This window comes from Aegilops tauschii, chromosome 6, assembly GCF_002575655.3.
Source record: "Aegilops tauschii subsp. strangulata cultivar AL8/78 chromosome 6, Aet v6.0, whole genome shotgun sequence".
NCBI lineage: Eukaryota > Viridiplantae > Streptophyta > Magnoliopsida > Poales > Poaceae > Aegilops > Aegilops tauschii.
In genome coordinates, this window is record NC_053040.3 from 72948905 (window position 1) to 73020993 (window position 72089).

Genomic DNA, 72089 nt, shown 5'->3' on the forward strand with positions numbered 1-72089 from the left:
CCTCGCCAGATCCGGTCCCCCTCGCCGCCGAGCACCCCCCGGTCCACCGGCCCCCCGCACCCCGCGCACCCTCCCCCGCTCCACCGGCATTACTGTTTGATGATATTTTTAAAAAAATTATTACTGTCTTATAAAAAAATATTACTTTTATGATTTAAACAAGTTTGAACATATTTAAACACAAATAAATATCAAACAGCATTTTAAATGCATAAAAAAATTGTGGAGCCTGGGAATCGAACCCAGGACCTCCTGGTGTGAGAACTAGCTGCTGACCAGTCGAGCTAGTAGAGGGAACTTGGTGTGGATCAGGTCAGGTGGAAGATAACCTGTTGGCTCGAGCAGAAATAAAAAAAATACTAATGGCGCACCAGGGTGAGGTGCGCCATTAGTATGGATGTACTTATGGCGCACCGAGGGGTGGTGCGCCATTAGTATTGTGCCCTCGCCCTCGATCCCCTTCCCCTCTCCTATCCCCGGCCCAAACCTATCCCCTCTCTCTCCCTCGCCCTCGCCCTCGATCCCCTTCCCCTCTCCTCTCCCGACGCCGCTGCCTCGACGCCGCCCCGTCGTCCTCGTCTCCGCCCCGACGCCGCGACGCCGCGACGCCGCCCTCTCCTCTCCCGACGCCGCTGCCCCGACCTCCTCCTCGCCCCTCGACGTCGCCCTCGATCCCCTTCCCCTCTCCTCTCCCGACGCCGCCGCCCCGTCGTCCTCGTCCTCGCCCTCCTCCTCGTCCGCGCCACCGCCGCGCCGCTCCGACCTCCTCCTTGTCCCCTCCGGCCTCCTCCGCCTCCTCAGGTACTGCCCCCACCTCTCCCTCCCCCTCCGGCCTCCTCCTTCCCATTTGTAAATTTTAGGGTGTACGGTTTGCAAATTTTAGGGTTAGGGCAGTAAATTTTAGGGCAAATCTAGCACAGTTAGCAAAGTTAGAAATCTTTTAGGAAATTAGGGTAGTAGCAAAAACAGTAGCAATTTAAAAAAACAGTACCAAAAAAATTAGGTATAAAAACAGTAGCAAATAAAAAATATTAGCAAATATAGCTAGGGTAATTTTGTTTAGGTATAAAAAACAGTAGCAATTTTAAAAGAATAGTAGCAATTTTAAAAACAGTAGCAAAAAAATTAGGTATAAAAAGAGTAGCAAATAAAAAGGAGTAGCAAATATAGCTAGGGAAATTTTGTTTAGGTATAAAAACAGTAGCAAATAAAAAAAGCAGTAGCAAATTAAAAAACAGTAGCAAAAAATTAGGTATAAAAACAGTAGCAAATATAGCTTTATGATTATCAGATGTGTTCTCTTTATGATTCTCCATTTTTATTCTTCATATTTCGTTAATGAGTTTTGCTCTTGAGCTGAAGTTATTGAGTTTTCGTTGCTGTGGTTTAGAGATGATTCAAATTCTGGAAATTATTGGCATTGAAGTACCATTGATTGCCTCACCACTAGCAGAATTATGTATTCAGTCTATCCTATGTCAGTCCATATAGGTCTAGCTATACAAATTCTTCACTTTTATTGTTTTGGAATTAGCTTCTATGGAGTTCTCTTTGTTTCCCAACAGGGTTCGTGGTGCCATGACATTCTCATGTGTATGTTCCTAATACAACAATCTGTCTCTGAACTTCGCTTTTGGACTCCTGAGTACATTTTGTTTGGGAACTGCATACTATGTTTGATTTAAATGGAGCTCCCATGCGTAGAACACCTCTTGGAGTATCAACTTAGCTCTAGAATCAACCATATTTTTTCTGACACGTACAGCAGGGATACTCCCTGCTCCCAACATAAATTGTTCATGTAAGTAAAACCAGCATACTGCAAAACTCCACAGTTGCCGCAAGGTTAACAAGTGTAGGTTTGAAACAGAGGGAAGGGTGGAAAATTAGATTAGGTAAAACCTTGTGGCACTATACCTTGATCATTCTATAGCACTGGTGCAGCATCTGGCCCAAGTATTTTGAGGAGTCTATCTGTACTTTTATTAATCATTAATGTGTTGGTACATATATATTGAGAAATGAAACTTCTGTCACGGATGTTTTAGTTTTCTGCTTGTTGGAAACACGACTGCTTCTTGCAAAACCTGTTTGACAGTTCGGATGAAATTAGCCAATCTTTCAGTAGCCAATCTTGGTAAAATGTGTTTAACTTGTAGCTTCTAGCTTAAGTGAGTAGCCAATACTGTAGTGAGTAGCTTAACTTGTTTAAGTACTGCCAGTTAGTAGTACTGCTAGTGAGTAGATGAACTCCATTTAACTAGCTTAATTGAGTTTCAGTTGTGTAGTGAAGTTCTTCTATTTTGTATGATGCGGTTCACGCTTAAACTAGCCATTTATGCTCATGTTGCTTGTAGTGTTTTGTCCAAAATGTTGAATGATACTGCTTGGAGATGCATATATTGTTTCACCTCTTCACATGCCAATGTATTTTCCATGTTGTGATGGAGGCCTTTTTTGCCTTGTCCACCCGAGAGGCCCTTGAGTTTGCCGGAATGTCGATTAACTTCCGTTCCGGCAAATTCGGGTACTCCATATGTCCTATTTTCAGCAAAGGTCATGCTGAAATTTTTCGTGAATTTTAGCATGACTTTGCTAAAAATAGGACATATGGGGTACTTGTGACTAATGCATGGGCCGGGGTATCTTAGTAGTTAATTAAGTAGGATCAAGTGCCCCGGCGTACTTGTGACTAATGCATGGCTTTTAGGGTGCCTCGGTGTCGATAAAAACTGAAATGATGAAAGCTTAGGCTTTTAGGGTGCCTCGGCGTCGAAAAACCCTCAATGATAAAAGCTTAGCTTTTAGGATGCCTCGGTGTCGACAAACCCTAAATGATGAGACCATGATCTTGTTCCTTGACAATAACCAACTTTTTGACCAAACTTTGTTCCTATTTAGAGAGAAACATGGCCAACAACGATGAGGCCGGGGGTTCGGGCGTCAAGGCATTCTGGAAGCCGTCCCAGGAGATGGAGGAACAACCTCACTTGTATGAGGACGCCGCCTTCCCCACCGATCCTGAGACCACTGATGGTACCGCCGAGGATGACCCCACTGATGCCACCACTGATGGTGCCGCCGAGGATGCCACCACTGATGATGGCGGCGCACGCACAGATGGCAGCCAACTGAGAGGCAACGGAAGGACCGGCGCCCGACCGTGCTCCGCACCCTCAAGGAGGAAGTTACTGAAGTGGACTCCGACGGGAATCCAACGGTGCCCGAACGAATAGTCAAGGGGTACTCGCTTCAGCTCGGGTGCATTCTCTGGAGCACCGTCTCGATCAACACCGAGAACCTGAGGCATCCTGACCGAGGGAATTTGCGCAACCTCCTCTTCACGAAGCTGCACGAACGATACAAGTTCCCCGCTGAATTTGAAAACACAAGCCTCAAAGGGAATAAAGTGAACAATGATGCCCTCACGAAGATGAGCAAGGCCCTGTCTACTTGGAAAAGCAATGTGAAGAGAATGATCGAGAAAGGTGAGAGTTATGAGAAGATCAAGGAGAAAAATCCTTCGATCACCGAAGATGACTACAACGACTTCAAGATCAATTGCTCGAGCACCGCAAACTCCGAATCAAGTAAGTGGGGGAAAGAAATGCGGGAGCTGAACTTAGGGGAACACACACTCGGTCCCGGCGGTTACAGAGTGGCGGAGCCTATATGGGACAAGGAGGAGGCGGACCGTGCCGAGCAAGGCCTACCGCCCCTCTTCGATAAATACGGTGACAAGCAGACCAGGAACTTTGTCAGGGCCCGGTACAAGAAGGACCCGAAAACAAAGGAGCTTACCACGGATCCGAAGACCAGGGCGCTTGAGCTTGTTCTGGTAAGGAATACACCCCCGCGTAATTAGCTCCATATGGTTGCATTCTAATTAATGAAGCCAAATTTCTAAATGGTTCACATTCCTTCCGTAGGCGACTGAAAGCAGTAGCGCGGGGTCGACTAAGAGCAACCCTTGGGACACCACTCTAAATAGGGCGTTGAATGTAATGAAGAACAAGGATAAGCTCAGTAAGCCGACGTCAGCTGGTCGTGTGGCCGGCAAAAGCTTGTCGACAAAATGGTCGTCATACTATAACACTGGTGGGCGAAAGGAGAAAAAGACCAGCTCGGAAAGCCAGGCGCGCGAGGTTCAAGAACTCAGGGCACAGGTGGCGCGGATTCCGGAGATTGTCCAAGAGCAAGTGCAACAACAACTCGGAGCGACGATCACCGCCATTGTGCCTACCTTGATCCAGGGGATTAGTGCGTGGATTGCGGGCGGCCAACAGGGGCCGCCCCCGATTCCTAGCTTCACGGCCAGCAACTCGCAGAACGCGATGGCGGGGCCATTGGTGTCTCCGGCGGAGGCGGCATTGGTGTCTCCGACGCCGGCACGGGAGCTTAATGCACCCGGGTGTACGCCGGGCGGCACCTCTGCAGCAAGCGGCCCCTCCGTCAACTGCACGCCCGCCGTTGGCGGTGCCTCGACATTAGCCGAGCTCGACGCCATCATCACGGTAACTAATTAAGCCTCTCTCGGCCGAGGACTTCATCTCCTTGCCTTTGACTGGGCATCCCTAACGCCCTACATGTTTTCGCAGGGCGCCGCCGACGTTCCGTGCACTCTCCTGCACTTCGTGAACAACGAGTTGGTCGATGTCGCCAAGGGCAAAATCGTTCAACCGGGCAACCCCTTGTTCCACGGTACCCAGATGCCACCCAACTTGTTTAGGGTTCAACTGGTTCGGGTGCTGCCAGGCTGCGACGAGTTGTTACCTCCGATTCGACCCATCGGGGCCGACGATGATGACGTGATGACCCTCAGCGCCTGCCTGAGCTGGCCCCTGCTTTGGCCGAAGAGCCAGATTCGTTTGGGGGCGGGGGACACCACCCCAAAGACAACACCGCCAGTCGTGCTGGCGCCAAGTCGGCCCCATGGCAAGACCGCCGCAACGGTGCCGGACATCCCTATGCCACTGGATCCAAACATGCATATGGCACAGGATCAGAACGACGACGACGATGATACATTTGCCAACGTCGATCAGTACTTTGCCGATCATGGGGACGGTGGCGACTTCATGGGGCCTCCTTCTCAAGAACCCAACCCAACAAAAGACGTGTGTGATCTAGCTGGTACCGCGGAGAAGCCAAGTTGCAACAGGCGTCGTCTGCAGTTCAGCTCTCAGGAGACACCTCCAGCTGCCGACTTCACCGAGCCTCAGATAGGCGAGGTGCGAAATATGATCAGCCCCAACACACTCAAGAAGGCGGTCTGTGAGCAGAACTCGGTCCCATTACAGGAGAAGAAGAAGGCACGCAAAAGAAAGACTAACAAGGGTGCGGGCCAGCCGGCACCGAGTACGATCCGTGCTCAGGACGGGCCACCTTCAACTGCGGATATCTCGAGGAGGGTGCATGTGGCGGGTAGGCCGATGCTACCGAGAAATATGCTCGATGCTGCAACCGGTGCTATGCGGAGTCTGCATGACAGTGTTCTTTCTTTAGAGAAGCGGCGTCTCGGAGAGAAGGATGTGGCATACCCGGTTTTCGCGGCCAAGGTGCCAGAGGGCAAGGGCTTTGTGGATAACTCCATCGGGGGTACGATCGTCCTGCGGTTTGATGACATCCACGCTATGTTGAACCTTCATCCGCTGCACTACACCTTCGTTCGGCTATTTTCGCTGAGTATGGAGATGCGGATCATTCGCGACAAGACCCCGGACATCGTGATAGTCGACCCCTTCTACATGCGTGCCAAGATCTTGGGCAGCGCTGGGGACTGGCAAGTCGCGAGTTCTTACCTCGAAGGCGTCATTCTGGCAAACCAAGATAAGGATAACTTCCTCGTGCCTTACTTTCCCGAGTAAGTCCTCCCCTCAACCGTCCCGTAACATATGAATTCTTAGATTTCGATCGTTTTTCTTTTAACATTCCGTGTTTTCTGCAGTGACACACATTGCACGCTCATCCTCCTAAGCCCCAAATATTCCATGGCCACGTATTTCGACCCGGACCGTCAGTCGAACGTAGACTACACAAATGTCAAGAAGGTTCTTGATGATGTTCTCCCCGGCTACATCAAATCTAGAGGCACCTTGACCAGGCCTATTCGTAAGTACGGCAAGCACGTGTTCTCCCACAATACGACGTTCTGCTGCGTCAAGTAGCCGCCTGGCGGTCAGAAGGGTGCCTACTACGCCATCCATCACATGCGGGCGATCGTACGGGACCATCATCAACTTCTGCTACCGAGTAGACTCAAAGATTGGGCCGCGAGCGTGTCGGCAATCCAGGACGTGGACATCAGACAAGAATTCTTTCGCATCCAGTCGGAGTTTGCGGAAATCATCCATCAAGATGTCCTTCGTACCTCGGGGCAGTTCTACCTCAGAAATCAACCGTCCAACAGTGACATCGACACAATCCTACAAATGCAGGCTGACAACGCCCGTTGTTTCATGACTCCCACGATAGACGGCGGCTTCATCCACGCTCCGGTCCCTTGAGTCGAGTCGAAAGCAGTGATGCTGTGTCTAGTTCTGAAACATCGATTGGCTCATGTTGTAATTAAACTTTAATGAACTTGTAGTATGTCTCTTTGGTTTCGAGAGTCGTTCAACTTAGATGTAATCCATGCTATTAATGTCTTGCTTTTCTCTTCCGATCGTTCTGTTGCATACTTATATATTGCTTATGTATTGTCTGTGAATTGGTACTAACGTTTCGTTTGGCTACTGCATAGCGATGCCGTGGTATGTCGTGTACAAGGGTAAGGTTCCCGGAGTCTACGACGACTGGGAGGAGTGTCGGAGACAGGTTCACCGATTCAGCGGTAACAGTTACAAAGGGTACGCCACTAGGGCCGAGGCCGAATCTAGATACGCCCGCTATCTAGCGGGAGAGGGGAGGGAGCGTTGGAGGAACCGGATGAAGACGAGTTTCATCGTGATGATGCTCATCGTGATGACCGCAGCTCTCTTCTATGTGATGGTAGTTTAGATGATCGATATCGACTTGTAATGTGAAGACAAACTCGCGGTCTCGAGACTTGTAATATAATGTTCTATCTTTGTTCGGTCTTTTCAATTCGGAGACTAATATGATGAATTGTATTCGGAGACTAAAATGATGAATTGTATTCAAAGACTAATCTTCTATTGTATTCGATGAATCTGTTGTTGATGTGTGCTGTCTATATTTTGTCCAATTATACATTTTGTAACCTGTGCAAAAAACAGAAAATAAAAAAACAAAAAAAAACTAATATTCATACTAATGGCGCATCACATCATAGTGCGCCATTAGTATGCCAAAGGATACTAATGGCGCATCACTAAACAGTGCGCCATTAGTATGCCGAAGTTACTAATGGCGCATCCTGTTGTTGTGCGCCATTAGTATGCCAAAGCACCTGGGTATACATGGCCCCCTGGGAGGCATACTAATGGCGCACTGTTGTATATACTAATGGCGCATCTGGGGTGCGCCATTAGTATACCAGATACTAATGGCGCACCAGTGGTGCGCCATTAGAAAATATACTAATGGCGTGGTACTAATGGCGCACCACTAATGCGCCATTAATGGCCAAATTAGGTGCGCCATTAGTAGGCCTTTTCCTAGTAGTGCACTACTGATCATCAGGAAACGAAACATAGTAACGACCAAGGTCCTCGTCGAACTCCCACTTGAGTTCGGTAGCATCACCTGCACTGGTATCGTCAGCACCTGCAACTGTTTGGAAGTATCTGTGAGCCACAAGGACTCAGCAATCTCACACCCGCGAGATCAAGACTATTTAAGCTTAAGGGTAGGAGAAGGTAGTGAGGTGGAGCTGCAGCAAGCACTAAGCATATATGGTGGCAAACATACGCAAATAAGAGCGAGAAGAGGAGCAACGGAACGGTCGTCAACTAGTAATGATCAAGAAGTGATCCTGAACTCCTGCTTACGTCAAACATAACCCAAAAGCCGTGTTCTCTTCCCGGACTCCGCCGAAAAGAGACCATCACGGCTACACATGCGGTTGATGTATTTTAATTAAGTCAAGTGTCAAGTTCTCTACAACCGGATATTAACAAATTCCCATCTGCCACATAACCGCGGGCACGGCTCTCACGGTCAACGAAGGATATTCCTTCTCCCGGGAAGACCCGACCAGTCTCGGAATCCCGGTTTACAAGACATTTCGACAATGGTAAAACAAGACCAGCAAAGCCGCCCGATGTGTCAACAATCCCGATAGGAGTCGCACGTACCTCGTTCTCAGGACACACCGGATGAACACTATGTACAACTAAAACCAGCCCTCAAGTTTCCCCGAGGTGGTGCGGCAATTGGTTCTAGTTTGGACCAACACTCCGAGGAGCACTGGCCCCGGGGGGGGGGGGTAAAATAAGATGACCCTTGAGTCTGCAGAACCCAAGGGAAAAAGGCTTAGGTAGGCAAATGGTAAAACCAAGGTTGGGCCTTGCTGTAGGAGTTTTATTCAAAGCGAACTGTCAAGGGGGTCCCATAAATCACCCAACCACGTAAGGAACGCAAAATCAAGGAACATAACACCGGTATGACGGAAACTAGGGCGGCAAGAGTGGAACAAAACACCAGGCATAAGGCCGAGCCTTCCACCCTTTCCCAAGTATATAGATGCATTAATTAAATAAGAGATATTGTGATATCCCAACAATATCCATGTTCCAACATGGAACCAACTTCATCTTCACCTGCAACTAGCAACGCTATAAGAGGGGCTGAGCAAAATCGGTAACATAGACAAACAACGGTTTGCTAGGAAGGATGGTTAGAGGCTTGACATGGCAATATGGGAGGCATGATATAGCAAGTGGTAGGTAGCGCGGCATAGCAAAAGAGCGAACAACTAGCAAGCAAAGATAGAAGTGATTTCGAGGGTTTGGTCATCTTGCCTGAGATCCCGCAAGGAAGAAGAAACGAGTCCATGAAGAAGACAAACGGATGTAGTCGAACGGATCCTCACAACTCCGGAACGAAACTAAAGCTAACGAGAGAAGCAACCCGGAAAGAAACAAACAATATAGTAAACAACCATCACATAAACATGGCATGATGCATAAACAAGTATAATGCATGTCCGGTTTAATGAGGCATGGCATGGCAAAGTGCACAAATAATACTACAAATTAAGTGGAGCTCAATATGCAACTAGTTGCATATTGACGAAACACCACATCAATTGTTTAGTTCTCTTGGTTATGTACTCAACAATATTAAATGTTGATTAACATGGCAAGAGGTGATGCATAAGTAAACTAACTATTTAGGCAAGTTTAAATGAGGCCGGAACAACAAATAACAATCCCGAAAAATCCTCATATGCATATTTTGAAATTGGTATTGTTCTGCCTAAAACCATATTTTATTATTGTTAAACAGGAAAATAAAGTGCACCATGTTAATCTATGCATTTTCCTACCCCATTTACATATCAAGTTTATTTAAAATGGAGCTACGGTTATTTAGTTATGAAATAAATCATTTTAGCATGGTATTTGAGCAAATTTAATCAAACAGCAATTTAAACATTTTTAACATGGATGCAAGCAGCATATTATGAAACTAGATGCCATTCTAATCATTTTACGTATATGACATGTTTAATTTGGATGGATGTATAATTACTTATTAACACTTTAATATGATGGCATTTTTTTGTAAATATGCATGCACAGGATATTTAGCAAATTTGTCCAGGGAAAAAAACATCCACGGGCTGAAACTGGTGCACTGTTGGGCGATGGGGCGCTCACCATGGGCTCGGCCCAGTCGGTGGAAGAGGCTGCAGACGGCGAGGCGAGCTGGGCCTTGAGGGAGGGACGAAGCTGGTTGGAGGCTTGCGACTGGGAAGTCAACGCGGGCGCTGGTTGTCCTCGGAGCAGAGGAAGAAGGGGCGCGACAGCAGGTCGAGGCAAGGGTCAGGCGCGGTGGCAGCTTGGTCTCCGGCGGCGGAGCGGCGACTTGAAGGCAGGGACGAGGCCTGGGCCGCGGGCGCTGGACCTGCGTCGTGCTCGAGGAACGAGCTCGAGGAGGAGAGGCAGGGTCGAGGCGACAATCTCCAGGCAATCTGTTTCCATGATCACATGGGAGAAACCGCGCAGGTTAGCAAAGATAACTCCATCTCGTAGCGCCATGGTCTCTCCAATGAAGGGATCCGATGTCCCCAGATAGGGTTTACTCCAAGCTCCCAGCAAGGCGGTACTGGAGCGTGCAACACCTCCCGCACCCACCTTGTTGTGATCCATATCCACGGCCGCATCAGTATTTATTTTGATAACACCTTCCTCGGGAGGTGTCCAACCAAAACCTGGAAGCACCGAAGCATGTGAGAGAGGAATGTCGAGCAAAGCCAAGTCCTCCCGAATCCTCTTGACTGATGTAAACGGATCAAGTTGATCATCATCATGAGTTACTCTATTCCTAGAGTGCCAAATAGCCCACATCACTGAGATCATCTGAGCCCTTTCAACATCAGAGAAACGCCCATCACAAATAATGTCACGGGCCCATGTATGAGGGTGCAAGCGTGGCCTTCGGAGATCGAACATTGCAAACGCTTGTTCCCAAAATAACTTGGCATGAGAGCAATGCACTAAGGCGTGCATTAAATCTTCATCCATTGCATAGCAAATATTACATCGACTGATGAGTTTGATATGGCGATACCGTAGGGTGCATTCATCGGGAAGGATTCTGCGGACAACTCTCCACCAGAATACACGAACCTTCGGCAAAACCTTGAGCTTCCATAGCGACTTCCACATCTGTTCTTCGGTCTATGAGGTGCCGGTAACCGTCCCTTCCTCAAGAGCTGAACGCTCTTTATGAGTCACGAGAGCACGGTACGCCGATTTTACAGAGTAGATGCCACTTCTTTCATGGGCCCAAGCAAGAAAATCATCGCCACCACCCACACGCAATGGAATATTGAGTATAGCATCAGCATCATGTGCGGCAAAAACGTCCCATATCAGATCTCGACGCCATGTCCAGTTCTCTGAATCAATTAGCTGGTCCACTGTCTCTAGCGTCGTCCCACCTGCTATCACCATGGGAGACAAAGTATCCAGACCTGGGATCCATCTATCATGCCAAATGTTGGTAGTAGTCCCGTCTCTCACTCTTTTAATCAAACTAGCCTCAAGAGCCTTTCGACCTGCTACGATCGCTCGCCAGATGGCAGACGACGTCTTCGGTACCGTGGCCTTCATGAACTCCCCATCGGGAAAATAACGCCCCTTGATAACCCTTGCAGATAACGAGTCCGGGTGAGTAATAAACCTCCAGCCGTGTTTCCCAAGCAACGCCAGGTTGAACAGCTGCAAGTTGCGGAAACCCAAACCCCCTCGAGCCTTCGGAGATGCAAGTTGATCCCACGCCACCCAATGCAAGGACCGACGGTCGAGGGATCCACTCCACCAAAATTTTGCCATGCTAGCAGTCAGATTTTTGCATACCTTTTTTGTAAGAAGGAGGCAACTCATACTGAACATTGGGATTGCTTGGATAACTGATTTAATAAGTGCTTCTCTCCCAGCACAAGCTAGAAGTCTCTCTGCCCAACCATTCATTTTACTTCGCGATCGCTCACTAATATGATCAAAAGTTCCACTGGAAATCCTTCCAACCGCAGTTGGTAGACCAAGATAAAGATCGCTGAAAGCCTCCACTTGAATGCCTAGTAGCAGTTTTTGTTCCAGCCTTCTGTCCACTGGAGTATTCGGCGAAAAGAAAACTGCACTTTTATCACGATTAACTGACTGGCCGGAGCATGTTGCATAGATAACCAAGATTTCATTCAACCGGACCACGCTCTCTTGTGTTGCACTGATGAAGATAAGACTATCATCGGGAAATAACAAATGGCTCACCCATGGTGCCCGCACGGACACACGAATGCCTCTGTCTATATGCGGAGAACCATAAGAGTTCAACAAAGATGTGAGCCCTTCTACACATAACAGGAAGAGAAAAGGAGATACTACTGGATCGCCTTGACGCAAACCACATGATGGAGTAAAGTACGTCAAAAGGTCTCCATTGACTCTTATTGTAAACCGAACCGAAGTGACACACTTCATTATAAGAGAAACAAAATTCCCGCTGAAACCAAGCTTAGTCATAATTGCCTCGAGGTAATGCCATTCAACTCGGTCATAGGCCTTCATCATGTCTAACTTGATAGCACACGAGTAATTCTTCCCCTTCTTCCTCCTTCTCATTGTGTGGACGCTCTCGAACGCTACCACAACATTATCAGCGATCAACCTGCCGGGGACAAAAGCACTTTGCTCCTCACCGATCACTGTGTCCATAAGCTCTTTTAAGCGGTTAGTAATCATTTTAGCCGCAATCTTGTAGGGCACCGGACATGGCGAGATGGGTCGGTATTGAGCAATACACTGAGGGTTGCGTACCTTTGTTATGAGTGTGATCGATGTGTCATTGAATCCCAAAGGCAGCTCGCCTCCATTAAGAAAGCCCAAAATAGCTGGAACTAAATCTCCTTGAAGTATATTCCAGTGTCTTTGGAAGAAACCCGCAGTAAACCCGTCGACACCCGGAGCTTTCGACGGTGACATTTGAAATAGAGCTGTGCGGACCTCCTCCGGTTCAATGGGTTTATCAAGCAGCAAATTCATATCACTCGTTACACGTTCGGGGACAAACTGCAGCAACTCGTTCATATCATTATAACCTTGTGACGAGTACAAATGCTGATAGAACGACTGCACTTTCGCCATATCTTCTTGCTCAGACGCTGATGACGGGAAAATGGCAGGCGTGAGAACACGCGTCCACGTCATTGATACAGAATGAATAATTTAAATGCATAAATGCATAGAATAAAAGTAGGATCAAACATTGCAGGTACTTTATTTCCAGAACTCTTACATTTACATAAAAGATCTGTTAATTACATCTCCGTAGAGAAAACCCCTGATTAAGAATTCCAACTATCCTATTACATAGAATTGCATCACACGAGTACTACAAAATGTAGAAATAAAAGAAGACTACAAAATGTAGAAATAAAAATCCTCCTCGCTGTCTTCGACGTCGGCGTGCTCGGGGGAGCATTCTTGATCTTCTTCAAGTTATCATGTGTCTTGTTCATTTATATTTTTACCCCTATACTATTATGAGTAGTACGTAGAGTACGAGTGCAATGTGTGCTTTTTGCATCGGACACCTAATTTGTGTAGTCGACTTAACCAACATATGCTAGTATGACCATGCGGCTATCTTAATCAACTTTGAGGTCATTTCATTTTAACGAGTGATGAGTCGACTAACAGAGTATCCACTTAATACATGCATGCTACATCTTTTATTGATGCATATATGACCATGCATGAGATGATGGTATATGATTTAACCATGCATGAGATGATGGTATATGATTTACTCCATGTTAGCCTCTGCGCATGCATGGAAATTTAAGAAAAAGGGGGGTTCCAATATCAGAACCATCCCATATGTTATCTTGTTTGATTTGATATGTTTGATGATAGCATCTACTAAGCAAATCAATCTGTTTTTGTTAGGACTAAAGCGAGCTAGATGCAATATCCTTTATTTTTTTTATGGGTCACATGCATATACTCTAACCATCAGTGGACATTATATGCGTGTTGCATAGAGTCTGTATGCTCTAGATTTCATATTTTAGATATGTAGGATTATACTTTTAACTCAACCTACACGCATTCATTTCCTTTTATGGGCATATTTTATTTAAGTGTGGACCGAGACAACTAGTATTGTCATTATCTCATGTCTACACGTTGGATTTCACTTAGCACATTTTATATGCATTAGAGTATGCTCATTTAATCATCTATATGACAGACGTAAATAACATTTGTATCTTCCTTTTTGTATTACTACTGACGTGGCATAGCATGTATGTCCGCAGTGTGACCAACAAGAGGTTTTAAACATAATTTGGCCAGCATCCAATTTATACATTTTTCATGCTCCAGATTGAAGGTACACACACAATTTACATTGTCTTGTTTTGTGCACCTCAAACAAATGAAGAGTGCATTTTTGTAAGCACGTACTTATTCTATGATTTTATGTAGCTGGTTATATAGGGTTTGTGTATGTTCCATATTTGTTTTCCCCCGAACTTTACCTTTGCGTCTCTCTCATTTATGATGGAAGGGAAAATATGTCCTCCTTAGTTTGGGTCGCCATGATCAACCAAGGAGTGAAATTTATCCTCCTTGACATAATCGCACTTTGGCTCGTATCATGATGATCAGCCAAGGAGTATTTTGTTGCTCTTAAGATCAGCCAAGGCGAAATGTCAATGTGAAAATATGTGAAATATGCTCCTTGGTTCGTATCGCAATGATCAACCAAGGGTTTTTCCTCTCTTGAACATAATTGCTCTTTGGCTCGTATCACGATGATGAGTCAAGGCAAAATGTCAAGATGGGGCTATATGGCGAATGCTCCTTGGTTTGTATCACAATGATCAACCAAGGGAAAATTTTCTCTCCTAAACATAACTGCTCTTTGGCTCGTATCACGATGATCAGCCGAGGCAGAATGTTAAGATGAGGACACATGAGGCATACTTCTTGGTTTGTATCACAATGATCAACCAAGAAGAGAGATGAATATGATGAGAGATATGGGGAGGAGCAAGAAGATTAGAGGAGGATCATGATTCCCACCTTGTCTACCTTCCTCAGGTTCCTCCTGGACGGCGGCCTTGCAGCAGCAGCAGCGTATATGTGGATGAGAGCAGCAGCGGCAGCACAATAGCAGCAGTGATGAAAAGAGCGCAGCAGCGTGCGGCCAGAGAGAATCAAAAATTGGGGCTCTCAAGAGAAGCCCGAGCAGCACATGGATCCACTTGGGCACGCTCCCACGTTTCGGAGGTCATGGGATCGTGGGAGTGGGCTGCGTTTTCTTTCCTTTTGTTTATTTCTTTAATCCTAGTTGACTCAACCATGGGAACGTGGGAGTCCTTGCATGCCTTTTTTTTATTTCCTTTCTTTAATTAATTGCTCTTTGACCAAGCTTTGAACCGGCCACTGGCCTAATTAGCCCATGTAGTTTTTATCAACGTGTGGGCTTGGACGCTAGCCCATCAGTTTGCTTGTGGTGATTAGCTGATCCATGCAACCTTGTAAATTAGTCTCACCCACTATGCATGCATGTACGTAGACATTTGTATAAATGAGCTGATCATGACTAATTGAAATGGTTTTCCTTTTTTTTTGGAAAATTCATTCCAATTTCTTTGTCGTGCTATAAAAAAAGATATGCAAATATTCTTTCATGGACAATTATATGATGGCCTGGCGTTTTCATCTTATTTCCTTAAACATATATATCGACGCACGCTCTATTTTATCCATCGCGTTGATATTTCACATGATCGATGGAATAGGCCTCACATTTACCTTACGGTCGATATTTCGGAAACATTATGATTTTATGTAGGTATTTGACACCCGCCATAGGTGACCGCGTGCATGGATGAAGCTTAGGTGTGATTTTAACTAAGACAAATATTTCATGAAGATTTTTTATTCACTTTGCAAAATTTCCAGATATCGAATATATTCTGACTTTATCATTTCCTTTTTACGGGTGAGACTTTATCATATTTTGATAATAGATATCACTCTGTATTTTATTTCGGCGAAATCCCGTGTCAACAGACGCACACACTGATCCGTCCGCCCGTCGAAGATTGGAAATTCTATTCATACGCTTGCGCTGAGCCGCTTGCGCATGATAGTAAGCCGTGTTACGATCACCTTTCCGAAGCCAGGGCTCACGAGAGCGCTGTCTCATCCATACCTCTTCTTGCCTCAAAGCCTCACGAAGTTGCAGCACCGTGGCCCTCTCCTCATCATTCGGACCCCTGCCTATAGATTGCTTCCTCAACTTTTCAAGTTTAGCTTGTAGTTTCTTCACCTTTTTCGCAAGACATCCAAACTCTTTGGCACCCCACGCTCCAAGGTCGCTTTGGAGCTTTTGCAAAGTATCCTGTATTCCTGCAAGTCCCTGACCAACATGGTTCCTTCTCCACGCCTCAGCAACAAAGTTATCATACTCAGCATGAGACTGCCAAACATCTTCATAACGAAACATTTTTGGCCCCCGACGTGATTGCACTTGTTGTGACTCAACCAACACAAAGCAGTGATCTTATTCCACCGCACTGATATGGCGAACACGCACAGGGTCAAACCTTTGTAGGAACCCCTCGTTCACTACACCTCGATCAAGGCGGGCTTTCACATTCATCACACCCCCTTGCTTATTATCCCATGTGTACGGTACCCCTGAGAACACAAGATCCTGCAGGGAACAATCTTCCAATGCTTTCCGAAAAGCTAACATCTGCACTTCTGGCCTCTCGGCCCTGCTAAAATGTTCAGTTCCAAACAGTGTTTCATTAAAATCTCCAAGGCACAACCATGCATGGTGCGGTATTGCATGCAACATTCTCAAACAGCGCCAACTATGGTGTCTATCCTCTTTTCTTGGCGCACCATAGAAGCCCGTAAACCTCAATTCGGGAGTAGACAAATCAGCTTTCTGAACCATAACATCAATGTGTCCAGAACTGTAGTTTTTTAATTCAACCTTAACATCACTTGACCAGAACAAACCGATACCACCGCTTAGTCCTGCACTATCCACTGCAAAGCATCCCGCAAAGCCAAGACTTTGTTGCAGGATCTCTACTCTTCTAGCCCTAATCTTCGTCTCCGAAACAAAGAGCAGGGCAGGCACTTCTTGCTTCGTTAATTTCCGAAGCTCTCGAACTGCCTCGGGGTTCCCAAGCCCCCGGCAGTTCCAACTCAGGCATTTCATGGCTCTTGGCAGGGCTGACCAGCAGCCACTGCCGAATTTTCAGAGGATGGAGGGGTAGGCTTCTTCTTCTTTGATTCTGGTTCCTTAACTATCGAGCCGGCATCCGCACCTCCATCTATTGGCCCCGAGCCATCAGTTCTCTGAGCTGTAAATACCACCATATCAGTAGGAGCACCACCTGGGCTCGACATGTACTTCCGGATCGGTTCACACCTGATACTCCACAGAATACTAAAAAAACCCTGATATTCCACACGGCAGGTAGCGGATAGGCCATGCGAAGGCGGCATCTTTTTTTTGAAAATAGTACAAACGCAAGCGCTCATATACACGCGCATACACTCACCCTTATGAACGCACACACGCACACCCTACCCCTATGAGCACCTCCGAAAGACTGAGCTGACATATCATCTTGAAATTTACGAAATCACCGTAGGCACCTCGTCATCGACGGGAACGACTCCTCCCACTGAATGCGCATCGCCGGAAATCCTAAAATAAATTCAGGAATAAATGCGAACACCGGGAAACAGGCCATGTAAATGCAAATTAACAGCTACAAGGAAACAGGAAACAACATCGGGTCCCCGCCCTATACAACACATGCAACTTGGCACACCTCTACTTGGGCACACCAACTATAGATCACGAGATTAGCTACATCAACTTTTGCATGAAGCGGTAGTAAGTGCATCTCCAACGCAGCGCAGACCCGTAAATTTGCTCCGACATCCGTCCGCGGACAGGGACCAGTCCATGGATATGAATGTGGGAGCCGGCCATCCAAAGATAGCCACATAGGTCCGGTTACATTTCAAACTAAATTCAATGAAAATGAACAAGTTTCATTCAAACTCAAACAAATTGAATTTTTTTTCTTTCATCTAAACCGGAGCAAATTCTTTACATTTAGACATTTTTCTACTAAGCCGTACTCTAAACCTAGACTAAAATGACCGTCGACGCCCGTTTCCCATCCCCGGCAGGCCATGAGCCTCGAAATATGAAGCCCCACCCCCTCTGCAGCACTCCGTAGCCCCTCCGCTGACATGTCTTCCCCATGCCCGGCAGCCTGCTCGTCGGACTGCCGGATGCCCTGGAGGGATATGCTTCAGTGAGAGGGGATGAATAGCATTTGCTTCCATGAAGCACTGATCCGGGTTGGTTTTGGGGGCGGGTTATGACGGTGGCCTACGTAGAGGGCAAGACCCCCGTTGTGCACGTCGGCAACGAGCTAGCGATGGCCTTCGTGGGGCCCAAGCGGTGGTGGCCTCCCATGATCTACTTTTCCTCGCCGTCGGCGGCGGCCGCATACGTGCTGGTCACCTCGTTGATCTCCACGATGCTGACTTCTTCCTCCGCTGGCAGGGCACGGTTCCACGCACGTTGACAGCAGATGGCGCGGGAGGAGCGGAACGACACTGCCTTGTCCACGACAACATCTTTGCCTGTGCCGATGTGCTCCTCCGCAAGCTAGATTGGAGCCGCGACTTGTTGAGCCACGCGTCGGATTGGAGCAGCCAATTGCTCCCCGCGCGCAAGCGTGCAGTTTCGCCTGTGGTACTGATGGCCTCGAGCGGTGAGGGAGGCCGAGCTGCGAGTTGCCTAGCTCGTATCCGGTGGGCCACCCAGCCGGCTTTTATGCCGGACAACCCCTCTTCCTGCTCGCTGGATGCCATGGACATTGTGGAGTATATGGTGCAAGGAGAAGATGGGGAGCGGAGGTTTGGTGCGGTTCTTGCCCGGTGTCTGGGCTCGTTTAAAGAGCCAGTGGACGCGAGGAGCTAACCGGCATTCTGTTTAATGTTTGTTAAATTGTGATCCAAATTATACCGTGTTGGACTAGACGTAGTACATACGGTGTGGGCCTTTGCGTTGGTACCGACGCGTACGAGTATAACTCGTTTACTTGTCCTACGAGGACTCCTATGTGTTGCCCCTCATATATACTCCATGTAGTCGCACCTCAGACGGTCTGTCGTCTCGTGCTTGTAATACTCCCTCTCATAGTGATTGCGCCTTCGTGCGTCCGTGGTTTTCTCCCGCAAGAGTTTCCACGTAAAAATCCGTGTGCTCTCGTGTCTCGTTTATTTTCGTTATTATCTAACATGTGGTATACAGAACTAAGGTTCAGATACGAGATTTGAGGCGAGAGTTAGGGTTCCATTTGTACGTACGAGATTTGACGCGACCAGGCGATCCGACGAATCCGAATACGGATTGATATCTACTGCTACCGCCGCTCCACGAAGCCTAGACCGCTCGTAACCAAGATTGACACGAAGTCGATTTGGCCGGTCGTCGCTAGCACCCGAGGCTGCTGATCTATGTACAGGCTACAAGTACCGAGTCATCCGGCGAGTTGACGCTGCTGCAGATTCGATCGACTTCATGCGCTCCACGTCATCAACCCAAGCAAAAGCTAGTAGTACTACTGCTCGCCGGCCAGAAGCAAAGCATTAGTTTAATTCACATCTGATCCACTACGTGATTTGACTACTAGTACTATTCATCACGTCAAGCTACAGATCAAGCTTTTGGTCTTCGATTACCCCAGCTACCAGGTGCTACTGTTCCTAGTTCTTTGCTCCGCGTAATTTAAATTCTGTCAAGAATTTTTTTCGACTTGTACTACTTTGTGCATAGATTTATCTACTCATGGCATCCATGAAGTACGACCGCTGCTGGACCGTGACACAAGGTTTATCCTATGGCAAGTTAAGATGTGGGTGTTATTGGCATAGTCCGACTATGATGAAGCACTGGATAGTTTTGGGAAGAATAGAATTCAGGATTGGACTGATGAGGAGAAAAGAATTGATTGTAAGGCTTTGTCACAGATTCAACTCCATTTGCATAATAATATTTTGCAGGAAGTTTTGAGCGAGTAAACTGCCGCCGCTCTATGGTTAAAGCTGGAAGGGATTTGCATGACTAAAGATCTCACCAGCAAGATGCATCTGAAGCAAAAATTATTCCTGCACAGGTTACCCGAGGGAGGTAATGTTTTGAATCATATTTCAGAATTTAAAGAGATCATATCTGATCTAGCTGCAATGGAGGTTAAGTATGAAGAGGAAGATACTGCTTTAATGTTACTTTGTTCACTGCCAAGTTCTTATACCAATTTTAGAGACACCATATTATACAGTCCTGATACTCTCACGCTTAATGAAGTTTATGAAGCTTTGAACTCTAAGGAGAAGATGAAACTAATGATGCCTCATGATGGTTCGAGTTCATCCCAAGCCGAGGGTCTTGGTAGGACAAAGGAGAAGAACTCCAATAATGGAAATAGAGGCAAAAGTAAGAACGGCTACAGGGGCCGGTCGCAATCCAGAGACAAGAAGTATTGCAGATATTGCAAGAGAGACGGGCATGACATCTCTGAGTGTTTCAAGTTGTAGAACAAGGAAAAGAGAAAAGGTAACAAACAAGGTGAAAATTCTGCTAATGTTGCTCGTGATGATAGTTTCGATGATGCTCTTGTCGTTATTGCTGGATGTGCTGAGACCAATGATGAGTGGGTACTTAACACCGCATGCACTTTTCATATGTGTCCACATAGAGATTGGTTTAATACTTTTGATTCCACTACTTCTGCTGGTTCCGTTTTGGGTTTTGATAATTCACCATGCAAGATTGAAGGTATAGGTTCCGTTCGAATCAAGATGTTCGATGGCACAATCAGAACTTTGGCAGATGTTCGGTATATTCTGAAGATGAAGAGAAATCTTATCTCTGTTAGTGCCCTTGATGCAAAGGGGTACAAGTATTCAGGTGGAGATAGTGTTTTGAAGGTCACCAAAGGCTCCCTTGTTGTGATGAAAGGTGACTTAAGTTCGACCAATGGTCTTTATTACCTTCGAGGTTCTACCGTTTCAGGTAACGCTACTCCAATTATTTCAAAGAATTCTGATTGTGATGCTGCTAACCTTTGGCATATGCGTCTTGGACATATGAGTGAACTTGGTTTGGCAGAGTTAAATAAGAGAGGTCTTCTTGATGGATATGAACCTGGTAAATTGAAATTTTGTGAACATTGTATCTTCGGCAAGCACAAGAGGGTGAAGTTCAACACTTCGACTCATACAACCGAAGGTATTCTTGATTATGTCAATTCTGATTTATGGGGACCATCTCGCAGAAAATCACTAGGTGGTGCTAGTTACATGCTGACTATTATTGATGATTATTCGAGAAAAGTTTGGCCTTATTTCTTGAAGCATAAATATGAAGCATTCTCAGCTTTTAAGGAGTGGAAGATTATGATTGAGAGACAAACTGAAAAGAAGGTAAAAATACTTCGCACTGATAATGGTATGGAATTCTGTTCTAAGCAATTTAAGAATTATTGCAAGTCTGAAGGCATTGTCAGACATTACACCGTTCCTTATACTCCTCAACAAAACGGTGTTGCTGAGCGTATGAACAGGACCATTATTTCCAGAGCCCGTTGCATGTTGTCCAATGCAGGTTTGCATAGGTGTTTTTGGGCTGAGGCCGCTTCCACTGCTTGTTATCTTATTAACCGTTCACCATCTATTGCTCTTAATAAGAAAATTCCAATTGAGGTATGGTCTGGTTCACCTGCTGATTATTCACAGTTGAGAGTTTTTTGTTGCACTGCTTATGCTCATGTTGATAATGAAAAGTTGGAGCCTAGGGCTGTTAAGTGCATCTTTCTTGGTTATAAGTCTGGTGTTAAAGGTTTTAAATTGTGGAATCCTGAAACCAGAAGGTTGTTATTAGCAGAAATGTTATCTTTAATGAATCTGCTATGTTACATGATGTTTCATCTACTAATGTTCCTGTTGAGAGTGAACAACAGCCTATTGTTCAGGAGCCTAATGTTCAGGTGGAGCATGTTATTGATTCAGGTGATACATCTGGTAATGAAATTGTTGATGCACATGATGAACCCGTCGTTAATGATGATAATGTCACTCCCACTCCAAATCAGCCTATTGTTCCGCCCAATTGGAATCTCGCACGTGACAGAGTTAGATGGGGTATTAATAAACCTGTCAGGTTAATTGAAGAGTGCAATATTGTTTCTTTTGCTTTATCTGTTGCAGAAGAAATTGAAGGTAATGCCGAGCCTTCTTCATATTCCGAGGCTATTATTTCTGGTGATAGTAAAAAGTGGATGACCGCTATGCATGATGAGATGGAATCACTTGAAAAGAATGGCACTTGGGATTTGGTAAGATTACCTAGAGAGAAGAAACCTAGTCGTTGCAAGTGGGTTTTCAAGAGGAAAGAAGGTGTTTCTCCTAATGATGAGACAAGATATAAAGCAAGGTTGGTTGCTAAAGGTTATAGCCAGATTCCAGGTATTGACTATAACGAAGTCTTTTCTCCTGTTGTGAAGCATAGCTCTATTCGCACTTTACTCAGTATTGTTGCCATGCATGATCTTGAGCTTGAACAATTGGATGTTAAAACTGCATTTTTACATGAAGAATTAGAAGAGGATATTTATATGGAACAACCTGAAGGTTTTGTTTTTCCTGGAAAAGAAAAGCTTGTCTGCAAGTTAAAGAAATCTCTTTATGGATTGAAGCAATCCCCGAGACAGTGGTACAAGAGATTTGACACCTTTATGCTCTCTCAAGGTTTCAAATGGTCTAATTATGATAGTTGTGTTTATTTGAAAACTGTCAAAGGTTCAACTATTTATTTGCTCCTTTATGTTGATGATATGCTAATTGCTGCAAAGAGTATGTCAGATATTGATGAACTAAAGAAGCAATTGAGTAATGAATTTGAGATGAAGGATTTGGGTGCAGCAAAGAAAATACTTGGCATGGAAATATCCAGAGATAGACCGTCTGGAAAAGTATATCTAAGTCAGAAGGGATATATTGATAAAGTTCTTCGTCGTTTTAATATGCATAATGCCAAGCCAGTAAGTACTCCATTAGCTGCACACTTCAAATTATCATCAGCTTTATGTCCTAAGTCAGATGCAGATATTGAGTGCATGTCTAGAGTTCCCTATTCGGGTGCAGTTGATTCACTTATGTATGCCATGGTTTGTTCTCGTCCGGATTTATCAGATGCATTAAGTGTTGTCAGTAGATACATGGCTAATCCTGGAAAAGAGCATTGGAAAGCAGTTCAGTGGATTTTCAGATACCTGCGTGGTACTTCTAATGCTTATTTACAGTTTGGGAAATCTAGAGATGGACTTGTTGGTTTTGTTGATTCTGATTTTGCTGGTGATTTGGACAAGAGAAGATCGCTCACAGGTTATGTTTTCACCTGGTGGTTGTGCTGTGAGTTGGAGAGCAACTTTGCAGTCTATTGTGGCATGTTCCACCACTGATGCCGAGTATATGGCTATTTCTGAGGCATGCAAAGAAGCTATCTGGTTGAGAGGTTTGTATGCTGAGCTTTGTGGAGATTCATCTTGCCCTACCATATTTTCTGACAGTCAAAGTGCCATATATCTTACAAAGAATCCAATGTATCATGAGAGGACAAAGCACATTGATGTCAGATTTCATTATATTCGAGATGTTGTTGCTGAAGGCAATTTGAAGATATGCAAGATAAGTACTCATGATAACCCTACTGACATGATGACAAAGCCAGTTCCGACCAATAAGTTTGAGCTTTGCTCAAGCTTAGTTGGTATTTCTCACTAGTCCTGTGGACTTTGACGCACAAGGTGTTTATGCTGATTTGGATGGAGTTATTCACTTTCTTGGACTACTGGAGGGAATTTGGATCAAGGTGGAGATTGTTAAATTGTGATCCAAATTATACTGTGTTGGACTAGACGTAGTACATGCGGTGTGGGCCTCTGCGACCGACGCGTACGAGTACAACTCGTTTACTTGTCCTACAAGGACTCCTATGTGTTGCCCCTCATCTATACTCCATGTAGTCGCACCTCAGACGGTCTATCGCCTCGTGCTTGTAATACTCCTCCTCATAGTGATTGCGCCTTCGTGCGTCCGTGGTTTTCTCCCGCAAGGGTTTTCACGTAAAAATCCGTGTGCTCTCGTGTCTCGTTTATTCTCGTTATTATCTAAAAATGTCGGTAGGCTCGTGAACAGACGTGTGGCTGAAGTAGGTTGCTCATCACACGTGTGGCTTTAGTGAATGCATGCGAGGAGGCGTGTTTAGCCGGGAGTGCAGTGAGCGGCGCTCTCTCGGCCGGCGCGCGCTTCAATGCCGACGCCAGTGAGAGCTCGTGTCCGTTTTGCGGCGACGTCAATGCGGAGCGACTGCTCACAACGGCACGAATGTGGGTAGCTGATGCCGGGCGGAAAAGCACGCGGGCAAGGGAATAGGGTTTTGGGTGGGCTGGGCAGTCAGAAGTGAACGTGGCAGTGGTTCAGACACCCGCAACCACCCACTTTGTCTCCAGTTTGTGGGAAAAAATGTGTTCGTTTCGCTGAGCGGACTCATACATGCCCGCGTTGAATAGTAACACACATCCGGACCGACGTATGCGGATGGTTTAAGAGTCCGCGTTCGAGATGCCCTAAGTGAACATATAAAATTGAAGGATATGCACACAGGTGCACATCAAACCAATGAAGCTGCCTTAGGCGTCCAGGCAGAGATGATCAAGATTGGGACACAAACACCAGGGCTGTTCTACCTTGACGCAACTAGCTACTACAGATGATCTAGATAATAAAAATTGACATGCTCTTAAAAGTAAAACTGCCATGCTATAGACACAGGAAGAAGGTGCCATAAACATTATACAAAAATTGTAATGTGTGACCGGACCCTCTAGCGTGACCGAAATGACCGACGAGCCCATTGTACTTATAATGGCAAGTTCAGAACATTTTGGTTTCTAACAATGACTTCTCTAATACTCACATGGAAAGTTTTAGAATTATGTTTCGCTATTTGCTTACAAGAGCGCACATTCATAATTTTTTGTAATGTTCACATGGCAATTTTTGCAATGCTCGCATGGAAATTCATGGATTTGTTTATCTATAATGCATGACAATTCTTGAAACACCCTACTATTTTTACACCATGGCAAAAAATTCTTTTGTATGACTTTGCTGGCAAAAACTAGATAGCGGACCAAGGCAATTCAATTTTTTATGTTATGCTCTTTTCATGTCAGGACATATTTCACTTCCCTATGTATTCTAAAATGATGGAGATTAATGACATGGCAAAATTTGTAGATTTTGTACAATAAATTTGACATGCTTAGTTAAAAAAAAGAATTTCCGATGGTATGTAGCCACAAGTAAAAACGCCATGGTGAATACAATAATTTTTACATGGTCAAATACAATAAATTTGCCATAAGTATAGTTATTGAACGGGAAAATATTGTTTTTGCCATTCTAGATTTTGCCAATTTTCCTTATGCCACTGTATATTTTGACATTTCACTTTTGCCACTCTTAGTTTTTGACAATTATCACGAATGACATTCCCGTGGCAAAAGCAAAATTTTCAGAGTGGCAATTGTGATACATTTCCAAATCTAAGAGTGGTAAAAATGAAATAAAATTATTTTGCTTTTGCCATGGAATGGCAATTGTGATAATTGTCAAAAGCTAAGAGTGGCAAATGTGAAATGTCAAAATCTAGAATGGCATAAGGAAAATTGGCAAAATCTAGAGTGGCAAAAACAAAATTTTCCCTTGAACTTAATGTAGTATTAATTTTAAACTGCTCATGGCAAAAACATCAGAAAGTTTGCCATGGCTAGTTTATAGCAAAAAGGCAAGTAAAAATTTGCCATGTAATGAACATAAATATAATGCAAATTAAGATTCCATGGCAGTAACATCTTTAAAAAGTTTGCCACGACATGTCTATATATGTATTACAAACTTAAGGTGGCATGGCAAATATGATCTTCAATTTTGCCATGACATGTCTATATATGTATTACAAAACTTAAGGTGGCATGGCAAATATGATCGCAAATTTTGCCATCGTTATATAGATGTAGAACACTACTTAAGGTGTCATGGAAAAGACATATTAAAGTTTTCCATGGCTATTATATGGATGTAGTACAAAACTTAAACTGCCCTTGGAAAAAACAAAAACCAGGAAAAAATCCATGTCAAGATTATAGCTTTTTTTAGAAACTGTCAAGATTATAGCTAAAAAACAAGTAAATGGCATCGCATGTACATAGTTGGAGACGAATAAAATGTCATAACTAGTCAAAGCCAAAAAAATCACAACGCGGTAAAAATGGCAAATGTGTGTAAAAATTACCATGACACCACTTGCCATGATGTTGAGAAAAAACCAAGCATCAAAATTGTGTATAAAATTTGCCACGGTGCGTACACAAATACATGCCAACATGCTCTTAAAAACAGTACACATAATGGCAAATTTAAAAGATTTTGTTCTCTTAAAAAGATGAGAATTGAGGATTTTGCCATGGGCGCACTTTTTTTAAGGAATTTTGTTCTCTAGAAACTTGGCAAATTTTGTTCTCTAGAAACTAGGAACTAGGAATTTAGGAATTTGCCATGCTACAGAAGAGAAGTTTGCCATGTGACAATTACAGTTTTTCATAAAATTTGCCATGTGCTATGAAAACTGAAACGTAATGTTCTGAATTTGTTATGTGACCAGTAGAAAGTTCTTTCAAACTTGCCATGTTATAGACCAAAAAAATTGCTCATCAATGACGTTGACCGCTACAAAACATTTTTGGAAAATGGCCAAGGTAGATACAGAGCGGTACGGTAGCGTATAGTACTACTATGCTTCAGATGCCATCTCCCGTCAGACCTCCGTGTTGGCATGCTGGTAAGGTGAACCTGAACCTAATTGAACTGGACTGAACCTAAATAGAGAGAAACGAGAATATGCAACCATGTTGACAATGCTACCACGCTTCAGATTGCAATCGACACTAAGAAAATGATGTGAGAGCGACGAGGAGAGGAGAAGAGAAAGTACCTTGTCTGTCGGCTAAGGTTATTCCATGGAGCTCCATATCCCTTGCCGCTCGGACGGCTGCTGAGAGACGGCAGGACGACGGTGCTGGAGAGGGACGAGGTAAGGCGGAGCCGGATGAGGTCGGGGAAGACCTCGGGCGCGTCGGTGAGGAGGCGGAGTCGGTCCGTCTCGGTGTGGAGGGCGAGCTCTTAGCCTCTGAGTCGACGAACCGAGGTTGTCCCGGAGGCGGCGCTCAAACCCCAGCCCTTCGCCGGCCGGGGATCCAGCACGTCGAGGCCGTCGGCTGCCGCCTACTCCTTCTGCTTCGCCCGCTTTCGCTTCTGCGCGGGTGACGCGGCCTGGCTTACTGGCAGGCGCACGCGCGCGTCCTGTACCATCGGAACAGTGTAGGTTTTCCGTCACGGCATCATCATCGTACCAAACGGCGAAGTCACCGTATACGACTGTTCCATGCTACGTACCCGCCCCTGCCCTCTACGATCGCATTCAATACAGGGTCGATGCGTCCTAGTTCTATTGGTAGACATAGCGGGAGCAGGCGAGCTCGTCCGCTCCTTCGCTGCTCCTCGCAACTGGGGGCAATGATGTATATCCTGGGCAATTTGCAGGTAGATTCGGCCCTGCGGTCATCTACTCCTACACATGATAGTACTTCACTCAATACTGCACACAAAAAGACTTCATTGAATGCTAGTTACACTGATCTTCAGTTCAGTAATCATCGGTTGTTGAGACTCGCGACCAACCACTGTTCATCTAGCACCTCCCCTCCCTTAACAGGAACCAAATAACATTTCACGCCACCAACTGACCTAGAGGGTAGGAATGCTTTTTTTTTGCGGGGAAAAAGAAAATTTTCATTACTCAAGGAGGCTTCTCAGCCATACATAGGTTTACAAAGAAGTTCATCCCAGAGTACAGCCACACTGCGATGCTTGGGGTGCTTCGGTCATACACGGCCAGCTCATGGCTAACTTTATTCTGTGAACGTCTACAATGACTAAACAAGATATCCCTCTCCGCCGACGTGGCTAGGCTCCGTTCTCCTCCACGAGAGTACGATGCTGCGATCGATCTGCCGCATGTGCTGTGAGCATACGTACCGCTTCAATACTATCCAGCTCCACCAAAATGGGCAGGCTAGTCCGATCCAATGCACAGCTAGGTCCAATCCCTCTCTGCACTCAAGCAATTCCGCCTCAAGACTGTTATCGCATGTGCATATTTCCCAGCATGCACTAAACACGATCTCTCCTCCTTCATCTTTGAGAACCATGCCACCTCCAGCAGCACCTGACAACGGGACATAGCTCCCATCTGTGTTTAGCTTCGTCCAGCCCGGTCTTGGGGGAATCCATCGCAGCTCATGTTGCGAGGTGGCGCTCGGGGTTGTAGCCGGCCGGGTCGCATGCAGCACCATCTTCCCCTTCTCCATATTGCCATGTGGGAATTGATGGATGCATAACAGCAAGCTTATATACCCATGAAGAAAGCGACAAGAGACTTCTGTGGGTGGTGGCACCTTCCCATGTGTTATCTCATTGCGGGCGTACCAGGATCGCCACATGGTCATGAGCACCACCATCCGCGCCGTATCATCCAGGGGGTCTAGGAGAGTAAACAGCCACTCCGGCCCACTATTACATATTTCTTCAAGCTTCGGGATGGGCCAATCCACCTCCATGGCGCACCACCGATCTGTAGCAAGTGGGCATCTGCAAAGCACATGGAACCCGTCCTCTCGTTCCACACCACACAGGGGACATATGTCAGTAAGCTCAAGATGACGAGAGAATTTGTTGGCCCAAGTAGCCAACGAGTTGGTCACCACTTTCCATGCAAACACGCGTACCTTAGGGGGGAGCAGGGCACCCCCATATGATCTTTCAGATGGCGCGACGACCGTCCGGTGCCTTGCTCGTGGCGGCCGCCAATGGACGCTCGCGCTCGTCCATGGCGAAGCGGTAGGCTGGCCGAACAGTGAAGATACCGTTTTTCTCTGGCACCCATGCAATAATGTCGTCGGGGATGCGAGGTGATGTGCAGATGCTGGTGATCACGTCAATGTCCGGCTGGAGGAAGTGGCGTCAAAGCAGGTCCATGCGCCAGGACCCGTCGTCATCCAGAAGTTCTGCTACTCTCCTCAGCCGACAGGTGCCTCGATGTGTGATGGGATGGCACGATGGCTCCCGGGGCACCCAGCGATCACGCCAGATGCAGATGTGCTGCCCATCGCTAACACGCCAGACGATGCCCTTCTTCAGGAGCTCAAGGCCATGTTGGATAGCCTGCCAGGTAGGGAAGGCATTTCCGGAGAAAACCGTGTCCTCAAGTCGGCCGTCGGGATAGTAGCGAGCCTTTAGTACCTGCGCACACAAACTATTAGGCTTGATTAGCAAGCGCCACAAACCCTGAAGTCCCTGAAGCCCAATCCGCCCTGAGTTTTGTGCACCAATTTTTTTGGCCAGGCCAACCAATGAGTTTTCCTCTTGCCCTCAGACGCTCCCCACCAGAAATTCCGAACCATTATGTTCAGGTCATCGCATACAGACATAGGTTGTTTAAATACCCCCATAATATAAGTGGGAATGGCCTGTGTGACCGCTTTGATCATAATCTCCTTGCCAGCAAATCGAGAGGGTATCACCCCATGCAATAATCCTCTTAAGCAGGCGTGATTGCAAATTCTGAAATTTGCCTCGTGTCATACGTCCTTCTGGCGTTGGAAGTCCCAAATACTTGTCTTCAAAAGTGATTACCTCAATATTAAGGACAGCTCAGACCTTGTCCTGTATCCACTGGGCAAGCCGCCCAAAAAGTGCACTGCACTTGGCCGGATTGATGAGCTGCCCTGTAGCTCGCGCATATGTATTAAGCACTTCGGGTAGGAACGCTTCCAACGGGCCCGTATCTTGGCACACTAGTAGAAAAAGACCCATTTGTCCCGGTTCATAGGGTCCATCTGTCCCGGTTGGGGAACCGGGACTAAAGGGTCGTTACTAATGCCCTAGGCCTTTAGTCCCGGTTCTTATACAAACCGGGACAGATGGGCCTCCACGTGGCCGCTTCGGCGAGCCCAGGCAGGAGGGCCTTTGGTCCCGGTTGGTAGCACCAACCGGGACCAATAAGCTTCCACGCGTCAGCATTTCAGCGGCTGGTTTTTTTAAAGGAGGTGGTTTAGGGGTTTTGGGGATTAATTTAGGTTGGTATAGGTAGCTAATAGAGAGATGTGTCCTCTCTTATCTCCTTGCTACTGCTACTGCTATGCCTAAACATGACTTAGATTGAAGTCAGGCAACATGTGGTTCATGTCGAAAGTAATACCAATCCTAACTTGATCAAGTTTGGATTGTACTACTTTCGACATGCACCACATGCATGTTGCCTTCACTTCAATCCAATCCATATTCATTTCATCCACAGATATATAATAACTCTTCATGCTCGCATCATGCATCATCATAATAACAAGTCCTACTAATCATCATCATACAACTTCTACTCATTATTAATAACAAGTCATACGATCACCATCCTGATAGTCATCGAACCAACCCTACTTTGTTCTTAGCACATGATCATCAGTATTAGGTAGGACCTAAATACCCTTTTTAAGGTAAAATAGCATAAAACAATATAGACCCTGACTCTCCATTATGGAGAATGGAGATCATCCTGTCTCCAATTCTTGCGCTTCGCTTCCTTTTGCTTCCAAGAACCTCCTTACGACTGTCCATACATTTTTTCCATTTATTGATTAGCATGTCTCCACTTCTTTGAGAAATCCGTTATGGACAGTTGAGATTCGTAGGATGACCTGGATATATGTTCAAAACACGAAGGCTGTCATTCTGATACATCAAATGAGGCACACAATCCTCTGGGATTCTCTGTTGAAAAACATAGTAATAACTTCATAGTTAGCAATGATGTACTAGTTTTAGAAGTATGCAAAAAATGCACGGATGTCGTAATAGTAAAATATCTTATCAGGGTATCTCCATGGTAGTTACCGTAGTTCAACACGTGCACTAGTGGCACGTATTGACCATAATGTTGAGGAGTTTGATTGTAGATATTGTAATTCTCAATATCAGTACAAAATCCGACCAGATGATTTTTCTTCTGATAAGTTAATTCGGAACCATCGGTGTAGTGGGTTTTGTCTACCATGTTCCGCACATTGTTTGAACAATCAAAATAAGCTGTCAATGAAAATAAGCTGTCAACTATTTTGAAATAAACAATATAAATTAGCTAATAATTATGTTTGAGAAACTCACATAGCGGTAGAACTGGAGGCGTATCAACAAGGACCCAAATGTCCATATTGTCTTGCTCGATTTCAGGATCACCAAGATCCATGGTGACAAGCATACCCTCATCAAAACCATACATCTTGCAAAATGCTTCCCAATTTTTGCAACCAAAATGGGTTACGCTCTCAGCATTATACAGATTTACTTCAAAATCCACATCATGATGGGTCCTTAGGTGAATTTTCTTCGTTTCAAAATTTTCATGGTCTTCAAAATCCATCTTCTCCAAGACATAGCGTCTTGCATGGCATGGGATAAGCTATACTCAAATTGTAAAAGATGAAAATTACACGTTGAAATAGTTGAAGTCATGCTTAATTATGAAAAAAACACTTGTGGCCGTTGCGTACCGTTTCAACATCGAAGGTCTCCTCGAGCTTAATGCTGAAGCGCCGATCATCGTCCAGGTGAGGCCTGTCGCACAAACCTCGATCGTCGTGGCACCACCCGCACTCCCCCGGGAGACTTTCGTCGTCCGATGATGACATTTCCTACGTTCATAATTCAAAGATTAAACTTGTACAATTAAATATATGTACTACAAAAACTAAATTAGATCATTATTATTCATCGCGGGTTGACTATCGGTTTGTCGAGTCTTTTCTTGAAAACTCTCAGCTCACGTGGTGTATACATTCGACCGTTGGTGATGGTCGCTCCTCCATTTGTCCCCGAGTGCATTACACCAAAATGTCTAGCACACGGGAACGAAGGAGAAGCGACCCCCACGACAACAGTCGGGATTCTTCGTCCTCTCATATATATATGGTGGAACTCTCCCTCACTGATTCCTCTGTGACATTTGCGACCGTCGGTATGGTGTGGAACATATGCAGGAAACCCCTTATACAACGGGATAAATACAAAGGGGTACATGACTTATATTATAACTCTAACAGTCCTTTCATTCCCGAGTGCATTACACCAAATTGTCTAGCACACGGGAACGAAGGAGAAGCTACCCCCACGACAACAGTCGGGATTCTTCGTCCTCTCATATATGGTGGAGACTCGACAGACTTAAAGTCAACCCGAAATATCGTTTAATTATCTTTCTAAAAGAGGATTTGGCTGGTCTCATCTCAATGTCGGAGGGGGTCGGTGACGGGGACGACGGCGGGGATGATGGAGGGGCCGGGGGCTCCTAGATTTCTGCGAAAACCAAAACCCTATAAGCTATCAACTAATCATATGCATATGCCTTGCATAGTGCTCTCCAATTTTAGCATTCAAAGTAGGAGTAGTTTTCCAATTTGAGCATTCAATAAGCAAAATCAGATCGCAAAATAAAGTAGTATTCAAATTAGGATGCATTCAATTATAAGCAAAACTACATCATCTCCATGCGTCCGTACATCGTCGAATATTATCACTAATACACCTCGAATACTATCATACATATCGCCGGTACAGCTAGAACCGTAGCGCCCGACGGGTATCGGCGCGGGCGGTGGACACCCAAAGGGAAGGAACCATCACAGGATCATAGCTCCAGTGAGATCCCTGAAGAACCTGCCAGGTATTGTCGAACCTGTCCTCCAACGCAACCATGTAGCGACGGACGTGCTGGTCCTCCTCGCTGACACGGTGACGTACCAACTCCGCGGTGTCCGGAAGCCTCGGCACCGTCACAGGCCCACGCGACCGCCACCAAACAAGGATCGGGTCAACGATGGGCTGGCTCCTCACCAACCTATGCCCCCCGAAAGGTAGCACCTCCCAAAATCAGCCCGGCGGAGCCCAGTCCCGGACATGGCCCCTCTGATCAAGCCGGCCTCCTCCGCCGAGTCGACGACGAGGATGCGGGATAGGCATCGTTGATGTCGATGCGGGCATAATTGCTTTAACTAAAAAAAACAAACTAGTTCTATTAATTTCTTTACTATAAATAGAATAAAGTAGTGCTTACTAAAAATAAACTAGCTAGTTTAACTAGTTCTATCATTTTTCTAACTAATTCTATTAAACACTTTCTAAGTAGTACTTACTAAAAGTTATCGGGGAGGGGGGTACGTATATCGACAACGACATACCCGATAAAAAAATAAGAAGAGGAAGAAGAAGAAAAAAAAAGGAGAAGAAGAAAGGAATAGAGGAGGAGATCGAAGAAAAAAAAGAAAAAAGGGGAGAAGAAGAAGGAATAGAGGAGAAGAAGAAAAAATAGAATAAATTATTCTATTTTTTCTTCTTCTCCTCTATTTCTTCTTCTTCTACTATTTTTTTCTTCTTTTTCATCTTCTTATTTATTTCTCCTCTTCTTCCTCTCCTCTTCTTCTTATTCTTCTTCTTCTTCTTCTCCTTCTTCCTCTTCTTATTTTCCTTTTTTCTCTCCTTATTTTTCTTCTAAATATGAACATACATAAATGACTTTGATCATACACAATTTTCAGATTCCTACACAATATGAACATATACATAAATTGACAAAGAAAATTCTATGAACAAAAAAAATCATAAAAATTCTATGAACAAAATTACAACAGAAAAAAATCATAAAAATTCTATGAAAAAATGATATATTCTTTGCATATATATGAATATACAAACATTTGCATATTCAATAATAATATCACCAAAAAAATCTAAACTACACATCTAAATTACAACAACTAAATTAACTACACATCTAACTACACATCCAAATTAATACAACTAAATTACAAATCTAAACTACACATATATAATAGCTAGGGGGCGCGGCGGCGGCCATTACAGGGAGGAGGAGGAGGGGATCGGGGCGGCGCTCACAGGGTGCACGGCGACGGCGACGAGGAGGCAGCGTCGGGGCAGGGGCGGCGCGGGGCGGCGACGGCGACGGGGCGTGGCGCAGGGGTGCGGCCGGCGACGGCGTGGGCTCGAGGGCGGCGGACGGCGTCGGCGTGGGCACGGGCGACGACGACGGCGACGGGGCAGCCTGGCGGCGTCGAGGAGGTCGGCGTCGTCGGGCGGCAACTGGCGATGAAATCTGAAGAAATGCTAAGTGCTGGCTTATATAGGAAAAGCTTTAGTCCCGGTTCGTGACACAAACCGGTACCAAAGCCCACCTTCAGTCCCGGTTGGTGCCACCAACCGGGACCAAAGGCCTCTTTTCAGCAGCCCAAAGGGCGGGAAGCAGAGGCCTTTGGTCCCGGTTGGTGGCACAAACCGGGACTAAAAGGTGGGCATTGGTACCGGTTGGTGCCACGAACCGGTACCAATGTATGCCTTTAGTACCGGTTGGTGGCACCAACCGGGACTAAAGGCCTTGTGCTGCCCGCATCGCGGCACGAAAGTTTAGTCCCACCTTGCTAGCTGAGGAAGCTCGAGAGTGGTTTATAAGCCCCACTCCCGCTGCCCTCTCGAGCTCCTCTCAAATGCAGGCTTTCGGGCCTAAACACACTGTATCTGCCTGTGGGCCTATTGGGCCTTCTACGGGCCTGAATCCTGGCCCATGGGTGGGTTTCTAGTCGTATTCAGGCCGTGATGGCCCAGTAGGTGGCGTTTTTTTATTTTTTTCCCAGTTTATTTCTTTTCTTTTTTGCTTTATTTTTTTTATTTTTTTCTACTTTCAACAAAATACTTATTTATTTTATTTTATTTTTTTTTTCTAATTACTTATTTACTTTATTTTATGATAATTCTTTTTGCTATTAAAGTTTCTAACAAAAAAAGTTCTTTATGAAAATTCTTTTTGCTTTTAATGATTTTGAACAGAAAAAACTTTGATAATTTTAGTTGCATCAATTTTATATAATTTTAGTTTCAGTAATACTAGAGGTTGCTTATAATGTTTTGAACAGAAAATACGTTGATAATTTTAGTTTCATAAATTTTATTTATGTTATTAAAGTTTATTTTATTTTGTTTCTACTTATATATTTTATTAAAGTTTATTTTATTCGGTTTCTAATTACTTATTTATTTTTTATGATATTTGTTATTTTCCATGCATTTACTGTTTATTTTGAGCTATAAGACCCTAAAATTGAAAAGCACTAGAAATGAACTCTGAAAAGGTTGAAAGTTGGCATGGTATCATCATTTCACCCACATAGCATGTGCAAGAAAGTAGAGAGGGTTACGGCAAAAACTGGATGCACTTCGTGTACAAAACGGACAATCTCTTTCGAAGTATCAGGGTTTCATTCGGAAACTCGTCTGTTACAAAGAGATTTCATTTTTTTTAACTTACTTGAACTCCATAGTTTTTCTGTGTTGAAAATGCACCATTCAAAGCCACATCATCAATTTTCAACCCTTTCTGACTTCATTTGTTATTTTCATGCATTTACTGATTATTTTGAGCTATAAAACCCTGAAATTTAAAAGCATTTCAAATCAACTCTGAAAAGGTTAAAAGTTGGCATGGTATCATAATTTCACCCACATAGCATGTGCAAGAAAGTAGAGAGGGTTACGGCAAAAACTGGATGCACTTCGTGTACAAAACGGACAATCTCTTTCGAAGTATCAGGGTTTCATTCGGAAACTCGTTTGTTACAAAGGGATTTCATTTTTTGAACTTACTTGAACTCCATAGTTTTTCTGTGTTCAAAATGCACCATTCAAAGCCACATCAACAATTTTCAACCCTTTCTGACTTCATTTGTTATTTTTTATGCATTTACTGATTATTTTGAGCTATAAGACCCTGAAATTGAAGGCAACATATAGCTCTCATGAATAGACAAGTGACCAAATTAATAGAAATTCATCATCACATTAAAACCAAAGTACATACATAGTTCTCATTGAACAGCATATATATAGCTCTCCAGAGCATCTAATTAAACCATACATTGAAATTATGTAAAACATTTTAATGCAACAACAAATGCGATCATAATCGCAACCAAGGTAACAATTGATCCAACTGCATAATGATACCAAGCCTCGGTATGAATGGCATATTTTCTAATCTTTCTAATTTTCAACCGCACTGCATCCATCTTGATCTTGTGATCATCGACGACATCCGCAACATGCAACTCCAATATCATCTTCTCCTCCTCAATTTTTTTATTTTTTCCTTCAAGTAATTGTTTTCTTCTTCAACTAAATTTAACCTCTCGACAATAGGGTCGGTTGAAATTTCCGGTTCAACCACCTCCTAGATAAATAAAATCTATGTCACGTTGGTCGGCATAATTGTCATAAACAATAAATGAACCAAATAGTTATAAAAAGATAATATATACCACATCCGAATCATAGACAGGACGAAGGCCGACGGGGGTGGATATCAAAACCATCACATTATATAATAAGAAGGAATAATAAAAGTAACAAAATTAGACAAGTATCTATCTGAAGTAAGAATTTTTTTTCTTTCAGATAGAAGATAAGAACAAGAGGCTCACCACGGTGGTGCTGGCGACAAGATCAGCACGGGCGATCGACGGCGGTGAAGACGGGGACGGGACGTGACAGACCGCTAAACCTAGACAAATCTCGGGGAAAATGGAGCTCGGAGGTCGAGTTTCGAGAGGAGAAAGATTAACTAGTGTGGCTCAGACATTTCATCGAACACCTCATGTGCATAGGAGGTGAGCTAGAGCACCCAAATGCCCTCCCCTCAACGGCCAGAAAACATAGAGCGCTGTGGAGTGCTCTGCTGCGGCGATGGGGTATATATAGGCAGCTCATTTGTCCCGGTTCGTGGCTAGAAGCGGTACTAAATCCGGGCCTTCTGTCCCCGTTCAAGCCAAGAACCGGGACCAATGGTTGTGGGCCAGGAGCGAGGCCCATTAGTCCCGGTTCGTGCCTCGAACCGGGACAAATGGTTCCATACGAACCGGGACCAATGCCCACGAGGCCCCCCCCCCCCCCCCCCCCCCGGGCTCACGAACCGGGACGAATGCCCCATGGGTCCCGGTTCATGACTGAACCGGGACTAATGGGCTTGCCATGCCCGAACGAAAGCCCTGTTTTCTACTAGTGGCATGTGCAATCGGAGCAGTTGCACAGGGCCTCTCAATTTCAGGGGGCTCAAAATCAGAGATTACCTCAAAGGATTAGGTACTAGTGGACTTTTAAGCACTAGATGATCCATCACTCACCTGAAATCAGTATTTGTGTTTCTCATTTTCAGTGCATGTTGCTTAGTGGAGCCATTTGGCCCACGCACTGCCGCATCATAGCCTCCAACCTTTCACCCCTCTAATTAGTTTCTACTAGTATATTTTTTGTTCTTTTTGATATTACATCCTTATTTTTTTGTCAAGATGTAAATACTTTTTTTGTGATGGTAAAATGTGAATTCTTTGAAAAAACAGTAGTAACACAATAGTTAATACAAAATATTTCAACTCAAAAAGAAATATCAAATATTTTAATTGATATTATTACATATGGAGCTGATTTCACACCGGCCCCATATTTTGAAGGTATGGCCCTGGCTTCCAATCTAATATGGTATACAGAGCCGACCTCTTTCCATGGATCTAACGACAGAAATCCATCGCTGAAACCCATCGCTTGAAACCCAGAACCCGATCGCCAAACCATCGTGAGAAACCCATCCAGAAGCACATGGCCATGGCTTCCCCGTCTGCCCCTGTTGGGCAGGACCCGTCAGATGAACTCCTCCGCTTGACGCGTGAACGGCTCCAGCCTCTTGTCCCCGTACAGCAGAGCGCTCTGTGAAATGTGTTGCTTGCTGAGTGGAGCTGTATGACATTGGAGGGTTGAACTGAATGGCGTGTTTTCGTTACCCGTGACAGCAGCACGCGCGCCCCCGCGAGCTTGTTGTCCCAGCTGAACACGTCGACGCCGTCGTTGGCGCCGAGGGAGATGAGGTCGTCGAGGTAGGAGCTGTTCTTCGTCGCCCAGAGCAGCCATGCAGATACCCATAGGAGCTCGTCCTGCACACCGTGCATGCACGTAAAATCGTTACAAGAAACACGCAAAAGGACTACGTATCGTTGCACGGTGTGATCTTTTCAAGGATTTGACTTGCACCTTGCAACCCCATTGGAATATTACAATTATGATCTCACTTGGAAACTTAAAGTTACGCCCTACTTTAAAGCATGCAGTTGCAATCCCATTTGAGAACTTGCAATCGTGACCCCCTCGAAAATATGCCTTGCAACCTCATTTTAAAAATCTGCAATTGTGATCTCATTTAAAAAAAATCATGATTTTGAAAAAAAGAGTTCACCAACTTAAAAAAAAGGGCTTAGGGTTCTGCTTAAAATAAAATGGAAAATAAAAAACAAAAAATAAATTCACCCTCTTGCCGGCTAAGTTCCAGCATTGTTTTGGGGCTATGCAGTTGCAATTAGGTTACAATGCTCTATTATAACGCTAGTGGTGGGCATATAACTAGCCAACCCTCCCCCGTACTCGCCCAGATGCAGTTGTGTTTGGGTTCGTGCAGTTGCAATCAGGTTATAATGCGTGCAGTTGCAACTCTAGTGATGGACATGCTAGTAGCGACAGCAGTTGCAACTGGCCCGTTCCGACTAGTTGTAGTCGCTTTATGCTCGCGCAATTGTTACAACGCATGCAGTTGCATGCATAGGGGTGGACATGCAACCGACTCACACTCCCCCCCAACCCAAGTTGCAGTTGGGTTCCAACGCTTGCAGTTGTACGTCTAGTGGTGGACATATAACTGCCCCCATAATTCCTCATCCGACCCCAGCTTGTAGTTGTTATGTGCACGTGCAGTTGGGTTATAATGCTTGCAGTTGCATGTCTAGTGGTGGACATGCAACTGGCCCGACAACTACCCACCCAACCCCAGTTGCAGTCATTTTGTTCCCATGCAACTACGGTTAGATTACAAAGCTTCGGTTACACGTCTAGTGGTTTTTGTAGTTGCATGTGTAGTGGTGTGGACATTTAACTAGATTAACAACTCCCCATCGACCCTAGTTGAAATTGCTTTGTGCATGTGCAGTTGCAATCAAGTTATAACGTTTGTAGTTGTACATATAGTGATGGACATACAACTGACCCAACTACCCTCCACTCTATCTTAGTTGCAGTCGTTTTTGTGCATGCAAAGTTGCACAATAAAAGGCAACCACAAAAAAAGGGATCGTGTACAAAGTTGACTGACCAAATTACCTCGAATCATGGCGCACTTTTAATATTGCGACCAGGTGAGTCTGCGAAAAATTTAAAAGAAAAACCAAAATGCAAGAGAGAAGAAAAGAAAAACCTCAGAAAAATGTCACCCACCATGTGACTATCCCACTATAATTGTGCGTGAGACATGTGTCGATGCAACTTTGTTTGCGTGGATAAAAAACAAACAAAACGACAAAAAATACTGAAAAGAAAAAATATAATAAAAAATCTGAATATTGCACTGGGGAGAGCAAGAAAAATAAGAAAAAAAATCCACGAGCAAAAGAAAGCAAATCAAACAAAACAAAAGAAAATAAACTTTTAAACGCACCGCGCTAGGGAAGACAAAAAAGGCGAAAAACGACCTATGGACCGAAAAAAGAAAACAGCCAATTAAAAAGAAAAGGCGATTTAAAAATTTGCTGCACTGGAGAAGATCAAGAAAGACGAGAAACAACCCACGTGCCAAAACAACCAGCAGAACAAGCTTGCAGTCCTAAATAACTCTCGAGGCTTGCCAGCAATAAAAGACGGGTCATGCCCTGCTGTCCCACAAGATTAATAAGAAACACGACATTCCCTTGCCAAGCCTCGAATCTTGAAGCATTTGATCGACGTCTGACATATGATTGAGACACAACTGCTTCTCAACTATCTAAGGAACAACAAAATCCGTTTTGTTTATGTACTTTTCCACATAAAAAGAGAAAATGGATAAAAAACAAAAAACAAAAATAAACATGTGACAACAGAGAAGAGGATAATATAATTCTGTAAAATAGAAAATGAACAAATAATCAACAAAAAAGGAAATTTGAAAAATAACAAACAAGTGCTTATTAGCTGCGGACCGACTGCACAACCGGCACCCGCCGAGTCGCTTGCTTTACCGGGCGAAGAACTGGGTGACCGCCCGCCGCCAAAGCATCATCCTTCTCCCTCTGTTTATGGCGGTGAATGGTGTGTGTCCAAATGCATGGGCTCAACCTCGCTTTTGTGTGGGACGGCTGTGTGAGTCCGATGCGGCAAACTTCCTTCACATTTGCGAGAATTCAGACACAAAGATCAGTATAGGAATGTTTGATGGACGGTGTTGCAGAGCACAAAGTATCCGGACAACACGGTGTGAACACGCATTGGAGATGCAATAAGAAAATGAAGCCGGACATAAGGAAAAAAGCGAGCCTATTAGAGTAGAATATTATTAGTCGTGCTTGAAAAGACGATACAGGTCATATAAAAAGAAAAAAAGAAAAAAAAAAAGCTGCGTCTGCCGGGAGTCGAACCCGGGTCTATTGCTTGGAAGGCAATTATCCTAACGACTACAGACGCTGAGTGATTTCCGTGTTCAAATTAGGTTTACAGATCAACAATACAATTAGAGTGTACTATATGGTAACAAATGCACCATACCGTTTCCGTAGGAACGCAAATGCAGCACACTTCTTTCGCGCGTCCGCGCCGCCGTGTCTCGCCATTTCCGCCGCCGCCGCCGCCGAGGTCGACAGAGGAGGACGCCGCGAAGGCGCGACGGCACTCAGCGCAGCAGTTGGCGCGTCCGCGCGCGGCCAGCTCCACGGCGTGCCCACCACCTGTTCGACGCTCGCTCTTCCACCTCCGCCGCGCGCCCATGGCCGGCTCCTTCGCGCCCGCTCAGGAACCCCGTCGCCGCGAAGGGAGACCGGGCACAGTGCGCGATGGGACGGTCTGTTCAGCAACTGGTGCTGCTGAGTGCTGACCCAAGCTGCTTCTCGCTCGCCATGGCGATTTCCGGCCCGGGGGCTGCCAGAATGCCGCTGGGATCACACAGAGCGCTTTGTCCATCGCGCCGCACGCCGGACAGCCCCGGGTGACGAGCAGCTAATGGCGGCAGTCAGCGCCTTGACGTGTTACAGACGATCAGACAGGCGATGCTTGTTACCGCCACCGAATGCCCACCACCTGCTCGACGCTTTGTCCACCTCCTCCGCTGAATACAGTGGAATGCCCATGTCCTCTCTCCTGAACTCACTGAGGGTCGCCACCTTGTACGGGGGTGGAGCATCGCGCGGGCATGATATCAGGGGCCCGCTGGGTGATACTGGAGTCTGCAGAAGTATGGTGGAGCATTACGAATGGGGCAGGCTTAATGTAATCGGGATGTTCATCATGTGACGATCCTCACCATCGCATCAAATCAGGTTTGCCCATAAGTCCATAACCGTTTTCAATCTCCCCAGCCTTAATTTTGCTCGTACCATCGGGTGGGTTAAACAACACAAGTAGATCCTTCTAGTTCTTTTTTTTGCGGGGATTCTTGTTGGATGAACCTGTAGTCCTGCTTCCATAATTTCTTGTACCTGTTTTAGTCATTATGTTTGACTTATAGTTACCGTAGCATGTACGGTCCATTTACTGATTACATAGTTCAAGTTTTCTACCATCTTTTAGCATGGCCTGATACCCTGGTTGGCATCACATGTTCCTTTTAGTAATTCCTTTCGATCATTTTAAGCTCAAACTGATCAGAACCGGAGCAAAACACAAAGTAACCTCACATAGTTTTAGGAGGAAAGACAAAGTATGTTGCGTGGTGATCATGAAAAGTGAACAAGGAAGAAGCAACCTGACTTTCTCATATTGCACTCAGTTATGCCTCAAACTCACAATTACCAAACCTTGATTTACACACTATCTGTATTTACAAATCGTTCTTCAATCACACAACATTTCAATGCAATGGCCATAGCGAAACCTTGATGTTTACTAGTACCATCACGGTCATACTACACCTCAAGTAAACAGCATACAAATGTACAAATAGTAACAAAAATATACACACACTAAGGTGAATGCAGTCTCAAGCTTTTGGTAATTCAGATTTTGTGTGCCCAGGCTTGCCTATGATAGCTTTCTTCACTTTTGCTAGTTGGTGCTTTACCTTTGATCCGACACCAGATAAGATATTATGCTTTTTAGGTGATGCCTTCTGCCCTGCCTCTCGTTCTTCAATTTTCGTTGGTGCGTCATCAGTGAAATTCTTAGCTTCGTCGTCACCATTTGTCTTCTTTTCATAACTCTTCTCTTCTGCCATGTTTGATACATCTTTCTTTGGACTTTGTTCTTCATCTGTGCTGAACTCTGGCTCTTTTATATCCACAACATTTTCTTCAGTCCCAGGAGCTTCTGTTGGTGAAACCACATCGAGATCACGTTTCTGATTGTGTGACGCCTTCTGTACTACTCCTTGTTCTTCAACTTTGGTTTTCGCTTCGTCAGTGAGACTCTTAGCTTCCTGTGCACCCTTTGTTTTCTCATCATAAGTTTTCTCTCCTGCCATATTTGATTCATCTTTCTTTGGACTTTGTTCTTCATCTGTGCTGAATTCTGGCTTTGACTCCACAATTTTTTCTTCAGCCTCAGGAGCTTCTTCTGGTGAAGCCACATCGAGATCACGCTCCTGAACCTGTGAATTAAATGTTTCTTGCTCTTCCTGTGATTGTGTGTCCACTGTTTGCACATGGTTATCAACAGTTTTGTTTACATTCACTTCTTTGATCACAGGCTCTCTTATGGGCAAAGAATTCTGATCACCTTCATCAGATTCTTCAGGAGATTCTTGTGCAACTTCCGTTTCCTGCACCTTCTGCAAATCAGATTCTCCTGGATTGTCTTGCAGGTTGTTCTTCTCCATCACAATTTGGTCGCCTGCAGATTCATCTTGCTTATCTTGGTCTATATGCAAGCTGGAACCATCTAACTGAATTTCCAAAGCTTTCTCAGAGTTGTCTAGTTCACTGTTTGAGAACTTAGAGCTTTGTTTTTCGTCCTTGCATTCTGAGCCTGCAGAAATCCCCTTTTCATGAATCAAATTTATCTCATTGCCCATAACTGGTTCAGTAATTTCACCCTTCTGCTCATCAGATATTGCCTCTGTGCCTTTCTGCGAGATATCATGCTCATTTTCTATCTGTTCTTCTGTAACTCCACCTGTGGTGGTTGTCTGCTGATTCTTTTCTTCCTTGTCTACTCCATTCTCCAGTTCTGCCTCTACAGTACTTTCGGCCTCAGTGATGGAAGATTCATTGGACTCTTCTCTTTTTGTGCTCAGAGGACTTTGAAGATCGTCAGTGTCATTAGGCAAATTCTTTTCATCACCCATATTTGGTTCTGTCAACAAGAGTGTTTGCCCGGACACTGCATCAGAACTTCTATTTTCAGGTAAAGGCTCGTGCTGAAGGTCTGTTATTCCTTCCTCTAATGTGTCCTCTTGAGAAACCTTTGGGCTTGTTATGTCATGAAGCTTCAAGCTTCCTTCTTCAATCTGTGTTGTCGCTTCCATATGTTCCTGACAAACAGAATTGGTTGCCTTTTCACCCAGCTTGATGTCTCTAGTTTCCATTTCTGTAGTCAGGCCAGATCCACCAGGTACCATTTCACTAGAAGTTTCACCATGGACATTGTTTTGGCATACTGGTGCTTCCAAACCATGAGTGTCCCTATTGAGCTCTTCATCCTTTTCCAGCTTGATATCATGTGTTTCTTCAGAGCCTTCTATATTATGTTTTCCTTGTTCAAAGACGCGTTCATTGTCCACCTTATTTTCTGTTGGGATTGGCCCCAAGCTTTCTTCCTGTTGCGAGGTGATCAAAGAACTGCCATCTTTTGTGGTTTCTTCTTGCTTCTTTTCAGCCTTAAATTCCGAATTTCCATCTGGCTCATTGCTCTCTTTTCCCATTATCAGGTTCATCAGAAAATGGGAGACAGGCAAATAACTCTGCTCAGCTTCTTTTTCTTCTTTCTCTGTGTCATCAGTTTCTTGCTCTTGTACGTTCTCTCCATCTTGTTCTTTGGTTATTTGACTCTCTTCTTGCTCTTCTGATCCGGTGGGGAGTGGCTTCTCTGGAAACAACTCTCTTTCTGTCACTTCTAAGCCAGATGCCTGTTCAGTTTCATTTCCATCCATGGCGGAGTGTGCGGGAAGATCAGGCTTATGATGTTCATTGTCTTCGTTCATACTTTCTCCTGATGCTGTAACTGCAGGTGAAGCCTCAAGATTCCTTCTGTTGTCCTCAATGGCGAGATTTTCATCAGATAGTGCCACATCAGGTCCACCAGCCTAGATTGGAAAAAAAAATGAAATTAGCTTTAAAAGAATAAATTTAAATCTTCATTAATAGCTAAGGAATTTGTCCACTGACCTTATTGTAGATAGCTTCACCGAGTTTGACTGATTCAGTGACTGCAGTATAGCCAGTCGCCATTTCCTCATTCGAGTCAGTTTCAACTTGTGCACCATTCTGCTCTGTTGCCAACTTGTCATCTATAACCTGAATGACAGATTTTCCCCCACTTATTTCTCTTACTATAAAGTAACAGCCTTAATAATTTATCAAAAGAAGATTTGACCAGAAAATTTGGTCGCACAAACCTTTGGATGAAAGCTCAAGTCCTGCAGTCCAGACGCCTCTTCATCGACAAGTTTGGTCTCAATTTCTTCATGATTAACATTGGTGTCTTCATTTTGTATTTCTTCCTTTTCCACTTCATCAACGATCTCTTCTTCTGATGCTTGAATGGCCTGCATACCATCATTGGCGTTTATGCATTCTTTCTCTTCTGAGTGCACTCTGGATTCAACATTCTGAGGAACCACCGTAGGATCCTGCACATCAATTAATTGCTCATTTTGCTGATCATTATTATATCATTAATATTAGATGGAGAGTGACTGGTATCTTTGTTTCTTGAACAGCAGATGAAAAAACAAGCTTCTCTCTACCACTAAAATTACAGACGCAGATACTGTATAGAAGATTTTTTTTTTCTACTGGCTGCAAAGCCCAAGCTCATGTCTCTTCATTTTATTGATATTCTGTATTGCCTGTAGAATTTGTTTTGTTATTGCAATCTTAGTTTGATTTTCTTTAATGTTAATCTTATCTGCTGTTAAAAAAGGGGGATTATCTTTAAAGGAGCCCAGATGTTTCATCTTTGATATAGTTACCTTAAAAATGAAAAGGATTATTATTATTTTCAAAGTATATGAAATCATGAGCAGTAATCACGTCAATAATTCTTACATTCTCTAGCATTACTTCATTTGAAGGAGCTAGGTCAGTTGTTTTCTTTAGATCCTTCTCGACGGGTAATCCCAAATCATTTTCAACCACAAGATGAGTAAAAAACATAGTTTTCTTAGCATTACTGTTGATAAGTCCATCAGTTCGGACTTTTAGTTGCGTTGGCTAGTGAATGAAGCTTAACATTGTATCAGAGCTAAGGTCTTGAGTTCAGTCCTGGTTTTCACAGTTTATCCAAAATTGATGTTCCCCCCTTTTTGTCCACATATAGGCCTCTTGACCCATACCTCTGAGTCTATCCATCTGTTGACTTCCCGCGTCACACGTGAGAGGGGGTGTTGAAGTGTATATGTGGATTGCCTAGCCCTTTCCATCACTTCGGACTTTGGGTTCCGTTGGCTAGTGCATTAAGCTTAACAGTTTCCACCAATCATGAGTACTGTGTTTTTTAGCTCTGTACTGTAAAATTTTAACATATGTTGGTGTATGCCATTGTGAACTCCGTATGAGTCATTCTGATATATTTACTTCGATCTTAATGATGCTTCTGCTTAATAGCGAGCCATTTAATTATGAAGTGTACTGGGATGGAGATGATAATATATCACAAGATGGAGATGATAATTCTTGAAAAAAATGCTTGCTAATCAATGTTTTACATTACACTCAGGGTGATATCAGTTACGTGTATTAGGAAAATCTTCCCCTTGAAAATTTAACAGTTTTCTATATACTAACATGAAAAATTGGTGTTTCTTAGAACAGTACGGGAGAGACCTAAAAGTTTGAACTTTGAATTTATTTGGTCCAGCATAGAAGTTTTTAATGAAACAAGATCATGCCTAAATTTCTCATAGTGTGCTAATAATTTTTTTGGACTGACCTCTTCATTTATAGTTTCATCAGTTGTTCCATCCTGTTCATCAGTAGAAGTTTTTGCTACTGCTGCATCTATTTCTGTATTCTCCTTCTCATCTTCGTTATATTTTTCAGCATCAGCATCAGTATATAAAGTGCCAGTGTTGTTGGGTGCATCTTCTTGTTCAATTGTTTCTTCTATTTCCGTGGAGTTCTCAACCTTCACATCTGTAACGCTTGGAATGGATTCTTGGGCTATATGTAGGGTTTGTTCATTCTTGAGCATTTCAGTAGTCACTGCCTCTGTTTGTTCAGCCTGGACAATCATTAAATAGGAGGTGCATGAGAAAAATTTGAAGATAAATTACAAAATGTATCGAGTTATAGAATCTTCACCTCAAACACATCAGCGTTGTCTTTCCTATTTGTTGTGTCAATTTCGTTGCTCTGGGGCTCCAATATTGTCTCTGTGGTGAAATCAGCCCTACTGTCATCATGTTTCTGCTCATCTGTCTGTATTTCTTCCGTTTGCTTTTCAATCGCCTCATCTTCTTTCTTCTGCTGATCCAAGTTAACCTTTTGCACGTGGTCATCTGGCTGCTCAGTGGTTAAATCCACTGACCGCTCACACACTTGCATTTGAAGCTCCACATTGTGAAGTTGCTCGTCATCTTGATCATCGGTATGGTCACCACTTTTTATCGCATTATGTTCAATTACAGATTTTGGCAGTTCTTTGATTTGCTCAATATTGTTTGAAGTCCCTACTGTATCTTCACCAGAAATTTGTACAACATCTTCCTCAGTAGCGCTCTCGTCCTTCTGAGTTGTGAAAGCAGTTTTTTCACCCAAGTCAGATGATTCGTCCTGTATCAAATGCATCAGTGAGCATGCTCAAATTCAGACGAGTAGTGGTAATATTTCGCTGCTGTTATAGATTGCAGAATTATGCAATTGAAATGGAATGCTTTTAAAGTACAAATCTTCAATCTAGTTGCACTTTACAACTTCAGGCAATAATCAGTTTTACATCACTTGGTTAGATCTTTGTAATTTTTTGTATACACCATCATTGTCAGACAATGATAGTAGTGAACCTACAAGTCAATAATTACAGAGTTATGATGGATGAGCTTCTATGTGTCTCTTGCTAGATACAATGTTGCAGCGGAATTAGATGTACCAAGGTTATTTATTCAGTTTAACCAAAACGACCTACTTAAAAAAATTGAAATCATGCAAATATCAGTTTCAGTATATTTCGGAGTTCTGAACAAGTTTAGCACTACCTACATCTTTTAATATCTAACATATATGCAAGTGATATAAGTGCTAAACGTCTCAAATAGATGAAAGAAACTATCGGTTAAGGGCACATACCTTTTGTTCTGTTGGCTCTTGTATTTCCTCTTTGATGTCTTCATCCGCCAAGATTGCATTGCTGATTTCATTTCCCAAGTTCTCTTCGTCTAACTCAATAGGATTTTGTTCTGGCACCGTTCCATTATCTGTTGGAGATGGATCCTCCAAAGTAGCAACTTCTGTTTTTTGAGAGGAAATTTCTTCCCCGTTGATGGGTTCAGTGGCCGCCATTTCTTCTGCTTCATCCATGTCATTTACTTGCTGAATATCAGAAGTTGGCTCAACTGTTGCTATATCACGTTCTGAAACTGGCTCCTCTAAACCAGGATCTTGGCTTAAATGGGAGCCCTCTTCACCTTCAGTAGCATCAATACATTTGTTTTCTTCCGCTGATTCTAGTCCACGCTCTTGTTTAGAATCAGCAAGCGGGCCGATTTCATTTGCGGCATTGTCATCTGCAGCTGGTTCTTCAAGGGTGGCACCATTACTTTGGCCTGTTTCTTCTGCCTTTACAAGTTGACCCTTGCTGTCTTCAGCTAATTCTGATTGATGTGCTGATTGGACAAGCAAATTTGGGTCACTTCCCGGTTCACTGCCGGCATTCTGTACATGTGTATCTTGAGTATGCTCTACTACTGCTGTTTCTTCTTCTGTTGGAGTAAGCTCAGCAGAAGTAGAAACAATGCTTTGTTGAGGTTCCCCTTGGTTTTCTGTGGTGTCAGTGCATGCCTTATCTTCAACTGCTTCTTGTTCTGGGACTTGTTGAATATCAGGAAGTGCTGCACTTGCTGTCAAACTATCATCTGTGCTCTCATGAGGGATTTCTCCAGTCTCCATGGCTTCAGTGTCATTTATCTCTTCTGCTGGGACATTATCCGATGTTATACCATCTTGTGCTTCAACAGGTTCAATATTCTCCATCTCTTCTAGTGCTGGCTCCTTTGCTGGTGGTACATCGATTTGTATGTCAGCAGCTGCCTCATCCGCAAGAGTAACATCTTCAGTGAGCTCGCTGATGTTTGTATCAGCGCTCTTGTTGACTGCTTCAGTTTCCTTGGTTTCAGTGTCCTTCACCTCTTCAGCTGGCAGGTCAGTTGCTGATTTGTTTTCTTCCACCTCAACAGGTTCAGTATTCTCGAGCTCTTCTAGTTCTGGCACTTGTGCTTGTGGTATATCATCTGTTGCCTCAGCTGCTATTGCATGTTCTTCAGGAGCTGCCTCATCTGCTATTACATGTTCTTCAGGAGCTGCATCATCTGCATGAGCAATATTGCCTTTTACATCCTCAGTGAGCTCACTTATGTTTGCATCAGTGCTCTCATTGATTGCTTCAGTTTCCTTGGTTTCAGTCTCCTTCACCTCTTCTGTCGGCAGGTCACTCGCTGATATGAATCCTTCCACTTCAACTGGTTCAGTATTGTTGCTTTCTTCTAGGTCTGGCTCTTGTGCTGGTGGAATATCAACTGTTGCCTCGGTTGCTATTACATGCTCTTCAGGGGCTGCCTCGTCTGCAGGAGCAACATTGCTTGTCACATCCTCAGTGAGCTCGCTGATGTTTGCATCAGGGCTCTCATTGATTGCTTCAGTTTCCTTCACCTCTTCTGCTTGCAAGTCACTTGCTGATCTATTTTCTTCCACCTCAACAGGTTCAGTACTTTTGATCTCTTCTAGTTCCGGCTCCTGTGCTTGTGGTATGTCAATTGTTCTCTCAGCTACTGTTACCTGCTCTGCATGAGGTTCCTCGTCTGCAAGAACAACATTGCTTTTCACATCCTCATTGAGCTCGCTGATGTTTGCATCAGTCCTTCCGCTGATTGCTTCAGTTTCCTTGGGTTCAATTTCCATGACCTCTTCTGCTGACAGGTCACCTCCTTCAGTATACCTGATCTCTTCTAGCTCCGGCTCTTGTGTTTGTGGTATATCGACTGTTGTCTCAGCTACTGTTACATGTTCATGAGCTGCCTCATCTATAAGAGCAACGTTGCTTTTCATATCTCCAGTGAGCTCACTGATGTTTGCATCAGTGCTCTCGTTGATTGCTTCAGTTTCCCTCACCTCTTCTGCCGGCATGTCACTAGCTGATGTGTTTTCTTCCACCTCAACAGGTTCAACATTCTCGATCTCTTCTAGTTCTGGCTCTTGTGCTCGTGGAATATCAACCGTTGCCTCAGTTGCTGTTACATGCTCTTCAGGAGCTGCCTCGTCTGCAGGAGTAACATTGCTTGTCACATCCCCGGTGAGCTCGCTGACGTTTGCATCAGTGCTCTCGTTAATTGCTTCAGTTTCCTTGGTTTCAATTTCCTTCACCACTTCCGCTGGCAGGTCACCTTCTGATCTGTTTTCTTCCACCTTGTCAGGTTCAACATTCTCGAGCTCTTGTAGTTCTGACACTTGTGTTTGTGGTATATCAACTGCTGCCTCAGCTGCTATTACATTCTCTTCTGGAGCTGCCTCATCTGCACGAGTATCATGACTTTTCACATCCTCAGTGAGCTCACTGATGTTTGCATCAGTGCTCTCGTTGATTGCTTCTGTTTCTTTGGCTTCAGCGTCCTTCACCTCTTCTGCCAGCAGGTCACTTGCTGATATGTTTTCTTCCACTTCAACAGGTTCAGTGTTCTTGATCTCTTCTAGTTCCAGCTCCTGTGGTTGTGGTATATCAACTGCTGTCTCAGCTACTGTTACATGCTCTTCTTGAGGTTCCTCGTCTGCAAGAGCAACATTGCATTTCACCTCCTCAGTGAGCTCGCTGATGTTTGCGTCAGCACTCTCGTTGATTGCTTCAGTGTCCTTCACCTCTTCTGCTGGCAGGTCACTTGCTGATATGTTTTCTTCCACTTCAACAGGTTCAGTATTCTTCATCTCTTCTACTTCTGGCTCTTGTGCTTGTGGCATGTCAACTGTATCATCAGCTACTGTTACATGTTCTTCAGGAGCGGCCTCGTCTGCAAGAGCAACATTGTTCTTCACATCTTCAGTGAGCTCACTGGTGTTTGCATCAGTGTTCTCGTTGATTGCTTCTGTCTCCACGGCTTCAGTATCCTTCACCTCTTCTGCTGGCAGATCATTTGCTGATATGTTTTCTTCTACTTCAGCAGGTTCAGTACTCTTGGTCTCTTCTAGTTTTGGCTCTTGTGCTTCTGGTATATCAACTGTTGCCTCAGTTACTATTACATGCTCAGCTGCCTCGTCCGCAGGAGCAACATTGCTTGTCACATCCTCAGTGAGCTCGCTAATGTTTGCATCAGGGCTCTCATTGATTGCTTCAGTTTCCCTCACCTCTTCTGCTTGCAGGTCACGTGCTGATCTATTTTCTTCCACCTCAACAGGTTCAGTATTCTTGATCTCTTCTAGTTCTGGCTCCTGTGTTTGTGGTATGTCAACTGTTCTCTCAGCTACTGTTACCTGTTCTGCATGAGGTTCCTCGTCTGCAAGAACAACATTGCTTTTCACATCCTCATTGAGCTCCCTGATGTTTGCATCAGTCATTTCGCTGATTGCTTCAGTTTCCTTGGGTTCAATTTCCTGGACCTCTTCTGCTGACAGGTCACCTGCTTCAGTATTCTTGATCTCTTCTAGCTCCGGCTCTTGTGCTTGTGGTATATCGACTGTTGTCTCGGCTACTGTTACATGTTCTTCATGAGCTGCCTCATCTATAAGAGCAACGTTGCTTTTCATATGTTCAGTAAGCTCACTGATGTTTGCATCACTGCTCTCATTGATTGCATCAGTTTCCTTGGCTTCAATGTCCTTCACCTCTTCTGCCGGCATGTCACTCACTGATGTGTTTTCTTCCACCTCAACAGGTTCAACATTCTCAATCTCTTCTAGTTCTGGCTCTTGTGCTCGTGGAATATCAACTGTTGCCTCGGTTGCTGTTACAAGCTCTTCAGGAGCTGCCTCATCTCCACGAGTAACATTACTTTTCACATCCTCAGTGAGCTCACTGATGTTTGCATCAGTGCTCTCATTGATTGCTTCTGTTTTTTTGGCTTCAGCGTCCTTCACCTCTTCTGCGCGCAGGTCACTCTCTGATATGTTTTCTTCCACTTCAACAGGTTCAGTATTCTTGATTTCTTCTAGTTCTGGATCTTGTGCTTGTGGTATGTCAACTGTTGCCTTAGTTGCTATTACATGTTCTTCAGGAGCTGCCTCGTCTGCAAGAGCAACATTAGGTTTGACATCCTCAGTGAGCTCACTGATTTTCGCATCAGCGCTCTCGTTGATTGCTTCAGTGTCCTTCACCTCTTCTGCCTGCATGTCACTTGCTGACATCTTTTCTTCCACCTCAACAGGTTCAGTATTCTTGATCTCTTCTAGTTCCAGCTCCTGTGCTTGTGGTACATCAACTGCTGTCTCAGCTACTGTTACATGCTCTTCATGAGGTTCCTCGTCTGCAAGAGCAACATTGCATTTCACCTCCTCTGTGAGCTCGCTGATGGTTGCATCAGCACTCTCGTTGATCGCTTCAGTCTTCTTCACCTCTTCTGCTGGCAGGTCACTTGCTGATATGTTTTCTTCCACTTCAACAGGTTCAGTATTCTTCATCTCTTCTACTTCTGGCTCTTGTGCTTGTGGCATATCAACTGTATCATCAGCTACTGTTACATGTTCTTCAGGAGCGGCCTCGTCTGCAAGAGCAACATTGTTTTTCACATCTTCAGGGAGCTCACTGTTGTTTGCATCAGCGCTCTCGTTGATTGCTTCAGTCTCCACGGCTTCAGTATCCTTCACCTCTTCTGCTGGCAGATCATTTGCTGATATGATTTCTTCCACTTCAGAAGGTTCAGTACTCTTGGTCTGTTCTAGTTCTGGCTCTTGTGCTTCTGGTATATCAACTGTTGCCTCAGTTGCTAATACATGCTCTTCAGGAGCTGCCTCATCTGCAGGAACAACATTGCTTGTCACATCCTCAGATAGCTCGCTGGTGTTTGCAACAGTGCTCTCGTTGATTGCTTCAGTTTCCTTCACCTCTTCTGCTGGCAGGTCACTTGCTGATCTAGTTTCTTCCACCTCAACAGGTTCAATATTCTTGACCTCTTCTAGTTCTGGCTCTTGTGCTTGTGGTATATCAACTGTTGTCTCCGCTACCGCTACATGTTCGTCATGAGCTGCCTCGTCTGTAAGAGCAACATTGCTTTGCAGATCTTCAGTGAGCTCACTGTTATTTGCATCAGTGCTGTCGTTGATTGCTTCTGTTTCCACGGCTTCAGTATCCTTCACTTCTTCTGATGGCAGATCACTTGCTGATTTGTTTCCTTCCACTTCAGCTGGTTCACTATTCTTGATCTCTTCTAGGTCTGGCTCTTGCGGTTGTGGTATAGTACCAGTTGCCTCTGTTGCTTTTGCATGTTCATCAGGAGCTGCCTCGTCCGCAAGAGCAACATTGCTTTTCATATCATTGATGAGCTCGCTAATGTTTGCACCACTACTCTCATGAGGGATCATCTCAGTTTCCATGGCGTCAGTGTCCTTGATCTCTTCTGCTGGCAGGTCCCTTGCTATTATATTATCTTCCACTTCAACAGGTTCACTATTCTTGATCTCTTCTAATTCTGGCTCTTGTGGTTGTGGTATAGCAGCAGTTGCCTCTGTTGGTTTTACATCTTCATCAGGAGCTGCCTCATCTTCAAGAGCAACATTGCTTTTGGCATCTTCAGTGAGATCACCAATATTTGCAACAGGGCTCTCATAGTGGATTTCTGCAACCTCTATGGCTTCATTGTCCTTCACCTCTTCTGCTGGCAGGTCATTTGTCGTTGCATTGTCATGCACCTCAGCGGGGTCAGTATTCTCCACTGGTGGTATATCAACATGTGCCTCAGTTTCCTGTACGCATTCTTTGGGAGTTTCCTCCTCAGCAATTGCGTCAGTGCTTTTCATATCTTTACTTTCCTCCGTCACTATTGCTGATTCTAAATTCTCTGCTTGAGTTGCAGGACTGGGTTCTGTCATCTCGTTATCTTCTGGTGTGGACTGCTCAGAACCAGAGGCAGTGTGAGATGGGGAGATGCCTTGAGGTTCAGTAGCTTCAGTGTCCCTGAATTCAACTGGTTCTTGCCCTTGAAGCTGCTGAATGCTAACATCTGCCAGGATTGCTCTGTTATCTTCTGTTGCTATTTGTGGCTCATTTTCTGTCAAAGTTTCTTCAGCGTGTGTTTGATGCGAAGCTTCTTCAGTTTGAACATCCTCACTGTTACCAGTTTTTTGTGACTCGAGCTCCTTTGCTTGTACATCACTAGTTGGGTCACTTGATAGTAACTTGTGTTCTTGAGCTGTTTCTCCAACAATGGTCCCACTGCTTTGGTTGGATATTTCTTCAGCTTTCACATCATCAGGTTCTTCTATAGGCTCTTCGGTTTGTACTTCTCTGATATCAGAAGCTGCTTCTTTTGCTGTTACATCTTCTTCTGGAACAGACGTGCTTTCTAGTGAGATAGCTTGAGGCTCAGTGGCTTCACCGTCTCTCATTTCTTCAGCAGGTTCTGGTTCCAGGATCTGTGGTTCACTCACTGCCATATTTTCTTCTGTTTTGTGATCTTCTGACTGAGTAGCATCACTTTGAGGCATTTCTTGGCCTTCAGTGGCTTCATTGCTGCTCACTTCTGCTGATTCCATCACAAGCGACTCACTTGTGGTTAGGTTATCTTCATGAGTTGGGTTCTCAATGACGGCAGCATCCATTTCACCAGATGCTTCACTCACTTCAGTAAATTCAGCATTCTTCTTTTCTGACTGTAGCTCCTGCACTGATTGCATATCAACATCTGGCTCTCTGGCAAGATCATCACAAATTACTTCACTTGCTGTTATATTTTCTTCTGAAGCAGGCTCCTCAGAAATGGAATCATTGCTTTCCTGGGGGAGTGCTTCAGTTTTAATGGCTTCAGTATCCTTCACGTCTACTGTTGATTCAGTCTTTGGCACATCACTCGGTAGAATATCTTCTTGAGCTGGGTCATTCAAGAGAGCAGGATGCCTTAGATCAGAAGCTTCTTCTGTTTCAACAGGTTCAGTGTTCTGTATTTCTTCTGTTTCAAGCCCCCGCATTTGCTGTTCAGACACATCCTCAGCTGTGTTCTCCTTGATTTCTTCTACTGATGCTACATTTTCTACCTCTTGGGCATCACAGCTTGGTCCTTCTGCTGTTACATCATCTTTTACAGAGTCCTCCTCAGGAGCAGAAATAGTTCTTTCATGGCAGATTTCTTGAGTGTCAGAAACTTCTGCGTGCTTAACTTCAGATGATCCTTGCTCCAGGATTTGCTGGATATCATCATTCGATGGCTCAATTGCCATAGAATTATCTTCTGTTACTAGTTCCTCTGAAGCAGCAGCATGACTTTGTTGAGTGATTTCTTGAGTTTCAGTGGCTCCAGTGTCCTTCACCTCTTCTTTTAATCCTATCACCTGGGGCTCACATGCTGGTACACTGTCTTCTTCAGCAAGGTTATTGATGACATCAGCATGTGGTTGACTGGAAGCTTCATCCATTTCGACAGTTCCAGTGTTCTTAGGTTCTTCCTCTTCCAACCCTTGAACTGGTTGCATATCTTCTGTTGCTTCCTTATCTTCGGTTGCATCTTCAGCAATTGTCACGTTGCTTTGATCGGAGGATTCTCCAGCTTTGGCATCTTCAAGACCCTTTATTTCTTCTGACTCCACATTATTTAAATGTTGGATGTCAGAACTTGGTTCAATGATTGTTGCATTATCTTCTGGAGTTACCTCCTCAAAAGCAATACCCCTTTGTTGAACTGTTTTCTCAGCATCAACTTCTTTGGCATCTGCTATTTCTTCTGCTAATCCCTGGTTTTGCACTTGAACATCAAGAGCTGGCTCCCTTGTCACTGCATCATGTTCTGGAGTTGTCTCCTTAGAGGTGGACACATTGCTCTCATGAGAAGTTTCTTGAGTTTTTTCAGGCAGAGGGTCACTGGTTTCTTCTGTTGATTCTTGGTTCAGCACTTGATCACCATTCATCGACTCATCAGCTTGCCCAGTTTTAGGCATATCTTCGGGTACATCTGTTTTCTTGCTTTTAGGCACCTCTTCATGCACCAGGTCTGCATCCACATCATCAGTTTTATCACTTGGTTGATCTTCTAGTTTGACGATCTCAACATCTTCATCTTCTGGACAGTTCTCTTTATCCACTTTAGCTGGCTCAACTGTTTCTGTGTTTCCATCACTGGTATCCGGAAGGGCGTCAGGCTCATCCACATTAGGCTCCAAAGAAGTTTGGACTCCAGCAGGTGCTTCAGCTACAACCTCTTCGCCAGGAATACATGGCATGGTTGCGGGTTGTGTGTCCTCAGTTACTTCTGCTGGTTCCAGATTGTGGCCTTCTTGAGCATCAATTGTTGGCTCAACATCATTGTCAGGCTGCAGTGTGTCTTTGTGCACCATTTTGCTCTCTATTGCATTACCTTCTACATCTTGTCGACAATGTTCCTTTGGCTCTTCATTATCATGTTTTAGAAGGCTGGTATCTTCTGTAGTGTTCTCAACATGGCCTAAAGAATCAATTGCCTCTTCACCATTGCTTGTGCTGCTCTGATCGGTGCTTATTCCATCTGGTGAAGCTTCTACCTGCTCATTACCTTTCTGACCATTTTCTTGTGGCTTCTCATTCGAAATCTTCCCTTCTTTCATATGACCATTCAGAGAAGCATGTGTACCATTTGGAGTATCTTCTTGAAGAATTTCGACTACAGAGGGTGCTCTTTCTAAAACTTGATCCTCTGAAACCTTCATTCCTTCAGTTGAATCCATGGCTGTTGCCTCATCCTTCATCTCCGCATGAGATGAAAGCTTGCTGTCTAGGTTCATTTGCAAATGGGTTGTTCCTAGATCCCCAGCTTCCACTTGAATTTCCTGGGAAACAAACAGGTAAATCGAACATTTAACTGAAAGTACACCGAATGCCACTCAGGGTTTGCATAATTACAAAAGACAGGGTGGCAAAAAGAATACGGTGAACTCTGCATTCTTAGATTTAGTATAGTTTAAAATTGTGTGCTTTCAATTATAATTCCTCAAAAGGACATCCAACAACATTAGGCTATACTACAAATATAATTTCCTGCATGACAACAATGATTTCCGGCTGGCTAATTATGTCTCACTAGTATGTGACACTGAATGGCACATGCAGGTTCAGTGCATCTAAGAGTATTTCAGAAACTGGTCAACAAAATAGCAGGAATAACTTGTTAAACAATACAGCAGTACCACATGCCAACACAGGTGGGCAACCAGCTGAAATCTTAGCTTAGCATATGGGCATCCTAACTGGACAACCTCGTGACTCAAAGAGCCTTGGCTAATTTTTACATATATAATTTTATCTTTAGCGGAATAGTGCTGCAATTATATGCTTCTGCATGCTTTAAGTAGCCTTTGTGCGCTTTATGCCTTTGTCTTACCACAGCACACTTGACAATTCACACTCAGTGTAACTTTTAGGCTGAACAGTTCTTATAAATGTTGACCTTCTCACCATCTATACTGTATTCCTAGACAAACTGTTTCTTCTAGATAGCTAGAACCGTAGAAGAAAATATCTAGCGCTTTGTTGAGTTTTCGCTAACAGTATTTTATTAATATCGGTTGAATCTGCATGCCAGTTAACTTCATATCAAGTTCAGGAATGAATTATCAAGTGGACAAACAGAGGGTACTGCTAGTGAATTCTTCTGTCAGTAATCAAGAGAACAGAGCAGAGTGTATGATAGACTTATACTCCCTCCGTCCCAAAATTCTTGTCTTAGATTTGTCTAAATACGGATGTATCAAGTCACGTTTTAGTATTAGATACATCCGTATCTAGACAAAGTTAAGACAAGAATTTTGGGACGGAGGGAGTACTTGTATATGTTGATTTGTTCCGCCCACCAAGTTCCCTGAAACATGATCCTTCTAAACAAACGATAATACATGCTATTTTTTGTACAATTATATCTGGAAAATAACCTTTTCTGGAAACTTAGATAGTTTTTCATAAATCAAACTGGAACCTGATCACTCATGTAGTTTCGTTCACTTGTTGCATGCTTTGACTCTGATTCTTTTGTTTAGGAACACAAAAATGTGATGATCAGTGTCATTTCAAACATACAGAGCTGACTGCATGAAGAACCTTGTGTGTATGCAACATACAGAGGGAGATCAACAAAACAAAGAGACCGTGGAACCAGAAGATATGACACAATGATGATTTCTCTTGCAAACTAGCCAAAGTCTACTGAACTGTTACAAATATGCTCCTCACTGTGCAGCTGATTCCGCAACACCGAAACTTTCTGCTCTGCTTTACATCTTCACAGAGTATCTATGCATGCATGGAAACAGAAGGAAACAAGTGCTGCAAAGAAACCTCAAGAGACTACAAGGAGCCATTGCGTACCTCCCCATCTGCCGCTTCTCGCGCTTCGTCTTCCGTCGCCATTGCTCCAGATCAGGATGTGAAGAAGGAAAGAAAGAGAAAAAAAAGAAAGAAACAAAGAAAGAATGGGAGGGGGAGAGGGGGAGACAGAGGCCTCTTAACATAAAAGTCTTGTGGGTGCTTGAAAAGCTGGTGGTCTTTATACCGACCTTTCCTCTGTCAGACGTGTTTTCTATTGCTGAGCAGCGGTTAGGAAAGCAGCGACAGACTGACAGTGCTCTTGACAGTGAGTTGGTACTCGCTTAATCAGCCACAAACCTTGATTAAGTGGGAGCGATTATCCCCGAAATGGCAGATCAGTGAACATGGAGGCTCAGCATTAGGTGCCAAAATGCCAACTGGTGCTTGGGGCACATGGTAGTGGTAGCTGGACCAGTGCGTTTACAGTCTTGCATCGCCGGGACCCACAGAACCTTTTCCCTGGGGAATTATTGGGTCCATAATTGATCCAAGATTATCTCGTTCTTGGATCCTATCTCTCGTTCTTTTTTTTGCTCGTAGAGTGCGGCTCGAATAAGAGTATCATTTTAGGTGTAGGAATACTATCATCTGCCTCTTTTTTGGTTGCTTGGTATTACATAAACATTAGTAGTACTACATGATTGCCTTTGTGATGTCCCTTCAGGTGCAAATTATCTCCTACCGTTGGATCATTTGTCACATTCAGCTTCGGATGCAAATGGCTAAAGGCGGCCCCGAAAGGCTGTGTCCAGCTTACCTCACGATGCACTGGGAATTCAAGCCGACGACGGATTTGCCCAATTTTCTCCGCAGGCCATCGAAAGCTCCGCTGAATCAGATCGTGCGGAAAGCGTGACAGGGTGAAAGTAACTTCCCTAATGGAACGTCGGTATGTTGATGTATTTCAAGGTAAGCCCTTTCCAGAAAAGGTTATGTTAGCTCAGGTGTCGTTCTTCTTCCTGCATCTTTTTCTGCAGTTGAATCTCAGACGAAATGAATTATTCCGATTTGACAAGAATACTAGTTATCAAAGTCTCTTTACTGTTGAGATCATTGCTTTATTATGATCCAGAGCCGTGGAAGTCTCGACGCCTGCTAAAGTTACTTGTGTCTGAAGACTGGAGGAACCACGAGGGGGGCCAAGGGGCAAAGGAATGGGGAACGGGAGGTGCATCCACAGCCCTGAATATTGAATCCGGTCAAGTGGCTGCTGATGACAGCGATCCACAGCGAGGGAATTCCACATGATCGGCTGCTTTGGAGGAGGAGAACGCCAAGTCGGCCAATCCAAAGGCGCCATGCTGGACCCCCTCCCACACGACGCCATCCAAATTCCTCTTGCAGAAAAGAAACCCACCGACCTGGCCGCCCCCATCCGACCCGTCATCGTCCACGGCACCTTACGAAATTATAAACAAGCTGTTCTTATAAAACCTGAGGCAGGTGATGTTCATGGAATTCATGGATTATCCTGACGTACCGCGGCGCCGAAAGAAAGAAAGGAAGAGAGAAATCGATGGGTTTGGAGCCGAATGGTGATGACATGGATGTCTGCAGAGAAGCTTATCATCAGAGCCCCCAGCCGCCCCAGCGCCCCAGTGCCCGAGTGGCTCCATCGGATCCGAGTCAGCATCGTACGTAGGTGCCTAACACTCTGGAGATAAAAGAAGATCAGAGGTTGATGTTTTGTTTGCTGGCACTGTTTGCTTTTGCCCCCCTGGAATATAAGCGGCCGTCACTCGCATCACATGGTCCTCCATGCTATCCTGCTCCACAAGCTAATTAGCAGCCGCCAAAGTGTTACCCCCACTGCTTTAATTAACACTGTTGGATTAAGTTAGCTGATCTCTGCATACGATGATTCTTCAGACATCATCATCTGGAACGAAAAATAATACCGGTACAAGTAATAACAAGAACAATAATGGAAGGTCGAATAGGAGACGAGAGGAGGGATTCGTCTCGACGAAAGGAACAGGAGAAGCGAGAGCATTATTTTTAGCTTGTGATGATCGGAGGAGAGGAGTTGGCGATTTTGGCATGCACCGGCCGGGCAGAAAGGCGTCTCGGCATGTTGTGCCGCCAAAGCGCTCGCCACCTAAGGAAGTGATGGCATCGTCACGTCTTGTCATCTGCGAATGTGAACCGTCAGTTCGTCCCGGCAATCTGAGCCTGGCAGGGAATATTTGATAACGATGTTGTAGGTTTAGGGCGAGCAATTTTTAATATTTTGTGAAGAACTAGGGCGGGCAAAACATTACTAAAGGCGGTGTAGATTGGTGTGGAGTGAGAAGCAAGGCTGGTGCGGCTCTGTGTTTGTTTCCTAGAGGTCGATTGGCCGGTGCTCGTGCCGTATACGCGATGAATTCGTAGGCTGGATTAGAATGTCAGGGCAACTTTTTGCAGGGACTAGAACCACAGAGGAGCTTGAAATGGGTGTATGGATATTGCATATTCCCTCTGTCTTTTTTTCTTTTTTTTTGAAAATGATCCAAATCTATAATCAAAGTTCATCAAAAGTACAAAGCATCCCAAATATAATAAGGACTACATCGAGTTTCCAAGCCCACCAAACAACCACCACTGCCGCCAGAACGAGCCGTCGATGTGTCGCTGTTGCCGCTCCCCTACTAGAGCTGACTTGACCTTGTCGATGACAACTGGAAAGTCTTCGTGCACGTGCCCACCAATGCCCTGGAGCTGCAGTCATCACCGTTGAACCCTTACATAGATCTGAAGCACCTGGCACCAAATCTCGCTACATGACGAGAAACCTCTAACCTCACCGCCCTAAAAAGATGATAGGAATCTACGCCGGAGCTCCTTCGACTATGTTTTGGTAGACAAACTCGAGGAGGATCGGAGCCTGGAAGCAAACTCGAAGAAGTAGCGCCGCCGTTCGCCCAAGCGCCACACCTGTGAGGACTAAGAGCATCCCCAACGGCTGCCCTATTTTAGGCACAAAATGGATGCGGAGTAAAAAAATTGGGGCACACAAACAAAAAAAAATTTGGGCACGAGAAGTCACGTCTCCAACAGCAACCCTAAAATAGGGGAGCCACACCGCAGCCGAACCTGCATTTCAACTATAATATCATGAAACATACGATTTTTTGCACCACAACCATACAAAATGACTACACGCAATAACATATAAAATTCAACTTCAAATCCGCCTATGAAGTTCAAATGAAAGTTATAAACATAGTGCCAACATCAACAAAAGTGCACGATCAACATAGATAAAAGAAATATGGTTTCTCAACCATCCTTGCCACTCGTTGTTTCTTTGTCCTCATCGTTGGCTTCATCTTTCTTTTCCTTCATTGCGTGATTTGTGGCATTCATGTCGCCACCCATATCACCACTGGCATTCATGTCGCCACTCAAACCTCCCATGGCATTCATCGTACCTCCAAAGCAACCGCTCACCATGTTGATCAAACCAGCATAGCCACCCATTCTTCCCATGTGAAAGTGCAACTATCCCTGGGTGGTTTTGGTAATTCCTAACAACATATAGCTCATTGAGCTAATGCTATTTCAAGATAAATATTTCAGAAAAGCTCAATGATTGGCATGGCATGGATGAGGAAAGTGGACCCCTCAAAATGCTAAGGACAAAAGGATTGGCTCAAGCTCAAAGCACAAGACTCTACATTTTTCATTTTAGTGATCCAAGATCACATTGAGTCCATAGGAAAAGCCAATACTATCAAGAGGGGGTGATGTTGGGAATCGTAGCATAATTTAAAATTTTCCTACGCTCACCAAGATGCATCTATGGAGTATACTCTAACGCCCACGATGCGGCTATATCTCCCACGTGTCGAGGCACGACTTAGAGGCATAACCGCATAGTGGTTTTGTCGCAAGAAGGGTCATCTTCACACAATCCCATGTAATGAACAAGAATGGGATAAAGAGTTGGCTTACAATCGCCACTTCACACAATACATAAATATCATTCATACATCATCCAAAATACAAACATATAGACCGACTACGGTCAACATCCAGATGAAAATAAGACAACCCCAAATGCTAGATCCCCGATCGTCCCAACTGGGCTCCACTACTGATCATCAGGAAAAGACACATAATAACGACCACGTTCCTCGTCGAACTCCCACTTGAGATCGACGCCATCGTCTGCACTGGCATCGTCGGCACCTGCAACTGGTGTTGGAAGTATCTGTGAGTCACGGGGACTCAGCAATCTCACACCCGCGAGATCAAGACTATTTAAGTTTAAAGGGGGAATGGTGCAAAGAGGTGGAGCTGCAGCGGCAAAAACATATTTGGTGGCTAACTTGCGCATATGAGAGCGAGAAGAGAAGCAAAGGAACGGACGTCATCTAGCAATGACCAAGAAGAGGTCCTGAACACCTACTTACGTCATACATAACACAGACCGTGTTCACTTCCCGGACTCCGCCGAGAAGAGACCATCACGGCTACACACGCACTTGGTGTATTTTAATTGGGTCAAGTGACAAGTTATCTACAACCGGACATTAACAAATTCCCATCTGCCTCATAACCGCGGGCACGGCTTTCGAAAGATAATACCCTGCAGGGGTGACCCAACTTAGCCCATCATAAGCTCTCACGGTCAACGAAGGATAAACCTTCTCCCGGAAAAACCCGATCAGTCTCGGAATCCCGGCTTACAAGACATCTCGACAATGGTAAAACAAGACCAGCAAAGCCGCCCGAATGTGCCGACAAATCCCGATAGGAGCTGCACATATCTCGTTCTCAGGGCACACCGGATTGTCCAAGCTTCCGATAGGCCAGACCAGAGTTGCCCCTGGTGGCCACCGGCGACTGACAGTTTGGACTAATACTCAGAGGAGCACTGGCCCGGGGTTTAAAATAAAGATGACCCTCGGGCTCTAGAAAACCCGGGGGAAAAGGTATAGGTCGCAAATGGTAAAACCAAGGTTGGGCCTTGCTGGAGGAGTTTTATTCAGGGCGAACTGTCAAGGGGGTCCCATAAATCACCCGACCGTGTAAGGAACGCAAACTCAAGGAACATAATCCCGGTTTAACAGTAACTAGGGCGGCAAGAGTGGAACAAAACACCAGACATAAGGCCGAGCCTTCCACCCTTTACCAAATATATAGATGCATTAATTTAATAAGAGATATTGTGATATCCCAACATGTCCATGTTCCGATATGGAACAACTTCAACTTCACCTGCAACTAGCAACGCTATAAGAGGGGCTGAGCAAAAGCGGTAACATAGCCAAACAACGGTTTGCTAGGAAAGGATGGTTAGGGGCTGACATGGCTGAAATAGGAGACATGATATAGCAAGTGATAGGTAGCGAGCATGGCAATAGAGCGAACAACTAGCATAGCAAAGATAGAAGTGATTTCGAGGGGTGGTCATCTTGCCTGCAAGATTCTCAGAGTTGTCGAAAGCTTGATCCTCGTAAGCGTACTCGACAGGTTCCTCGTTCACGAACTCGTCTCCCGGCTCTACCCAAGACAAGAACACAAACAAACGGAACCACAATCAACAACGAGAAATGCACAAGCAGCATGATGCAAGACATGTATGATATGCAAGATATGATATGCGATGCGTATGCGTGCTCCGGAAGGAAAATGATGAACATGGCAGTAACTTGGCAAACCAAGCATGCCACTGGAAAGATGAGATGATTTCGGTCGAAATCGATATAAAGATCACCGGAATCGGATACAAGGTTTGCAAATGACAAGCAAAACAAGAATGACACTAATCTGCGATAAACAGCAAGATAGCACTTAAAATACAACAAGTAACAATGCTACAGCACCCCAACATAGCAACAAAGCACATGGCAGTAATCTACAGGAGATGCTTGACAAAAGATGAACACTGAGCTACGGCTAGTTCACAACATATCAAGCTCAAACAAGCATGGCAACAGTGTAAAAGATTACAGGTTCACAGACTTAGTGAAAAACTGGACATGGCAGAAATCAGCATCAGGTAGCAATGTTCGGAGCACGAAATCAATATGCTACAGGAACTTAACATAGCAAGACAAGGCATGGTAGTGTTCTACTAAATGCACATGACAAAAGTCCCTTACTGACCATAAGCCAAAAAGGACCAGAAGATATGATGGCAAGCATGTAAACATAGCAAGTTTCGTTATCAGGTTTCAGACTTAGCAGAAAACAGAGCATGGCAGAAATATTAATATGTAGGCCTCTTTGTGAGCTTGATGCACTCACTACAGAGCAATGCATGACAAACCAAGCATACCTACAGCAAGATGGCATGTTTATGAAGCTATCCATGACAAGATCAATTGCATAGCATGTATGGATCAACTACAATAAGCTTGGCAAAAATGCATATCATGTTAAGAATCTGCCAGAAATATTTTATAGCAAAAGTAGAGCAAGATTGAGTCATGCTATGGTACTCTAAAATTGCAAACAATTGCAGGAATGGATCAATTACAACTATAGATATAAAACATCCTTACTGAACATCTCCAAAATGTGCATGGATCTCTCTCTAGCATCAAGTTTACATGGCAACAAAATTACAGCAGACAAAGACTTAGAGAGATCACTAAGTCCCTGAAAACAGAATTATTACGGGACCTACTTTGCATGCTTGTGCTAGTCACCACAGAGATCACAAAAATACATGGACTATACCACTGGAAAGATGGCATGGAATACTTCAAAACACATGTAGAGCTCATGCTCAAAAGATGCACAGAATAAATGATACAAAAATGACAAATCTCCAAGTTCTGCTAAGAACCAGAGATTAACAGCAACTAGCCCTCTTCCAACGAAGATTTGGGAATCAAGATGACCTCTCATGAACATGGTGCAATTGAACGAAATGAAGAGCATCATGAGACGAACAATTTGACATATTATACGCGCGAATCGAAGCTACATGCACAAAGTTACGGCATCGAGAGCACAAGCACTTGCTGATGGAATTCACAGACTTAGGAAAAAAAAAGGGGGTTCGGGTCAAACCTTCCCGTTGACCAGATCGGATCGGGGGAGGTTCCAGGCGCGGGCGCTCGAGCTCGCCGGCTCGGGCCGGAGGAGGAGAGGGCCGGCGGGCGAGGGCGGGGGCGGCCGGAGGCGAGGCGGCGGCGCCGGAGGAGGGGGCCGCCGGCGGAGGCGGCGACCACCGGCGGGCGAAGGCGCGGCGGCGGGGCCCGGTGGCGAAGGCGGCCGGCGGAGTTGGCGGCGGCGGCGCCCGGCGGCGCGGGCACGGGGCCCGAGGCGGCGGCGGCGGGAGGAGGCGGGCCGGAGGGCCGGCGATGGGCCTGCGGGCCGGCGGCGCGGAGGAGAGAGAGGCGGGTGAGGTGGCGCGCGCCGATTGGCTGCGGCCGGTGCGTCCGGCCGGCGGCGGACGTGTCCGGCGCGGCGCGAGGAGAGGGTTAGGGTTTAGTCTGCAAATGTATTTCGGGATGCTCACTCATTTATAGGTAGAGGGAGCTAGGAGACTCCAAATGAGGTGCGGTTTTCGCCCACACGATCGTGATCGAACGACCTAGAGCATGGAAGAGAGTTTGGTGGGCTTTGGGCTGGTTTTGGAGGGGGTTTTTGCTGGATACTCAGATGGACTTTGCGGATGCCCGGTTAACCGATGAAGTACCAAACGACCTCCGAATGAAACGAAACTTGACCGGTAGTCTCCGGGTGATATATTAAGACCACTTGACAAGCCTCGGTCCATTCCGAGAGAGTTTGACACACGCACACGAAAGAAAACAAGAAGGGTGCACCGGAGGAGATAGGAGCGCCGGATTGCAAAACGGACAACGGGGAAAAAGCTCGGATGCATGAGACGAACACGTATGCGAATGCAATGCACAAGATGACATGATATGAAAATGCATGACATGACAAAATACAAAACGAAAGACAAAACCCGACAACGGAGGGAAAAACATATCACATGGCCGGAAATGGCAAGAGTCGGAGTTACAAATATGGCAAGTTACATGCGGGGTGTTACATATACTAGCAACGAGGGGAAAGGAGTGCATCTACATACCCTTGTAGATCGTGAGCGGAAGCGTTCCAATGAACGTGGATGACGGAGTCGTACTCGCCGTGATCCAAATCACCGATGACCGAGTGCCGAACGGACGGCACCTCCGCGTTCAACACACGTACGGTGCAGCGACGTCTCCTCCTTCTTGATCCAGCAAGGGGGAAGGAGAGGTTGATGGAGATCCAGCAGCACGACGGCGTGGTGGTGGATGTAGCGGGTCTCGGCAGGGCTTTGCCAAGCTTCTGCGAGAGAGAGAGAGGTGTTGCAGGGGAGGAGGGAGGCGCCCAAGCCTGTAGGTTGCTGCCCTCCCTCCTCCCTTTATATAGGCCCCCTGGGAGGGGGGGCGCCGGCCCAGGGAGATGGGATCTCCAAGGGGGGCGGCGGCCAAAAGGGGGGAAGGGGTGCCTTGCCCCCCAAGGCAAGGGGGAAGCTCCCCCTAGGGTTCCCAACCCTAGGCGCATGGGGGAGGCCCAAGGGGGGCGCCCCAGCCCACTAAGGGCTGGTTTCCTTCCACTTTCAGCCCACAGGGCCCTCCGGGATAGGTGGCCCCACCCGGTGGACCCCCGGGACCCTTCCGGTGGTCCCGGTACAATACCGGTAACCCCCGAAACTTTCCCGGTGGCCGAAACTGGACTTCCTATATATAATTCTTCACCTCCGGACCATTCCGGAACCTCTCATGACGTTCGGGATCTCATCCGGGACTCCGAACAACTTTCGGGTTTCCGCATACATATATCTCTACAACCCTAGCGTCACCGAACCTTAAGTGTGTAGACCCTACGGGTTCGGGAGACATGCAGACATGACCGAGACGCCTCTCCGGTCAATAACCAACAGCCGGATCTGGATACCCATGTTGGCTCCCACATGTTCCACGATGATCTCATCGGATGAACCACGGTCTCGAGGATTCAATCAATCCGTATGCAATTCCCTTTGTCAATCGGTATGTTACTTGCCCGAGATTCGATCGTCGGTATCCCAATACCTTGTTCAATCTCGTTACCGGCAAGTCTCTTTACTCGTACCGCAATGCATGATCCCGTGACTAACGCCTTAGTCACATTGAGCTCATTATGATGATGCATTATCGAGTGGGCCTAGAGATACCTCTCCGTCACACGGAGTGACAAATCCCAGTCTCGATCCGTGCCAACCCAACAGACACTTTCGGAGATACCCGTAGTGCACCTTTATAGTCACCCAGTTACGTTGTGACGTTTGGCACACCCAAAGCACTCCTACGGTATCCGGGAGTTGCACGATCTCATGGTCTAAGGAAAAGATACTTGACATTGGAAAAGCTCTAGCAAACGAAACTACACGATCTTTTATGCTATGCTTAGGATTGGGTCTTGTCCATCACATCATTCTCCTAATGATGTGATCCCGTTATCAATGACATCCAATGTCCATAGTCAGGAAACCATGACTATCTGTTGATCAACGAGCTAGTCAACTAGAGGCTTACTAGGGACACGTTGTGGTCTATGTATTCACACATGTATTACGATTTCCGGACGATACAATTATAGCATGAACAATAGACAATTATCATGAACAAAGAAATATAATAATAACCATTTATTATTGCCTCTAGGGCATATTTCCAACAGTCTCCCACTTGCACTAGAGTCAATAATCTAGTTACATTGTGATGAATCGAACACCCATTGCGTCCTGGTGTTGATCATGTTTTGCCCTAGGGAGAGGTTTAGTCAACGGATCTGGTACATTTAGGTCCGTATGTACTTTACAAATATCTATGTCTCCATTTTGAACACTTTCACGAATGGAGTTGAAGCGACGCTTGATATGCCTGGTCTTCCTGTGAAACCTGGGCTCCTTCGCAAGGGCAATAGCTCCAGTGTTGTCACAGAAGAGAGTCATCGGGCCCGACGCATTGGGAATCACCCCTACGTCGGTAATGAACTCCTTCATCCAGACTGCTTCCTGTGCTGCCTCCGAGGCTGCCATGTACTCCGCTTCACATGTAGATCCCGCCACGACGCTTTTCTTGCAATTGCACCAGCTTACTGCTCCTCCATTCAATATATACACGTATCCGGTCTGTGACTTCGAGTCATCCAGATCTGTGTCGAAGCTAGCGTCGACGTAACCCTTTACGACGAGCTCTTCGTCACCTCCATAAACGAGAAACATATCCTTAGTCCTCTTCAGGTACTTCAGGATATTCTTGACCGCTGTCCAGTGTTCCTTGCCGGGATTACTTTGGTACCTTCCTACCAAACTTACGACAAGGTTTACATCAGGTCTGGTACACAGCATGGCATACATAATAGACCCTATGGCTGAGGCATAGGGGATGACACTCATCTTTTCTCTATCTTCTGCCGTGGTCGGGCATTGAGCCGTGCTCAACTGCACACCTTGCAATACAGGCAAGAACCCCTTCTTGGACTGATCCATATTGAACTTCTTCAATATCTTGTCAAGGTATGTACTCTGTGAAAGACCAATGAGGCGTCTTGATCTATCTCTATAGATCTTGATGCCTAATATATAAGCAGCTTCTCCAAGGTCCTTCATTGAAAAACACTTATTCAAATAGGCCTTTATACTCTCCAAGAATTCTATATCATTTCCCATCAACAGTATGTCATCCACATATAATATGAGAAATGCTACAGAGCTCCTACTCACTTTCTTGTAAACACAGGCTTCTCCATAAGTCTGTGTAAACCCAAACGCTTTGATCATCTCATCAAAGCGAATGTTCCAACTCCGAGATGCTTGCACCAGCCCATAGATTGAGCGCTGGAGCTTGCATACTTTGTTAGCATTCTTAGGATCGACAAAACCTTCCGGCTGCATCATATACAACTCTTCCTTAAGGAAGCCGTTAAGGAATGCCGTTTTGACGTCCATCTGCCATATCTCATAATCATAGTATGCGGCAATTGCTAACATGATTCGGACGGACTTCAGCTTTGCTACGGGTGAGAAAGTCTCATCGTAGTCAACCCCTTGAACTTGTCGATAACCCTTAGCGACAAGTCGAGCTTTGTAGATGGTCACATTACCATCTGCGTCCGTCTTCTTCTTAAATGTCCATTTGTTTTCTATGGCTCGCCGCTCATCGGGCAAGTCAGTCAAAGTCCATACTTTGTTTTCATACATGGATTCTATCTCGGATTTCATGGCTTCTAGCCATTTGTCGGAATCCGGGCCCGCCATCGCTTCTTCATAGTTCGAAGGTTCACCGTTGTCTAACAACATGATTTCCAGGACAGGGTTGCCGTACCACTCTGGTGCGGAACGTGTCCTTGTGGACCTACGAAGTTCAGTAACTTGATCCGAAGCTTCATGATCATCATCATTAACTTCCTCCCCAGTCGGTGTAGGCACCACAGGAACATTTTCCCGCGCTGCGCTACTTTCCGGTTCGGAAGGGGTGACTATCACCTCATCAAGTTCCACTTTCCTCCCACTCAATTCTTTCGAGAGAAACTCCTTCTCTAGAAAGGACCCGTTCTTGGCAACGAAGATCTTGCCCTCGGATCTGAGGTAGAAGGTATACCCAATAGTTTCCTTAGGGTATCCTATGAAGACGCATTTTTCCGACTTGGGTTCGAGCTTTTCAGGTTGAAGTTTCTTGACATAAGCATCGCATCCCCAAACTTTTAGAAACGACAGCTTAGGTTTCTTCCCAAACCATAATTCATACGGTGTCGTCTCAACGGATTTAGACGGTGCCCTATTTAAAGTGAATGCGGCAGTCTCTAAAGCATAACCCCAAAATGAGAGCGGTAAATCGGTAAGAGACATCATAGATCGCACCATATCCAATAGAGTGCGATTACGACGTTCGGACACACCATTTCTCTGAGGTGTTCCAGGCGGCGTGAGTTGTGAAACTATTCCACATTTCCTTAAGTGTGTACCAAATTCGTGACTTAAATATTCTCCACCACGATCTGATCGTAAGAATTTTATCTTTCTGTCACGTTGATTCTCAACTTCACTCTGAAATTCCTTGAACTTTTCAAAGGTTTCAGACTTGTGTTTCATTAGGTAGACATACCCATATCTACTTAAATCATCAGTGAGAGTGAGAACATAACGATATCCTCCGCGAGCCTCAACACTCATTGGACCACACACATCGGTATGTATGATTTCCAATAAGTTGGTTGCTCGCTCCATTGTTTCGGAGAACGGAGTCTTGGTCATCTTACCCATGAGGCATGGTTCGCACGTGTCAAATGATTCGTAATCAAGAGACTCCAAAAGTCCATCTGCATGGAGCTTCTTCATGCGCTTGACACCAATGTGACCAAGGCGGCAGTGCCACAAGTATGTGGGACTATCGTTATCAACTTTACATCTTTTGGTATTCACACTATGAACATGTGTAACATCACGTTCGAGATTCATCAAAAATAAACCATTGACCAGCGGGGCATGACCATAAAACATATCTCTCAAATAAATAGAACAACCATTATTCTCGGATTTAAATGAGTAGCCATCTCGAATTAAACGAGATCCAGATACAATGTTCATGCTCAAAGCTGGCACTAAATAACAATTATTGAGGTTTAAAACTAATCCCGTGGGTAGATGCAGAGGTAGCGTGCCGACGGCGATCACATCGACCTTGGAACCATTCCCGACGCGCATCGTCACCTCATCCTTCGCCAGTCTCCGTTTAGTCCGTAGTTCCTGTTTTGAGTTACAAATATGAGCAACCGCACCGGTATCAAATACCCAGGAGCTACTACGAGTACTGGTAAGGTACACATCAGTTACATGTATATCACATATACCTTTGGCGTTGCCGGCCTTCTTGTCCGCTAAGTATTTGGGGCAGTTCCGCTTCCAGTGACCACTTCCCTTGCAATAAAAGCACTCAGTCTCGGGCTTGGGTCCATTCTTTGACTTCTTCCCAGTAACTGGTTTACCGGGCCCGGCAACTCCCTTGCCGTCCTTCTTGAAGTTCTTCTTACCCTTGCCCTTCTTGAACTTAGTGGTTTTATTCACCATCAACACTTGATGTTCTTTTCTGATCTCTACCTCAGCTGATTTCAGCATTGAATATACCTCAGGAATGGTCTTTTCCATCCCCTGCATATTGAAGTTCATCACAAAGCTCTTGTAGCTTGGTGGAAGCGACTGGAGGATTCTGTCAATGACCGCGTCATCCGGGAGATTTACTCCCAGCTGAGACAAGCGGTTGTGCAACCCAGACATTCTGAGTATGTGCTCACTAACAGAACTATTCTCCTCCATTTTACAGCTGAAGAACTTGTCGGAGACATCATATCTCTCGACCCGTGCATGAGCTTGAAAAACCAGTTTCAGCTCCTCGAACATCTCATATGCTCCATGTTTCTCAAAACGCTTTTGGAGACCCGGCTCTAAGCTGTAAAGCATGCCGCACTGAACGAGGGAGTACTCATCGGCACGCTGCTGCCAAGCATTCATAACGTCTTGGTTCTCAGGGATTGGTGCTTCACCTAGCGGTGCTTCTAAGACATAATCTTTCTTGGCTACTATGAGGATGATCCTCAGGTTCCGGACCCAGTCCGTATAGTTGCTGCCATCATCTTTCAGCTTGGTTTTCTCTAGGAACGCGTTGAAATTGAGGACAACGTTGGCCATTTGATCTACAATACATAGTGTAAAGATTTTAGACTAAGTTCATGATAATTGAGTTCATCTAATCAAATTATTTAATGAACTCCCACTCAGATAGACATCCCTCTAGTCATCTAAGTGATACATGATCCGACTTTAACTAGGCCGTGTCCGATCATCACGTGAGACGGACTAGTCAAGATCGGTGAACATCTCCATGTTGATCGTATCTTCTATACGACTCATGCTCGACCTTTCGGTCCTCCGTGTTCCGAGGCCATGTCTGTACATGCTAGGCTCGTCAAGTCAACCTAAGTGTATTGCGTGTGTTTCGAGGCCATGTCTGTACATGCTAGGCTCGTCAACACCCGTTGTATTCGAACGTTAGAATCTATCACACCCGATCATCACGTGGTGCTTCGAAACAACGAACCTTCGCAACGGTGCACAGTTAGGGTGAACACTTTCTTGAAATTATTATTAGGGATCATCTTACTTACTACCGTCGTTCTAAGCAAATAAGATGCAAAAACGTGATAAACATCACATGCAATCAAATAGTGACA

At 45.0% G+C, this 72089-nt stretch overlaps 1 protein-coding gene across 1 annotated transcript; it reads right to left on the minus strand.

The window, feature by feature from the left end:
• Nucleotides 1–41817: 41817 nt before the first annotated feature.
• LOC109758072 (uncharacterized) lies at nucleotides 41818–58266 on the minus strand. Its single transcript, XM_020316914.4, has 7 exons — nucleotides 57879–58266; nucleotides 47489–56347; nucleotides 46505–46975; nucleotides 46134–46424; nucleotides 44599–44832; nucleotides 44369–44497; nucleotides 41818–44286 (listed from the first exon to the last, which is right to left on the minus strand). The coding sequence occupies exons 1-7, from the start codon at nucleotides 57918–57920 to the stop codon at nucleotides 42028–42030; spliced, it is 12285 nt and encodes a 4094-aa protein (XP_020172503.3). The 5' UTR covers nucleotides 57921–58266; the 3' UTR covers nucleotides 41818–42027.
• Between the last annotated feature and the right edge of the window lie 13823 nt (nucleotides 58267–72089).

What these genes read in the sequence shown, in the direction of transcription:
- LOC109758072 (XM_020316914.4), bottom strand. Translation starts at nt 57,920, where the DNA reads ATGGCGACGGAAGACGAAGCGCGAGAAGCGGCAGATGGGGAG. An exon ending in GAGAAGCGGCAGATGGGGAG is followed by an intron (nt 56,348 to 57,878) that starts GTACGCAATGGC and finishes TTTGTTTCCCAG; the next exon opens with GAAATTCAAGTGGAAGCTGG. An exon ending in ATGAAACTATAAATGAAGAG is followed by an intron (nt 44,833 to 46,133) that starts GTCAGTCCAAAA and finishes ATTGATGTGCAG; the next exon opens with GATCCTACGGTGGTTCCTCA.